Source organism: Bubalus kerabau, chromosome 2 (assembly GCF_029407905.1).
Source record: "Bubalus kerabau isolate K-KA32 ecotype Philippines breed swamp buffalo chromosome 2, PCC_UOA_SB_1v2, whole genome shotgun sequence".
In the NCBI taxonomy this organism is placed as follows: domain Eukaryota; kingdom Metazoa; phylum Chordata; class Mammalia; order Artiodactyla; family Bovidae; genus Bubalus; species Bubalus kerabau.
Window position 1 is genome coordinate 36,447,844 of NC_073625.1, and position 72,089 is coordinate 36,519,932.

General features: G+C 37.0%; 1 long non-coding RNA gene across 1 annotated transcript; it reads left to right on the plus strand.

Annotated features, from left to right (window-relative positions):
* Positions 1 to 20,253: 20,253 nt before the first annotated feature.
* LOC129644653 (uncharacterized) lies at positions 20,254 to 51,696 on the plus strand. The gene is made up of 4 exons (XR_008710911.1): positions 20,254 to 20,604; positions 22,599 to 22,695; positions 30,810 to 30,982; positions 50,772 to 51,696. It is a non-coding gene; the product is annotated as an uncharacterized LOC129644653 (long non-coding RNA).
* Positions 51,697 to 72,089: the final 20,393 nt, after the last annotated feature.

Consider the following 72,089-nt stretch of genomic DNA (forward strand, 5'->3'; position numbering starts at 1 on the left):
AGTATCAAATCAAGTTTAAGTCAGCTGATCTCTACTCTCTCTGTAAAACAGAAGATGAGTTTAGCTGTTGAAGTAGCAGATGATCATGTATATTGGGGCAAGAGGCTTGGGGAAACAAAATTTTTTGGATCATGGCAGAAGAGAATGAGGAAATGACCTGGAATGAAGGGCACCCAGGGTGAAATTTCAGAGAACACACCATAGTATAGAATATGCTGAATAAATTACAAATTTATCTGCTTGACTGTGGGATTTTGCCTCATTTTGACTGTGTGATTTTTCTTTACAGCCTGGCATGTGAAGGAAGACACAATATTGAAAACTGACCCAAAAGTGAAGATTTCTGGGCTTTGCAGGTGAATCTCACAAATTTTACAGGTAAGAACACATGTTTGGTTTAGGTGCTGTGAGAGCTTAAGTGATTCATTTAACTTTGTGAACCCCAACTTCACTGCACAATTGAGATAAATCTTAACTCACTGTGCTGTGGGGATTAAATTAGATATGCTAAATTAATCACTGTATGATAAATGGTAAAGAGTCTAGAACTGATAATCATGATTACTACTGCCATTGCTATGAAAGTATATTCTTAAGTGGAATACATATAAATGATCAGTATAGAGAAGGCCAAGAATTAGGATAGGATTTTGGAATGTCCGTGGGCAGAAACCTTGAAACATCAAGAATAATGGGAGGAGGCCTCATGAACAAATGGAAAACTAACGTGATGAAAGTGAAACTATTTTTACGTCTTTCCAATTTGTTGGGAGCACTGTGCAGCCACAATCCTGCCATCCCAATACTGCAATGTGTTTGCTCTAACTTCTGGCTTTGATTCATCCATGGTTTCCCTTGATTTACTTTTTATATGATCACAGCGATTTATCTAAGTCTTTGGGTTTTAACTCCCAAGGGTGAATGAGAAGGCAGGGAGGGATGTTAATACATTCGGTTTTTTGTTCCTTTTTGCTTGTCACTGCTATGCTATGCTATGCTACGTCACTTCAGTCGTGTCCGACTCTGTGCGACCCCATAGATGGCAGCCCACCAGGCTTCCCCGTCCCTGGGATTCTCCAGGCAAGAACACTGGGGTGGGTTGCCATTTCTTTCTCCAATGCATGAAAGGAAAAAGTGAAAGTGAAGTCACTCAGTCGTGTCCGACCCTCAGCGACCCCATGGACTGCAGCCCACCAGGCTCCTCCGTCCATGGGATTTTCCAGACAAGAGTACTGGAGTGGGGTGCCATTGCCTTCTCCACTTGCTTGTCACTACAAGATGGCAAGTTTCCCCCCCAACCTCCTGTTCACCCAGATCCATTTCCAGTATGGCCCCTAGCCCCATAGTCCATCGAAAATGTTCCTCTAAAGTCACACACACACTACGATATATAAAATAGATAACATAACTAATAAGGACCTACTTACTGTATAGCACAGGAAACTGCTCAGTACTCTGTAATGACGTACATGGGAAAAGAATCTAAAAAAGAATGGATATGTGGATATGTATAACAGGTTCACTCTAATGTACACCTGAAACTTACAGCATTGTAAATTGACTATACTCCAATAAAAATTTTTTTTTAAGTCACAAGTGACAACCGTGTAGCCACACATGACCTTTTCTATGACTCATGCTTCTGGACATTTCAACTGCTCCTTGAAAGCCTCCCCCAGGCGTCTGTGATACCACTCTCTTCTGGCTTTTCTCTACCTGCACACTGCTCTGTCACATTCAGATATAACAAGTTCAACAGGCACTAAGGGATCATCTGGCAAATCACATCTAAACTTGGACTCCTTAAATGCTTATAATAAATTTGATTTATTCCTACAGACACACCTGGGTATGTCTATCCCTCTCAAGGTAGAGTTTGTCAAACTTACTTTTGTTCCTCTAATGTGACCTCCATATTTTAACATTTTTTCCATGGTATGTGCAGACCTCTCTTTTCATGCACATTTTCTGCAGAGAGAGGCCAATCATCACCCAAGGAACCTTAAACCATTTATGCGCCAATCATCTTTAAATGACGAGTCTAAGTAGTCTGCTGTCAACTCTAGACTCAACAGTTCAAAGCGTGTTCACTGCCTCACAGGTGCCTCAAATTTAATATGTTAAAATATCATGTATGAAATGAGTTGCCAGTCCAGGTTCGATGCACGATACTGGATGTTTGGGGCTGGTGCACTGGGACAACCCAGAGGGATGGAATGGGGAGGGGGGAGGGAGGAGGGTTCAGGATGGGGAACACATGTATACCTGTGGCGGATTCATTTTTATATTTGGCAAAACTAATACAGTTATGTAAAGTTTAAAAATAAAATAAAATTAAAAACTCAACATTCAGAAAATAAAAAAAAATAAAAATAAGCAAACAAAAACAATTGAGCTTTTACATTGAATCTGTATTTTCCATTTTTTTAAATTTATGATTCTGTCTCCTCTTTTTCTATAAATCATGTTATATTAATTATAAATTAAATTACTATTAAACAACCAGACTATATCTTTAAAACACAGACATAAGAATTTGCTGTAAGCCTTCAAATAGCTTCTCAGTATACATCAGAGATGGATAAGGAAATGGCGACCCATTCCAGTGTTCTTGCCTGGAAAATCCCATGGACAGAGGAGCCTGGTAGGCTACAGTCCATGGGGTTGCGGAGAGTCGAACGCAACTGAGTGACTTCATTCACTCAATCACTCATACATCAGAGAAAATCCAAACTCCACAATAGACCCTAAAAGGCCCTTAGTCTGGCCTGGGACCTGTCTCATGAATCCCTTTCTATATCCGCAACATTTGTAGGAACGTGGACCTCCTTCCAGACACCTGAAGACATACAAGTTCCTCTGTCCACTTTAGGGAACATAGACCCAACTTGAACCTAGAACCCTCTTCTCTATTCTTGACTTTTTCCTTCTCATGATCCTAGTCTCATATTAAATGTCACCTCTTCAGAGAATATACCATTAATATCAATCTGCTCCATTATTGTCCATCTCTTCATCTTGCTGTTTCTTACCTGGTATTTATCACACTTTTAATTATATGTAGTTCAGGTTTATGGTCTGTTTTTCTTCCCTCTACACACAGACACCATGGCCTTGAAAGAGCCATGAGCCGGACATGCTGTTTCCCATTCACCACCCAGCACATAACTCATACCTGGCGCATGATAGGCAAACCAAAATACTCCAAATGAATGAATACATAAAATACCAGCTCACTTTCTAGCCTTGTAAAATAGATGCTTTTATGCACAAAGAAACTTTGATTAGTTAACAGCAGAAAAAGCTCCAAGAATATAATCTCTGTACAATCTCCCTAAACAATATATCACTTTATTTTTATATTTTACCTTACCTTTGACATAGACTTTTCATCTCATGATCCAGAAAGAAAACTGCTTTTTATCAGGAAAGAAAAATGTCCAAAATCTATATAACACTTGACCACATTAAGTTTTAGATTGTATTTATTTTGATGAGAAAGGTTTTCATTGCAATAGCCAACTCTAAAGGGAAAGTTATATTAAATATTACATATACATTTACAATTTAGGATTGAATTCAGTTTTGAATCTTGAAGCAAATTCAAATAGGCTTAGGTTGATATGTCACTGGAACAGTGTATTTGCCAAACCTCTAGTGACCCTAGTCAGCTTTTCCTTCTAAATGCCAGAAAATGCATCAGAGTTTGATTAGAACCTACCTTAACACTGGTGTATATTTCTTAATAATAGAATTGTCTTGTTAATAATGAAAATCATTTTGCAACTAATACAGCACTTTTGGAATGAGCAATAATACTTCCCTAAAAATGTGTATGTACTACAAACTAGCATGGCATAGCTTGCTTCAGATTTCTGTTTTTGTTATTGGGAAGGTTTTAATATATCTTAATAGTTTCATTAAATAATTATACTAGTTCATATAAATGTCAAATAACAGACTCAAATTATACTTTTATGTCCTCCAAAATTGTTTTCAAAAAAAGACATGAGTCAACTTTTTGTTAGCTAACTTTTCTTATATAAAAATATTTATCCAAAAATAACATCATAATTCTTGCCACAATGAGACACTGTGAAGCTGCCAGTCATTGCCCACGGTATAGAATTGCATGTGAAAAAAATTTCATATTGTAATTTCATGGTTCTTCTTGAACATAGAAAATCTGATTGATTGCAATCATTTACACAGCCAGAGAAGAGACGAATATTAAAAAAAAATTCAAATATATCATTTTAAGCCTCTATCTACAAAGCTTTGGGAAGTGAACTAAAATGAGAAATCCCACACTCCGTCCAGATTGCATAAAGCAGCTGTGAATTCAGATTCCACACTTCATCTTTCATTTTGATGTGCATTCTTTTGATCCCTGGAAAGAAATGTATTTATAATTTCCCAAAGAACTGCCTCAGAGGTAAGTGGTATCCAAATATTGTTCTGCAGAGATAAAAAATATACAATGTCAGTGGTATTTGGCTATGGATTGATGATGCATTGCACAAGAATATAGAGACATCATTCCTATAAAACTGGTACAACATGATGGTTTAGGGACTATTTAACCTTTAACACAAATCATTTTTATTTTCCCACTGGAATTTAAGGCATTTTATTCTGTTACATTGCCTTTCCTTTTGTTTCCCCATTTTTTCCTGCACTAAATCCATGGAAAATTTTGTCTTCGGCAAGCTGTAAATAAAAGAATAAAGAATGTGACTGCAAGGCAAACAAACTGAAAAAAGATGTAGAACCAGTTTCCAGAGAAGTTATATTTTAATGTAAGTAGGCTTAAGTCCATGCCAGCAAAAGATTTTTAAAAATTAGAAATAAATTGGTTCTATGTTTTTTCTGAAGAGTTCTGCCAGATAAACTTAGGTGTAAACAATAACAAATTGACAATACGATAGACAAACATACTGGCAACAGTACATTTTATCCTCGTATTTTTCCTACTCAGTGTTATAGAATGTTCTATTAGAATTACTTGAAGGCACATCATTGACAATAAAGAGAAGAAAATCAGACAATAAAGAGAAGAAAAAGTGATCTTGAAAATTAAAGAAAGGGCAAGTCAGAGATAACTTCATTTCATAAATAATCTGACATCAGTGACAATTTTGAGTCTTCCTTTTGCTCTATTTGGCAAAAACATTTGCGTTCCTTTAAGGAGTTCTGCCGAGGTACTGCACATGGATTTCCTTTGTAACAGAGTAACATTGTAGTTGGTACACAGTGTTAAAGAGAAATAAATAATAAAATGTTTTGAGTTCTGCTGGGATGATAAAAGTGATTTGTATTAAAGGTTAAATAGTCCCTGAACTATAATGTTACAAATTTTATGGGAATGATGTGTCTATATGCTGGAGCAATGCATCAGCAGTTAACTGCCAAGAACCATGACATTGTACATTTCTATCTCTTCAGAACTGTACTTGGATAGCTGCTGCTGCTAAGTCACTTCAGTCGTGTCCGACTCTGTGCGACCCCATAGACGGCAGCCCACAAGGCTCCCCCGTCCCTGGGATTCTCCAGGCAAGAACACTGGAGTGGTTGCCATTTCCTTCTCCAATGCATGAAAGTGAAAAGTGAAAGGGAAGTCGCTCAGTTGTGTCCGACTCTTCGTGACCCCATGGACTGTAGCCTACCAGGCTCCTCTGTCCATGGGATTTCCCAGGCAAGAGTACTGGAGTGGTGTGCCATTGCCTTCTCCCTACTTGGATAGCAACTGCCTCTAAACAGATCTTTTCAGATATGGGAGCAATGGATATCTTATCCAATAATGAAATGAGGGATCCTGACTCTAAATGGCACAGTAGATCATTCGTCATAAAGTTCATTGGTGAAGTGTTGATCATCTGACTCTATTTTGTGTTTCATCAATTGTTCAAGCAAGCTAGTTTTGTTTTGTTTTGTTTGTTTTTGCATCGAGTGGGGAATAGCTTGATTTAATATAAATTAAGATTTGAAATAATTAACTTTGCCTTTTTCAAAAACATCCTTGAGATGTGGAAGTTTTTCAAAGCTTACTAATTAATTATATTTAGGAGGCAGTTGTTTAAAAGGATGCACAGAATTGGCAATTATCTGTTGAAGGCAGGTTATACAAAGTCATTCAAGGAAACTTTAAATATTTAAATTATATGAATGTCAAATGCAAATATGCTCCATACATTCAGAAAAGTCTAACTGGATATTAAATTATTTCTGCATATGGGAAATGTGTCAGACTCCTTAAAATAACTGTAAGAAATATGACTTGATAACCTCTATTTTAATGTAGTTAACTTGTGTTTCTTCCCAAGTGAAGACATTCACAATAAGTAAATAAAAATTTTAGTGGAACATTGGTGTATTATATTAGAATATTTTTCACAAAAGTCCTTACATTTTAAGTACAGTTCTCTTAGACTACAGGTTTAGTAGAGCGTAAAATATGATGTATACATCACTTTGATGAAGCATAAAAGATTAAGGATATGTTTATATATAACAAACCAAGTTAATTAGTTTCTGATATCACTTTTCAGAATGATAAAAGCCCATTTTTAGGTATCCTTAAGTCTACGATCTACATCATGATGTGCAGGGTGAGTTATATACATTCTTTCCAAATTCTCCTGATCATTAGCTTGTAAGTTATCAGTTGATTTAACTTTAGATCTAGAAGCAGATGGTGAGATGAGAGGCATATAATACAAATGAGTGAAATAGATTGGTTGTTAAAAAAAAAAAAGTCAACTGCCATATCACAAACATCCAAACTCTGGGTGTTCTGAAATAGGCTGTAATTATATTGTAACCAAAAAAGGAGGTTACTGGAAAATTTGATATCAAAATCTCAAAAAAAAAAAAAATTCCATCATTATTATTTCCTTTGATTTGTAAGGTAAACCTGAGACCCCCCCTGCCTCTGTTATCAAGCTTAGGTCTCTTACTTTATTTACACTGTGCTGTGCTTTCACATTGAATGAAACTTGGCTTTCAACCTCTTAACAGCAGTAATATTTAATTTTATTCAGTTTCTTACTGGAAAACAGATACTTCCATAAAACTAAGATACTTCCCTACACAGAATTTTTACATCACAGCTCTTATATTTAGAATAGCTATTACAAAGTTTTCTGCAAGACTCAGACATTTCAACATTGCTGCCTTTAATGTTTAAACCTGCATTGCTCCATGATAAAATTTCTAACTCTAGTTCTTAACTCTAGTCATATTATATGACTGAACACTATGGGGTCATTGTTATCAGTTTTAAGTCTGAAATTGTATTTTTCTTTCCTTCCTTTAAAAAGATATTTTAGGAGTTATTTAGACAATCCTGTTAAGTTCCAGAAGAAGGTGATTTCTGATTAGTAATATAAGCCAGGTTAGTCTTTGACAAAGGGTTTCCAAAGGCATAATTTCACAAGAAATTGAGCATGTAAATCATACACTATTTCTTGCTATATAGTATTTTATAAGGTACTTAGAAGATGAATAATAACAAAAGGATAATGTCATTGATTCCATCTTTACTTGGAAGCTCAGATGTGTTTTTATCTTAGATGATAGAAACTCATTGCATGTCACTTCTCAATGAGGTTGTTCAGGATCAAATGACAAATCAACTAACTTCCAGGCAGTTCAGTAGACAATGGTGAAGCCAAGGAAACATATGCAGATGACTGGCTTAATCTTCCTCTACAGCAGGAGCTCCATTTAAACTTCTTACTTAAAGCAGATCAAGGTGAATGATGAGGGTTAACTACTTTATCATCACAACATGTTTCTAAATACTATTTAAGAGATACATTAAGTCCAAAATTAACTGATCGCCTTTGGAACATTGCCTTGAGCCGTTTTCCTTGGCAATTGTATATTAAACCTTTCCAGAATGGTCCAACATACAGGCATACATATAAATACACTCACATACAAAATCATGTTGTGAGGGAATTGTGGTCCTGAACCTCATGTCCATAAGTTCCAAACCACATCACAATTCCACTGATAATGTATCACAAATACGTGACATCAGCAGGTGAAAACAACACAGGTCAGTTTCGTTTCTTATTTGTTTTTTGCGTAATTCAAACTGGGTGTGTTCTGGGTATGCTCAGCCATACTTTATATATTTTCAGCATTCTGGGCAATAAGCATTTAAGTTAATCTAATATTTGCCAATATTTGCTGCATTTCTGTATTTTTTATTCATATAATAAGAACATCTCCAAACTAATCAGTTTATTTTTTTTAATTTTATTTTATTTTTAAACTTTACATAATTGTATTAGTTTTGCCAAATATACCCTAACACATGTATACCTGTGGCGGATTCATTTTGATATTTGGCAAAACTAATCAGTTTAGAAAAGTATTGATATAAAAAAAATTGTTTTCATTCATGATATAACTGCCTCTTAGACTAGCAATACTTCCATTAACAAATAAACCCTCTTACACTTTTAGTCTTTTCCTTTCAGTCCATTCTTTTTCATGACATGTCATTTCTTCATGTAACTCATCACTATGACTGTTGTTTAAAACTGGTGCCTCAAACTGCACTGTTTTAACACAGATGTACTTGGTTTGCATGTTAAATACGTAAGAATATTATTTATTTCCACTCACTAAATAATGCGTAGTTTTCCTAAAACATTCATCTTCTTGGTTTAACATTTATAAATTTTCTTTTGTTAGAAACACTTATACAGAAGAATATTATGTATTTTTTAAAAGAATTCTTGTAAGCACAGTGACAAATGGAAATACTGTTTAATTCTGGTGTCAGGAGGAGGAGGCAAGAAGACATTATGGGAACTGTGGTCAACTACAAATCAGCCAGTGATCAGTCCCACAGAACCACGGCCAAGAGAAGATGTTGGCTTTCAGTTTGGAGCTCTTCCAGTTTTCCAAATGAACCTGGGAGTTGCAATTTTGACCTGGTATCTCATGATTTTTGAGTGTTGATTCAAAATTGTTTGATTTCTGTGGACAAAACTAAACATGATAAAACCTGGATCTGACTCAAGACCAATGTCTTTGATGTCTAAGCACCCCAAACCAGCCTCTATCTTTTTATTAACGAGGAAACTAAGATTCAGAAAAATGAGGTGATTTGCCCAAACACACAGGTTGAAGTCATCAAGTTAAGAAATAAACTACGATACAAGAAGATATAATGGGATACACCACACTTAAACTGTGATTAACATTAATATTTTCACTGTGATTCACTTCAAAATCAACCAGTAAACATTTAAGAATACCAAAGATGTAAACTCTACTGAAATAACACAGATCACAGTCTGTCTTGGGTTATTTCAAATTCAACCTGAATGCAGGTTTAGGACAGAGAATTTCTGAATATTTTTGCAGTTGTAGAAGAAAAAAGGCAGAACTCCCAATTACATTTTAAACTAAATGCCTTATGGAAAAGTAAATTTTTAAACGTGCAATTACTCTGTGACTTCAGATGGGCATTAACAACTAGCGTGGGCCCAAAATTCGGCAAGACTAAATTGTGTTAACTGGCTCTTTGGACAGCATCACTGTTAAACTTAGCTGCCTGGTTCCACCCTCTGGCATTTAAACAGCAAGGCCAAAAGAATCTCATTTAAAAATGAAATGCATTTGGTAAACATTCAGGAGAGCCAAGGCCAGCTGGAAAATGGAGTTCTGTTGATTTTGCCAAACTGATTTTGGTGAGCAGATGAAAAGGTTATAAACAGGTATTTCTTCTCTCTCAGCATTACTGTCTCAAAAATATTTTACTTTTCTAGGCTAAAGTAAGTAAAATTGTGTCTTGACATAAATATAGTGTAAACTATGTGTGTTTAAAGACAGTGAAAAACTACTGGATACCTTTAGGTTAATTAGTTTAAAAGTTTTAAATGCTAAATACCTAACATATAGACTTTCAAAATTGCCTTTTCCTCAGCACATAAAATAAGGTTAAAGTGTTGTTAAGAGAATGCTTTTAAAATCAATAAATGGCACTCAATAAATTCCTCTATTCTTCCTGCAATTAGAAATGTCTAAAAAGAGGGGCCGCAAATCTCAGCATCATTCTTTCTTCCTAAATATACCACGTTAAACTCTGCCCTACAATTTGACATAAAAGGAGATCCTGAGGCATAAAGATCTCAGTTCAGTTATAGCTCCTTCTATACGGAGGTATTTTTCCCAAGCACGAAATTCTCTTTAAATTAATATGTCCCAGAATGCATGTGGGGAAATGGAAACAAGTAAGAATTTTACACTACAGTCAACTTTCCTCAACTGCACACAATAAGGCCGAGGCATGAATTTTTAAATCACACTGTACCTTTGTCTTTGGAAAACACCTCACACTAGATATAATTCACCCCAGATATCTGTAAAGATTTGGTGATGATATTTCTGTAGGGTGACAAAGCCCTGTGAGGAGGAGGAGGATCTGAATTTTTGTTGCATTCCTTCTGATATCCCCTACTTACAGCTCTTTTTGTTTCAAAGACTATCCTGGCACTAGTGGTAAAGAATCTGCCTGCCATTGTGGGAGATGCAAGAGACATGGGTTAGATCCCCAGGTCAGGAAGATGCTCTGGAAGAAGAAATGGCAGCCTGCTCCAATATTCTTGTCTGGATAATCCCATGAACAGAAGAGCCTGGAGGGCTACAGTTCATGGGGTTGCAAAAAGTTGGATGCCACTGAGCACACACACACACACACACACACGAACACACACCCATCCTGGCTGACTTAGCCATTCAACAAGCATTTCTTGAGTGCCTGCAAAGGGCAGGGGCTCTTTTAGTTACTGCACACACAGCAGTGAACAAAAAGGACCACATTTTCGCCCCAAAGGGCTAACATGCTTGTGGGGAAAGACAGATTTAAAACACACACACACAAGGACAGTAGACACATACAGATCACATGGCCATAACTGCAATGGACAAAAATCAAATTTGGTCAAAAGATGGAGCAAGCTGATGTTGATCTTTGAAAACAGGAGCTAAAATTTTACTTTTCTGAGCATTTTATCAAGAATCCTTAATCACAGTATAAATATCTTCACTTCTATACATTTTCCATCTTGCTCTTCATCTCAGTAATGGGTCTTAGGTTTTATGTTATGATAAAACGTCTTGAAGAATAAAGAGCCTCCACCACTTGGGGTTACAGTTCAGTCATCAGGATGCTGCAGTTTACTTCCGATTCATGACAGTGAGGGACCACTTCCGCCCTGGTATCATCTTTCTTGGCAGATTTTCATCCTAATAAATCAACAATCTTCATGGAGTGCACACATTATGGTCAGGGTTTGGGGTTGTTCTCATTCATTCTTCTGCCACTAAGTCATACATCACCTTATCAGTCGTCCACTTGATGTAGGTGAGTAAGAATGCTTTTCTGAGGCTCGAGTTGAGATTGGAGGCTCTATTAGTCAAGTGGAAAGAATCCTCCAGAGTGAAATTATCCTCATCCTCACTACTAAACTGATGAAAGTGATTTTGCACTTGAATAGTGCAGCTGGGCTCTTTGGAGAATATTAACACACAAAGTATATGAAAAACTGAACAGTGCTTCTAGTGAAATACAACTTGTAGAATGCTTAATCCAGGACACATGCAACACCAAGAAAAACAATTATTTTTACATATATATATACATTCAAAAACATATATAGAACTTCTAGACATCTTTATTTAGATTAGGTGTAGATTATAACTGAATTGGCTCTGAATAGTATTAAATACCCCACTTTTGCTTCATAACTTGCTTTTTAGCTATGTCTGTCTTAGTCACTTTATAGGAATTTTTAATTGTGTGACAGAGGAACAAGATTCAAAAGTATCTTTCCATCAGGGGGAAAAAAAAAAAAAACTACTACTTAAAAAAAAACTAAGGGTATTAGAAGGTTTTTAATCAGCACATTTCTAACAATTCACAGTTACCTAAGAGTAAAAAAGAAAAACTACATATCGTATGTCGAGACAAAGTTTAGACAGAATTTAAAAGGATTTAAAAAGATGCAAGGATAGTCCTTTGAGCAAACTCTGGAAGATAGTGGAAGACAGAGGAGCTGGGTGTCTACAGTCCATAGTGTTCTGAAGAGTCAGACACGACTTAGTGACTGAACCACAAAGGATAGTCCACATATAGACCGATGCACAGTAAATCTTAAAATGTGTCTGTCTGCATGTGTACACATGTGTGTGTATCTGTGTGTGTGGGTATCCATGACTGCAGGTTTGTAAGACAGGTCAATTTGTGGATCACTCCTTCTAAAGGCAATATATATACCAATGTGGGGTTTTATTATTATTAATGAGTCAGATCATGAGATTGTATACAGGAAGGAAGCAGGGTTGTAAAAGATTAATTAGCTCATTATTTCAGATAGATTCTCAGGAAAGAATGGAGATAAGATATCTACAACACCTTTATCTTGAAGATTTGTAATACTTTAAATGGAAGGGAGTGGATATTTACCAGGGAAAGGACTGATGGAAAAGAAGGGGACCAAGATAGCTAATGACCACCGAATGTTCTTACATTATTTGAAAACTAATATACTGATTTCTGTTGTGTGATTTTGTCACATTGCAATTCTCACATATTAGTAGTAAATGAGAAAACTAGTTCACTAAAGCTGAGAATGCTCAGAGAGCAGAGAAAATGAGCTTGGTTAAGCTCCAGTTGGGCTAAGCCTGTAGCATTAGGGAAAGCATTCATTTCTTTACAGACAATATATTAGGAGGGCAAGAGAGAAGACAGTAGCAAAAAATCACCTTAACACTGCTCAAGATTTACTTAAGAATCATTGATTTTGAGAGGGAGAGGGGGAACTCAAGACTTGTTGCTAATCATTCAACAATCTTTACCGGAAATCTAAAATCATGCCATGCAGTCCCATCACTTCATGGCAAGTAGATGGGGAAAAAGTGGAAGCAGTGACAGATTTTATTTCCCTCAGCTCCAAAATCACTATGGATAGTGACTGCAGCCATGAAACTAAGATGCATGCTCCTTGGAAGGAAACCTATGACAAACCTAGATAGCATATTAAGCAGAGACATCATTCTGACTACAAAGGTCCGTCTAGTCAAAGCTATGTTTTTTCCACTAGTCATGTATGGATGTTAGAGTTAGACCATAAAGAAGGCTGAGCACCAAAAAACTGATGCTTTTGAATTGTGGTGCTTGAGAAGACTCTTTTTTTTTTTTTTTCTTTTTTTAAATTTTATTTTATTTTTAAGCTTCACAATATTGTATTAGTTTTGCCAAACATCGAAATAAATCTGCCACAGGTATACCCGTGCTCCTTGAAAATCCCTTGGACAGCAAGATCAAACCAGTCCATACTAAAGGAAATCAACCTTGAATATTCATTGGAAGGAATGATACTGAAGCTATCGCTCCAATACTTTGGTCAACTGATGTGAAGGGCCAACTCCCTGAAAAAGACTGACGAAGGGAAAGATTGAAGGCAGGAAGAGAAGGGGGTGACAGAGGATGAGATGGTTGGACGACATCGTCGATTCAATGGAAATGAATATGAGCAAACTCCAGGAGATAGTGAAGGACAGGGGAGCCTGGCGTGTTGCAGTCCACCGGTCACCAAGAGTCAGATACAACTTAGTGACTGAACAACAAAATCTCTACTGGAGAGATTTCTATCTCTGCCATGGTATTTCTAGCTTACACTAAGTAGTAAATATTATCCCAAAGTAGACAGAAATAAGGAATCTAACATATTTACATTCAGTTCAGATCCTAGTCTCTGAGGTTTATGTTCACTTCAACTTCCATATAGAAATGTTTTGAGTAAATAAGTATTTACCTTTTGAGTTAATTATTTTTATACTGATTCAACTCCATTGAATCTCAAGTTTTCTAAGCATTCTATGTTATGATGTAGTCCTCCAGGTACCTATCCAAGTTCACAGCCTTTGGAATTCAAGCATGACTTTCAGCCACACAATTCTGCTGTCTTTATAACCCTCTATAAATTTAGAGCCTTTTCCAAGATTTCTTCAGAGAGCTCAGACATCTAATCAGTGTCCCTTTGGAGAATGTGACTCAACAGTTCAAGGGGATAGAGATGTTACAAGTATTCAGGTCAGCTTGGTGACTACCCAGGCCCTAATAGTATATCATATACCCAGAAAAGTTTAGAACTTCCATAAAACTTTAAGATTCTTGGTTTTATTTCTCCTGCAATGTTTTTAGCCCTCCTCCAAAGCTTGTAATAAAATTTAATATGAGAAAAGAAGAAAGGGTAGGAAATTAAACAAACTGAGACCAGGGATTTCAAAAAGTTAGCCTTATTTAAGAGGACAAGGATTTGTTACCCAACTAATAATTTTACTGAAAGCACAATGACCATAATTAACTTCTACCTTTGCTAGTTATGAATGTGAATACCTGAAGACTGATCCTCAGCTGCAATATTCTCTTAAAGTATTTTCAGTGGAGTATTGTAAAATGTCTATAAACGATGTTATTAAACTGCCCTCATTGTTTGCAACTCCCACAGAAATAAACTACAATAAACTACAAAGAAATGCATTATAGGCATATTAGCAGAACTTTATTATCTAAAACCCATAGAATTTCCAAACATATAGAATTGAGAATTTTAAGTTTAGCTTCAAAAACACTACTCATGTCACCAAGAAAATCAATGTGGTGGCCTCTGAGTAGATTAATCACAAAACAAGAGATTGGTAATGAACAAAATAGCTTACAAATAAATAATAGCTCATCATTGAGATAGAAGTGCTATTAGGGTATTTTGCACACTGTCTTCCCGTACTGGTAGAATTCACATTGAGTGATGAACACTCTGCTGTTAAAACCAACTGATTAACCTATTTTATGAAGATGTGTATCTTTAATTGCACTTAATTGATAATCCTATCTTGACCGAGAAGCGTAAACTTTAATAACATGGAAACATTCCAGAATCCCGGAATGCATAGGGCTTCTCTTTTTGTTTTGTTTTGTTTTTCCCTACATGCAGAGTGAAAGAATACTGCATCTAATCCAAAAAGAAAAAGAAGTGTGATCTCAAGAAAGTGCATTTTATTGGTTATAGCAAAGGAAGGGGAATGTTCAAGCCCAATGGCTCACACGACTCAGTCCTGATACACATGAACTTCACTGAGGAAAGAGTGAGTATGAGGTAATACCACCATAAATAATTGCTTGAATCAGCCCAGGATTATAGAAGCTTGGATTTTATTAAAAGAGAAGGCCCTGTAAATGTGAGGCAAGCTCTTAAGGTAATTGAGGATTTTCCACTGGACAGAAGCTTTATGTAACACATGGCTAAATCTCAGTTTGGAATTTTGTCTAGCTAATAACTACAGATCAAAGCAGCTTTCAAATTTTTCACTACTACAAACAGAATTAAAGGGGCTAATGGAACGTACACAATTAAAGAGGCTTCCATCCAACCTTGTACAGCGTCATCAGCAGGAAAGGGTGTTTGTTACAAATAGCTAAAAAGCTTTTAAATGTATTTCTCGTCTGAATATTGAAATCAATATTGATCCATACGTTTAAGAAAGACAAATCAACAATAGGTTTAATTAAGACCGTTAAGATAGATGAGTAGAGTTTCCAGGATTTATTCTTGCCTGTTTGGGGAACGCCTAATGTTAAAGATGGAGTGGAAAATGTAATACCATTTATATGGTAAATTTTCTATTTTTCCAAAATGCCTTCTGACCTGAATATAGAAAGTTTAGAATACTCTTATCATCCTCCTTCTTTCACAGGGAGATTAAGAAATGTGCTTTAAGTCAAACAGCTGGCAAGTAGCCACCATGCTATCAGTCCTATGGAAGGCTATGTCACTTTTTATTTTTAACTTAGTAATAAATAGAAACTTGTAATCAAAATAAAATTAATAGTAACAGTTCTATTATGGCCAAATCTACATCAACATTTTCAAAGATTTTACTTGTTTTTAACTTAAAGTTGAACAAAATTAATAGATAATAGTAGAAGGCAGGTACCCTGCTCAGTGACTCACATCTATCATTTCATTTCACCAGAAACACTTCATGAGAAATCATCTCGGTTTTAGAGTTGAGGTAATTCTGAAGGAGATCAGCCCTGGTTGTTCTTTGGAGGGAATGATGCTGAAGATGAAACTCCAGTACTTTGGCCACCTCATGCGAAGAGTTGACTCACTGGAAAAGACTGATGCTGGGAGGGATTGGGGACAGGAGGAGAAGGGGACGGCAGAGGATGAGATGGCTGGATGGCATCACTGACTCGATGGACGTGAGTCTCAGTGAACTCTGGGAGTTGGTGATGGACAGAGAGGCCTGGCGTGCTGCGATTCATGGGGTCGCAGAGTTGGACACGACTGAGTGAGTGAACTGAACTGAACTGAACCATAGCGTGGACAGGGTAAACCCTGTGACGAGCCCAATAAGCAGTCTGTTAGGAGTTCACCCCGACCCAGGAGGCCATATCGGCAGGGGCTCAGAGTACAGGCTCTGCAGACAGATGCCGGGGTCTCACTTCTGCCACTTGTCACCTCTGGGGCATCTGTCAAGTTTGTGACTTTGGCTTCAATTTTCTCTTCAGTAAATTAGGGTAATGGCTTCAAAGGTTTATTATAAATATTAATCATACTAATATTGTTAAGATGCCATAAAAAAGAATTGGTAAATCAACATAGGACATTTCTGAATTTTCAAAATAGCATTTTCCTTTATATTTTACGATACTGCCCCTTTCCTATCTTCCCAAAGTGGTTTGTTTTTGCTAAATATATCATCTATTGGCCCTCCCTGATAGCTCAGTTGGTAAAGAATCTGCCTGCAATGCAGGAGACCCTGGTTTGATTCCTGGGTCAGGAAGATCCCCAGGAGAAGGGATAGGCTACCCACTCCAGTATTCTTGGGCTTCCCTTGTGGTTTAGTTGGTAAAGAATCCACTTGGGTTGGGAAGATACCCTGGAGAAGGGAAAGGCTACCCACTCCAGTATTCTGGCCTGGAAAATTTCATGAATTATATAGTCAATGGGGTCGCAGAGTTGGACACGACTGAGCGACTTTCACTTTCATCATCTATTAAGTATGTGTAGGAACCAACTTGGGAATTTATGCCTTGCTAAGAGTTGATTTTTTTGTTGTTGTTGTTGTTAAATGAAACTAATTTAAGAGACAGTTTGTGCAACTGATGAAAATAATATAAAAGGAAGATTCTAATGTGTTAAACTGACAAACCATCAACTTCAAAAACATGTACAAGAGAAAGCCCATTTTTTCTTTTTAGCAAAAATTAAAATATTACATCAGAATTTATTTAAGAACTATACAAGTACCTATAAACTCACAAGAATGACTTAATAGATTTTTAAAGTAATTCTTATTTATGGGGAACACATGTATACCTGTGGCGGATGCATTTTGATATTTGGCAAAACTAATTCAATTATGTAAAGTTTAAAAAATAAAATTAAATTAAAAAAAATAGGATTTTCCCAAGATTACAAATACTAGCCTCTATTATTCCCCTTAAAATATTTTTCAAAAAGTTGTATCATGAATTAATGTTAACCTGACATTTATATAATTTCTATTTGAAAATAGGATGTATATTTTTAAAAAATTTCCAGAAGAAACCTAGGAATTATTCTCACCAAAAGACACAGAAATAAAATAGGATTGCTGGATGCAATTTTGTCTACAAAAGCCTTATTTTTTATCTATAAAAATTATGCCAACAAATTACAGATATTTCAATTGTTTGTTCAGAAATGTATTTGATTGCTATATATGGTAAATAAGTTCCTCATTGTACAAACTCATGTATCTTGCATTGCAGGCAGATTCTTTACCATCTGAGCCACCAGGGAAGCCCATAATATAATGCAATACAGCATAATTCAAGAATATGTCTTTATAACATAGACAAAGTACAAAGCCTATCATTAGAACATAGACTAAAGCTCAGGATTTATTTTAATTCTCTAATTCTAGCATAATAAAGGAGAACTTTCTAACCTAATATGGTATTTTGTATTTACTTAGTCCATAGGTCTAAACCAAGTTATGTGACTAGTATCAGGCAATTCCCTTTTACATATAATCACAGATTGGCATAGGAAGCAGTACATCCTATAAATATTTAAGCACATGAAATGAGAGTGAACTTAATAGTGTTTCAACCAAGTAATAAAGGTATGATATATTGATAAATATAATGTACTAAGCAGATTACAGATATATTTCATTTTACTCAACAGATGCCTAAAATCTTGTATGTAAATCACATTTTTTGTCCAAACTGAACCATAATTTAAACGCAATTGAAGAACTTGTAGAAAGTTCTGCTTTGCCTCTCACTTCCCTTTCTTCCTCTTAAGGTAAAACTGCATGTAACTGCAAAAAAAGGAGAAAAAAAAAAGAAAAAACTCTCCAAATACTTTCGTCTCTTCTCATGTTGCAGAGAAGAGGAGGAAACATTACAATGGAAAGGCAAAATCAAAACTATTTTTAAGTGGAATTGCATGAACCACTACCAGATCGTGGTCACAACAAAAGGATAAAAAACTTTCAAAGGTTCTAGGAAATCAAAATGCTTAAGAAATAAACAAGTGGAGAACTAAATTGTACAGGGTAAAGTAGAATACTTTAACCAAACGTGTGAAGTCTCTCATTGTATAACCTACAGTGAAAATGACTAAAATATCAAAATATCTTGAAATTAAATAAAGAAGGGAGAATATTGTGAACAGCTAAACTGTTAGAGTTTTAAGAAATGCCATCACATAACAGTTTCATCAAGAAGTATGAATATTTTCTCCTAGGTTATGAGTTCTGGTATGTCAACCACATGGAGAATGTTCAGTTACACAGACATAATGTCTTTAGGTGTCATGAATACATCTCAGTATCAAGAATGTTTCCTGAAGTATATTTTTTTATATGACCATCTTCAATAAAACCAAGTTCCTTTCCAAGGTTGAGTATTCATGTTATATTACTGAACCGTCACTAAATATATTGTACAAAGAGAACTGGATACCAGGCCCTGTTTTGTAGATGTGTTGATTAATAAGGTGGCAGTAATTTTTTAAAAGTACTTAAGTATTCAATAAGAGGACAGAGATTATATCCATAAACTGAACATCACTGAAACAGCGATGAACATACAGAGGCATTTGTATCTCCTTGCTACCAATTTCAATTAGCATTACAAAAAAAAATAGAATGCATGTACACTATGGTGATAAACCTTGCTATAGCTTCCTATCATGGTTCATTTCCCATTTTGAACATTTTTTACACTGACTTTTAAAGGGCTTCTTAAAAAGAATGTCCTTCCCAATGACTACTTTAACTAAATCTATATAATATATATAAAAAAGTATATCAAACTTATAACATGGAATTCAGGTTGAAAGTGAAATAAGTGTTTGTTGCTCAGTCATGTCAACTCTTTACAGCCCCACGAACTGTAGCCCACCAGGCAACTCTGTCCATGGCATTCTCCAGACAACAATACTGGAATGCGTTGCAATTCCCTTCTCCAAGGGATCTTCTGGACCTAGGGATTCAGGTTAAGTCTAGAAAAATCTAACCTTTTTTTCTCCCATGCTTGGAATAGCAGACCATGTTCCAGTGACTGTGTCAAGAATTAATAATACATTATTATTTGAGTGTTTTTTTTTATATAAATTACATAGGTCACCTCCCTATGAGAGTGACATGAATCACTGCTGAAAAAATCAAAACCATGCTTGCCCTCTAACAAGCAGTCAGGATATCTAATTATTATTAACCCCATAAAACAAAGAGATTACCAGGTAGTGTAGTGGTAAAGAATCTGGCTGCCAGTGCAGGAGACACAGGTTCAAGACCCTGGTTGGGAAGATCCCCTAGAATAGGAAATGGCAATCCACTCCAACAGTCTTGCCTGAGAAATCCAGTGGACAGAGTTACATGGCCAGCTACAGTCCATGGGTCACAAGTGTGGGACATTCATGCAAAGAGTTGACTCATTGTAAAAGACTCTGATGCTGGGAGGGATTGGGGGCAGGAGGAGAAGGGGACGACAGAAGATGAAATGGCTGGATGGCATCACTGACTCGATGAACGTGAGTCTCAGTGGACTCCGGGTGTTGGTGATGGATAGGGAGGCCTGGATGGCATCACTGACTCGATGAACGTGAGTCTCAGTGGACTCCGGGTGTTGGTGATGGATAGGGAGGCCTGGCGTGCTGCGATTCATGGGGTCGCAGAGAGTCAGACATGACTGAGCAACTGAACTGAACTGAACTGAAGAAAGCTGCCCAATTCTTCTAACAGTTCTTCAAAAATATCAAAATGGAAATAAAATGTGCAAATAGAAAATGGTATTAAGGATTGTTTCACAACATAATAGTGATTAAATTTTCACAAGTTATCATACTGCCAACGTGAAAGGAAAATGTTCATTTCGGTATGTAAATATACAGCTTCTTGTCACCAAGAGGAAAAAAAGTGATTATGTGTTGATACATGATGCCTCGGAGAGCATGGTACGAAAACCACTCCTTGTCCTCTTGCAGCTTTCAGTGTGACAGAGAGCATTACTGTTGGGTAAGAGGAAGGTCTATAATAGAATTATTTTTATTGGCTGAAGGGCTGAATCACAACGCCATCACCTTATGTAAACAATCTATGTCAAACAGCTCTTGGAGAAGCTGCATGTAACTTTGCTTTCAGTGGTCACAGCTGAAACTTTACTTTTCATCATACAATTGATTCACACCTGAGCCCTCTCCTGGGCAGTAAGTTCAACAGGAGTGGGGATTGTTTCCTTGCTCACTATTGCATCCTTAGCTTCTAGCACACTGCCTGGCCTATTTGGAAGGGATGAATGAATGGCAGCAGAGAGACAAGAGAGGGAGAAGCAGAAAAAACAAGCCTGACAAAAGGGGGATTTCAGGTCTAAGGGTGAAAGTTGCTAGAAGTCAACAATGTGCATTTTTTTTTTTTTTTTGTAGTGAGGAAAAATACAGCGTTTATTTTAGGCACCAAGCAAAGAGTATGGTCGGCTCATGCTTAAACAATGGAGATTTTTAAAAAGCAAAAAGATTTTCACTTATGTCTATTTTCTGAGACCCTTTTAAAAATGGTCAGCAGTGAATTAGACCTCATATTACATTGTTCTCTAATCAAATTTTAAATTGTATCATTTTAATTTAAAACATAAAGAAGTTAAGTATATTTTTGTCAAGTATCCTATCTTCAAACTTTCAGAAATTTCTCTCAGTCATTGCAATGATTATGTTTACTACATGTTAACTTCTTGAAGTGGAAGATACAACTTCTTTTATTTGGTCCACCAACCCTCATCTCCAAACTCTGAATATTTTTCTACAGTCACATCTTGAACAAATCCAATTTTGTTGAACTCAGAGAGGCAGGAAAGGGAAACGTCTAACATGAACTGGGAGGTGATTAACTGTAGCAGCAGCAGCCTAGCGTGGCTCTAGACACACCTGCCCTCCTCCCCCTGTGGCTTTCCATTAATGCTGTACTGGGTTCAGTGAGAATCACACTTGATGCCAACAAGTTAACAGTCTCCCACTGAGAAAAAGCATCTATTCAGCTGTCAGCTCCCTAACAGCAGGCTGCAAGTTAAGTTATTGCCATCTTCCCTAACATCCTCTTTCTTCCCACCAAGCCGCAAAGGGGCAGCTGATGACACAGAAAGAGAATGTTTTCTTTATGGTGAAAATCCATCACCTGAGAACTCTCAGGTAGAGTCCAACTACCCTAATGGCATCCAAAATATTCTACAGACACAGTTCTGCACGTAAGAGACTTTCTGAGCTGAACTTTGTGTGCAATATAAATACTTTAAGATATAGGAAGAGATGCATTTTAACATGTTGAATCCTACTTATAATGGGAACTTCTTCCTGTGTGTGCAAACTAAAATACATAATCATCATCTAAGGGCTGGGAAGAGTTGGGAAACAAAATCAAACACAAGTTAACCGACAGAAACTTCCTTGGGTGAACAATAAGTGTGATGACATATTCCCAGATGGCGCTAGTGGTAGAGAATCCATAAGCCAATGCAGGAGACATGGGTTTGACTACTGGGTCAGGAAGATGCCCTGGAGTAGGAAATGGCAACCTGCTCCCGTACTCTTGCCTGGGAAATCCCCAAGGACAGAGGAGCCCGGTGGCTACAGTCCATGGGGCTATAGTCCTGGCAGGCTACAGTCCAAAGAGTCAAGACATGACTGAGCGACTGAACACACGCACATACGCACACATGGATAGCTATCTTATCCCATTTATAAAGTATTACAATTTTGTCACATATTTCATGACATCCACCATTTTATTACCATAATCCAACTTTGACAGTTGAGACCCCTGACTCTTAAAAACAAATAATTATAGCAAAGCTAGGAGTCAAATTCCAACCTTCTGACTCAACTTCATTGCCTTTTTCATTATATGACCTTCTCCACAACCTCTCATCCCTTTGCTCTTCTACTGTAAAGTACTTTTGAACTATGAGAATTCTTTAAGCTGAATCTGTCTTTTTTTTTTTTTTTTTTTTCACTCCTGAGATGAAGCAATGCGTATCAGAAAGCAGAAACTACTCACAAAACGAGGGCATCGTAGCTAGTCAAATTAGATTCTGGTCCCCGCACTGCATCCAGGCTGGTAAGATCATTTCTGAGTTTTCTTTTTCCTCTATTTTTTTTTTTTTACTGTATCTGGGACTGTGGGTAAAATTTTACTCTGAAGCAAGAAGCAACTTTAGCACTGTGCTGAGTAAACAATCTGTTTGATGTAATACCATCATAAATACATTTAAATTAAATTACCGAAACTGCCTTAATCTTTCCATTTTAATCCCCAGACTATCTTTATGGAAAACACTTCAAGTGCAACAATGGTAATAACAAGCATAATATGAGCAATGTTGAAAATCCTTACTCAGTAATGAAAGTTTACATGACTTCTGTCTACTAAAATACAGTATAAAGTGAGTATTTCCCATTTCTGCAAATGTAAACTGTCCTTTGTTATCACTGGCTTCAAAGATGAAATGGAGAATTATAATGACTTTTTTTTTTTAAGAACTGGTAATGTTTACCAGTCTCCTCCTTTCTATAAAATGAGGTAACTTTGCTTCTGTTAATGTTATGAAAACTGCCCTTTTTTTACATTAAAAGGGGCTTCAGAGGATATATTGCTTTACATAGCTTTTCAGTAACCAAAATTACATTACCTAGCATTTAAAAATTCAATCAGAAACTGAGAACTGATATTGTTAATGACAACCCTAAAGAATCACAAAATCTGTATACCAAGTAAATCATTTTAAAAAGCTAAATAAAATCTAAAATCAATCAGTGATGCAATGTCGCATGGAATAGCAAAATAAAGACTTCCAAAAATCTACTCTTCCATAAGAGCAATGGTAACACCAGAAACTTATTCAAAATCAATGTGACTACAACTCTGAAAATTAAGCAAATCTTCCAATACTCTAGCAATATTTATCCAAGAAGGCAATGGCTGAACAATAAACACTGAGACATTTTAATCTGCCCCATTCTGATATACCAGCTCAATGGTAGCCTTGAAAATCAACAACCCAGCAACTACAATACTCATGAAAACCAGCAACCTACTAGCCACTGGAAGGGGTGGGGAAGACCTGGATGGGAGCTACCCAAAAGGGTCATCTGCACAGCATTATGATCATCTTACAGTTCCTGGACACACTCACACACACATAGGGCTTGTCTTTATTTGACCTGACTCAATGCTTGCTTCCTGGAAACAGCTTTTTCCTAAGGGAGTTTGTCAAGAACAATCAGGGGCAAATGTATGAAATGCTGAACAAAAAGGATTAATGAGCAGATACTCAGAGATCCATGGAGACAAGTTAACTGTACTAAAACATACATAATAGAAATCCCAGAAGTAAAGGAGATAAAAGTGGGCACAAATAATATTTGAATAAATGATAGTCAGACACTTTCTATATTTGAAAAAAAGCATTAACCTATCCAGAAAATGCAATCTCTAAGTAGGATAAATTGAGATCAGTTCAGTTCAGTTATTCAGTCATGTCCAACTCTTTGCAACCCAATGAACTGCATCATGCCAAGCTTCCCTGTCCATCACCAACACTCAGAGCCTGCTCAAACTCATGTCCATCGAGTCAGTGATGCCATTTAACCATCTCATCCTCTGTTGTCCCCTTCTCCTCCTGCCTTCAGTCTTTCCCAAAATCAAGGTCTTTTCCAGTGAGACAGTTCTTCGCATCAGGTGGCCAAACTATTGGAGTTTCAGCTTCAGCATCAGTCCTTCCAATGAAAATTCAGGACTGATTTCCTTTAGGATGGACTGGTTGGATCTCCTTACAGTCCAAGGGACTCTCAAGAGTCTTCTCCAACACCACAGTTCAAAAGCATCAATTCTTTGGTGCTCAGCTTTTTTTTATAGTCCTACTCTCACATCCATACATGACTCCTAAAAAAACCATAGCTTTGACTATACGGACCTTTGTCAATAAACTAATGTCTCTGGAGAAGACTCTTGAGAGTCCCTTGGACTGCTAGGAGATCCAACCAGTCCATTCTAAAGAGGATCAGTCCTGGTTGTTCATTGGAAGGACTGATGTTGAAGGTGAAACTCCAATACTTTGGCCACCTGATGTGGAGATCTGATCGAGGTACCTTTATTTTCTAATCATGGTAACAGAAAGCTCTCCAGTCTCACTTGTCCTTCTATGGCACAGCTTGTCCTGGGGAACCTGGGTGTCTGTTAGTCACTAAGTCGTGTCCGACTCTTTGTGACCCCATGGACTGTAGCCCGCCAGACCCCTCTGTCCATGGGATTTCCCAGGCAAGAATACTGGAGTGGGTTGCCATTTCCTTCTCCAGGGGATCTTCCCAACCCAGAGATCGAACCCAGATCTCCTGCATTCCAGGCAGATTCTTTACCACTTGAGCAATAGGGAAGTATGCCCACAGGTGAACCTGGGAGTTATCTGATATTCAAGCGGAAAGTCTCATGTTCTCAGAACCCAAACGTGCACCAGAAACACATCATCTATTCTGTGCCCGATCTAAACTCCAGACCCACACAGACTCCATATAATGATTATTTTACCACTCCATTTTGAGATGACTAGTTAATTAGCATCAGCAGTGGGACGCTGTTGACTCACCTGCCCTCCTATCCCTTGACCCTGAGTTTGTGTTTGAAGACCCTGAGTATCTTTCCTGCCCCTGTGTTGCCTGCAACCTGTGTTCCCCTTGCTTTACATCTTTAATTAGAGCTCTCTGCTTATCTGATTATTGGTCCTCTTTCTCTCTGCTGCTCCATTTAAGTACTTCTACAGCCCGCAGCAGCAATGAATGAATTTAATGTTGTTCACCTCACGAATTTATCAAATTCAGTCAGATCTGTTCTGACCTTTTTGCAGCCAATGGAAAATGAAATTCAACTCTTCACATCATGTAGAGACAGTGATTAAACTCTGCATCTGTGACACTGAAGGAAAAATATATATGGGTAACTCGATTTTAAAACAGAGTAATAATCATCTCTAAATCTCTAGAAATAATTTTTCTAACATTTGATTTTCTAGGTACTCACTACTGATGTCAAAGACGTTGTTGTTGGTGGGGTTGTTATTTAGTCATGTCTGACTCTTTTGTGATTATATGGACTGTAGCCCACCAGGCTTCTCTGTTGATAGGATTTCCCAGGCAAGAATACTGGAGTGAGTTGCCATTTCCTTCTCCAGAAAATCTTCTCAACTCAGGGACTGAACCCACATCTCCTGCATCACAAGCGGATCCTTTACTGCTGAGCCAACAGAAAAGCCCAATGTCAAAGACATATTTGTCCTTAATTTTAAAATAATTTTAAAAATAGCATTAGTCTAGGGGAAATTCATCTGCCTTTACAATAAAGGTATGGTTTACCTTTATATATAAAAGGAACTTTAAGCAAAGCACAAAGATTAATCTAATTTACTGCATGTTTTATATTATTGTAGTTTGAAAGTACATAGCTGTTTCTACATAAGACTTTGGGGAGAAAGTGCATGTATTAGATCTTTAAGCAAATGATCAGAAACATTTATATCTATAGCATGATTCTTCATCATTAAATTCAAGCAAAAAAGCAAAAACATATGAAATATTTATTTCTTAAAATTTTGAAGTGTCTTTTTTCTCCCAACCTGACACTCTGAGAAAAATGTTTTCTCCCAGTGTCAGAAACTCTTGTTTTGTTATAACTGTGTAGGTTCTTTGAACTTTTCATACTGTAGCTATCTTACATGAGAATTCACTTCAATATATTTCCAGCCTCATAGCAATTCTGCAATACCCAACATTTTACAATGCCTTCTGCCAAAATGCTACAGACATGAGACAGAAAACAAAGAAGAAAACAGATGAATAAAAGTATACACTTCAAATCTCCTTCATTGAAAACAGAAGGCTAGAAAATAATTGGCTATTTTTTTCATAAATAGATATTTTTGATCAGATGAAGTGAGAACCTTTGTTGTTCATGACCCTATTATTATTTATATAGTCAAATACGTTCCTGTTTTCAGAAACTTCAAGCAAAAAAATCAAAGCATCATAACCTCCTGTGAAGATTTTGAAACAGCTGTATCTAAATAAATATGCTATTACCTTCCAAGTGACTGAAGTTGAGTTTAGTCTTAACTTGGTACCAACGTTTTAAATCCTGGACAGGTTGTTTCAAAGATGAAGTGAGAATAAAACTTAAGTCTATGAAATACTGCTCAGTCTTTAAAATGGAACAAATACTCAATACAAGTTCATTAGTTTATAATTGCTATCATTAAACCCAAAATGAGCAAATTGCTAGTTACTAAAATATTTACGAAATATAGGATATATAGGTCTTAAAGATTGCAATGTATTATCTTCATTTAAGGAAGACTTTATCAAACCCAAAGTTTGTCTATTTGCATTTGATATCATTTTAAATAGTGGAGTTGCTTGATAAAATTAATGTAGATAATCTGTTATTTTTATCACTTGCTCAAGAAAATGTCTTTGTTCTTGATTCCAAGCAAAATCTCATTTATCTTTATAACTTGTATTTAATGTTTTATATTTTTACTTAGATACCTTTTCTTACTTCGAGTCAGCCTTTAGATTTATTATATCTTCCCCAAATTGATATCCTCAAGATTACATTTTTCTCTCTCTTTTTGGACTCTTTCTCTATCTCTTGCCATATGTAAGTCAATCTACCTCAAAGATTTGTTGATGTTCCTTGACAGATGAATGGATAAAGAAGCTGTGGTACATATACATAATGGGATATTACTCCAGCATAAAAAGAAACACATTTGTGTCAGTTCTCATGAGGTAGATGAGCCTAGAGCCTATCATACAGAGTGAAATTAAGTTAGAAAGACAAACATCATATATATACATATATATATGCAATCTAGAATGATGGCACCAATGAACCTATTTGCATGGCAGCAGTGGAGATGCAGATATAGAGAACAGATTTGTGGACACAGTGGGGGATGCGGAGGCTGGGACAAATTAAGACAGCAGCATGGAAACATATATATTACCATATGTAAAATAGATAGCTACTGGGAATTTGCTGTTATGATGCAGGGAGCTCAAACCCAAGCTGGTGTTCTGTGACAATCTAGAGAGATGGGATGCGGTGGGAGGTGGGAGAGAGGTTCATGAAGGAGGGGAAATATGTATACCTATGCTGATTCATAATGATGTGTGGCAGAGACCAACACAATATTGTAAAGCAATTATCCTCCAATTAAAAATATTAAAAAAAAAAAAGATTTGTCTTTTTCTCTTTCAGAGAATGTGTCTGGTAGTCAAGGATAATCGCATACATGTTTGTTTGCTCCATTCAATATTCTTAAGTAGTCCACAACTCAGCAGTGGCCACAGGACTGGAAAAGGTCAGTTTTCATTCCAATCCCCAAGAAAAGCAATGCCAAAGAATGTTCAAACTAGTGCACAACTGCATTCATCTCACACGCTAGTAATGCTCAAAATTCTCCAGGCTAGGCTTCAACAGTACGTGAAACAAAAACTTCCAGATGTTCAAGCTGGATTTAGATAAGGTAAAGGAACCAGAGATCAAATTGCCAGTATCCAGTAAATCTTAGAAAAAGCAAGAGAATTCCAGAAAAAACATTCACTTCCACTTCACGGACCATGCTAAAGCCTTTGACTGTGTGGATCACAACAAACCATGGAAAATTCTGAGATGGGAATACCACACCACCTTACCTGCCTCCTGAAGAAACCTCTTTGCAGATCAAAAAACAACAGTTAGAACTGGTCACAGAACCATGGACTGGTTTTAAATTAGAAAAGGATTACATCAAAGCTGTATATTGTCACCCTGCTTATTTAACTTATATGCAGAGTACAACATGTGAAATGTCAGGCTGGATGAAGAACAAGCAGGAATCAAGGTTGTCAATAACCTCAATATCAATAACCTCAGATATGCAAATGACACCACCCTTATGGCAGAAATTGAAGAGGAACTAAAGAGCCTCTTAATGAAAGTGAAAGAGGAGAGTGAAAAAGCTGGCTTAAAACATTCAAAAAACAAAGATCATGGCATCCGGTACCCTCACTTCATGTCAAATAGACGGGGAAACAATGAAAACAGTGACAGACTATTTTATTGGGCTCCAAAATCACTGCAAATAGTGACTGCAGCCGTGAAATTAAAAGACATTTGTTCCTTGGAAGGAAAGTTATGACCAAACTAAACAACATATTAAAAGTCAGACATTACTTTGCTGACAAAGGTCTATATAGTCAAAGCTATGATTTTTCTAGTAGTCATGTATGGATGTAAAAGTTGGACCATATTGAATTCTGAGCACTGAAGAACTGATGCTTAGGGTGCTGGAGAAGACTCTTGAGAGTTCCTTGGACTTCAAGGAGATCAAACCAGTCAATCCTAAAGGAAATCAATCCTGAACATGCAGAAGCTCCAACACTTGGGTCACCTGATGCGAGGAGCTGACTCATTTGAAAAGACCCTGATGCTGGGAAAGATTGAAGGCAGGAGAAGAAGGGGATGGCAGAGGATAAGATGGTTGGATGGCATCAGCAACTCAGTGGACATGAGTTTGAGCAGAGTCTGGGAGATGGTATAGGATAAGCCTGGTGTGCTGCAATCCATGGGTTGCAAAAATTCAGACACGACTGAGTGACTAAACAACAAATTCCTTTTTCTTAAGTAGTATTTTCAAAGGTTCATCCCTACCATTATATTCTTTCCTCAGCTGTTTTAAATTTTTGTAGAGGAATATGTTTGCTATCACAGAACTTGGTAGCATCAGTTAAACTTTGTTCAAGAATAATTTCTTTGGGTCTTTTTCAGAAAAAAAAAATATTACTGTTTACAATATGCACTAACTTGACATTTCCAAAATGGTGAAGTTTCTTTATTGTTTTCCTGTGGAATCATCCACACTACAACTAAGTTTTCAAGTGCATTCTATTGTGTTCCAGTAGAATCAGCTAGTTCCATTTTCCATGTTTCATCACCTTTGAAATCTTCAAACAATTTGACAAGTTTTTCCCTAAAGTACAACTGAGATCCCATTTGTAAAGTATTGTAATTTGGCATTCTATAGCTTGGTCATGTTCTTTAAAAACTCCAACTAAAAAATTAGATTCTAAAGTTTGGGAGAGTGTAGGATGACTTCAGAGAGTAGTAGTAAAACCTATGCACTACCCTATGTAAACAGACAGCCAATGGGAATTTTCTGTATGATGCAGGGAACCCAAAACTGGTGCTATGTAACAACCTGGAGTGGTGAAATTGGGAAAGAAGTGGGCAGGTGGTTTGAGAGAGAGGGGACATATGTATACCTTTGGCTGATTTATGTTGATGTATGCCAAAAAACATCACAATATGGCAAAGTAATCATCCTCCAATTAAAAATAATTTTTAAAAGATGCAATTTAAGTGACTTATCTCTAGATGATTTATGAAGCATTTCTAATTACTTCTAAATTTTTCTCCCTCAAAACTCATTTGCACCCGCAAGGTAAACCCAGTGTTAGTATCACGGCCCACAGTAACAGCACAGTCCAACCACATGACTTTTTAAAATTCCAAATACAACTTTATCTAGGTAGAAAGCCATCTGAACTGCTCTTATCTCTAGGATCAAAGCAAGAAACACTTCTGATAAGAGTTATGTTTTTAAAAGTGAACTCCGTAGTAGACAGATTAAAAGATTTCCAAAGACAATCTCTCCGGGAAAAGGTACTGAGAAGAGTGCTACGGGAGATGCCAGCCGCCACCACAGACCATCTTCCAGGTCTTCACCCAGGAAGCTTAGCAGGAGGATAAACATGCTCTGAACATTTTCTCAGGCAGGAACATAGTTGACTTTTTCCAGCAACATGGGCATAGTTTAAAAAACAAATCAAACAGTAACATATTCCCATAAAAAAAGAAAATCAGAAAATTGCCAGTTTAAAAAAAGAATCTGTATTTGTCAATTTTATAATTTACTAGATTTGCCATTCTCAGTCTGAACTTTTCAGTGGGAAATAATACTGGACTCTACATAACAGATGCAACATCAGCCCCCTAGCTGCAGTATTTTTAAACCATCTCATCCTTGTGCGTTCTGAGGTTTCTAGTTTCGTCTTCAGCATCTCTACAATTTTCTCTTGGTTTTGAGTCTACTTCTACAATTCTGTTGTCAACAACTGTATTTGAATTACTCTTGCCTTCAGGTGACATACCGCGGACTCTCTCTGCAAAACGCGACAGCTGACATCCAAGGCGCACAGCAAGCTTACAGCCCCCGACCCCTTTTCCGGAACAGGCCTGTGTCTCCTCCCACCAGTCGGCTGCATGCTTGCCTAGACTTGGTTGTGCTGTCTCCACACAACTTTGCTTATGACAGGTGAGACTGGTTTTGAATTTATGTGATTCACCCAGGTATTTCTTAATCAAATGTGTGTTCTTGTGAAAAACTAAGTTGAACACATTTAAAAGACCGTATATACGTGAAGATCACCCATCAGACCTCGGAGATAAAGCGAACATGGAAAGAATTGAAAGGACAAGTGCCTATACAGTAACAATAGGGGAATTCAATATTCCACTTGCAATAATAACTATGCAGCCAAACAGAAAATCAACACGGAAATGGACGCTTTGAATAATATTCTAGCTCTTTAGGGGATTTCCTGATGGCTCAGACGGTAAAGTGTCTGCCTGCAATGCGGGAGACCTGGGTTCAATCCCCGGGTCAGGAAGATCCCCTGGAGAAGGAAATGGCAACCCACTCCAGTACTCTTGCCTAGAAAATTCTATGGATGGAGGAGCCTGGTGGGCTACAGTCCATGGGGTCGCAAAGAGTCGGAGACAACTGAGCGACTTCACTCGCTCGCTTATTAGACTTCCCTGATGGCTCAGATGGTAAAGCATCTGCCTACAATGCGGGAGATCTGGGTTCGATCCCTGGGTTGGGAAGATCCTCTGGAGAAAGAAATGGCAACCCACTCCAGTACTCTTGCCTGGAAACTCCCATGGACAGAGGAACGTGGTAGGCTATAGTTCATGGGGCCGCAAACAGTCAGACACGACTGAGCGACTTCACATCACATCACATAGCTCATTAGAGCCAATAGACACATTGAGAACATTCTACCCAACAATAGCCAAACACACATTTTCCTCAAGTGCACGTGGAACATCCTAAGGGACAGGACTCCTGTGCCATGAAATAAGTCTCAATAAATGTAAAAGTTTACATCATAAAATTCAATAAATGTAAAAGTTTACATCATAAAATTATTAGAAAAAATCATTTCTAATCACAGTGGAATGACATTAGAAATCAGCAGCACAATTATGTGGAAATTAAACAACACCCTCTAAATAGATCAAAGAAGAATTTACAGGGAAAGAAACCCAAAGGTAGCAGAAAGTAGGAAATAATAAAGATTAGAGCAGACATAACAAAATAAGAGACTAGAAAGTCAATAGGGAGAAACAATGAAGGCAAGATTTGATTCTGTAGCCAATAAAACTGACTTTTAGCCAGATTGAACAACCTCAGCAACAAAATAGTTTCAAACAGAATCTGAAATTTAAAAAGATTACCAATGATTTTACAAAATGAAAAAGGATTATAAGAGAATGCTTTGATCGATTGTTTGTCAAACAACTGAAAGCATGTCAAACAATCAAAAAATACCACTAATCATTAGCAAGATACAAATAAAAACCATCACTGAGATACCCTACCAACATTAGGATGACTGTTACTGAAAATAAAAACAAAAAATAAGTAAAAATGGTTGGCTACAGTGCAGAGAAAACTGAACCCATGAATGTAAACTGTGCAAATCCTGTGGAAACCAGTATGGTAGTTCCACAAAGAACTGATGAAAACAGAATTATTTTATCCAGGAAGTCCATTTCTGGGTCTATACTCAAAAGAAAACAGGAAGGCAAACAGATATCTGTACAACCATGTTCATAGCAGAATTATTCACAATAGCCAAAAGATAGAAGCCAATCAAGTGTCCATGATCAGAACAATGTGGTAGACACATACAATGGAATATTATCCAGCCTTTAAAAGGAAATTCTGATACGCACTACAGCAGGTACCTTAAAGACATTATGCTAAGTAAATAAGTCAATCACAACAGAGTAGTTTATGATTCTACCTATACTGCATATCCAAAGTGGTCCACTTCACAGAGACAAACAGTAGAACGGTGGCTGCCAGGGGCTAGAAGGAGACAGGAATAGGAAGTTATAATTTAGTGTGGGAAGAAGAAAAAGTTCTGGAGATGGATGTGATGGCTGTACAACAATATCAATGCAATTTAATAACACTGAGCTCAACACTTAATGCTTATAGTGGTAAATTTTATATTATGTATATTTTACCGCAATAAAACAAAAAAGGAAAAAGCATTTATGCATATATATATATATATATATATAAATATATAGGATGCACCACTTTCTTTTCATTTCTTTAGCATTTGCTTTTATTAAGGCCATATTCTTACAAAATTAATATTACATAAAAATTTAAAAAAAGGCATGTTGGAATTAGAGACACCTCCAGGAAAATCTTAATATTGCTGATTACTTGTTCACCAGCTCTGAGGCATTTTCATTATCATAATAAATTATATCATTATATAATTATCTATAATTCTATCACACAACTATAATTCTAACCTAATGAACACTTCCTAAGCAAGTAAAATACTCCAGGGGCTGTGCATAAGAAAAAGATATTTTACTTTACTGGCTTTGTCCCTTTTTAATTGTGGGAGGACGGTTTGCCTTCTTTATCTTTCGATGCTGGAAAAACTTCCTCTTATACAGTAAGCTTTCTCTAAACTTTTCCTCTCCTGTACCAAGTTTATGAACCTTAGAAGTTTTTGCAAATATCATAACATCCTATTAAAAAAATCAGGAGAGGAGCCATCATACTAATTCTTATCTCATTTATTTTAAAAAGTCCCAAGGTATTTATATTTATGGGACTCAAAACAGACATCCTGTTAAACTGTTTGAGAAAACATAAAAAGAGAAACACAAAAGCTTGAAGGCGAATACTGAGAAAACTTCAAAATATGTATAATGTATTTTGATGAGGACAATCAAAGGATCCCAGATTTAATCACATGCAGGACTTTAAAGTCTAATTATAGCAGTCCATCATCTGGAGCCAAAGGCCAGAAAACTAATTCTTACTCATAAACGCAACTGAATTGAAGCTCATTTTGCACAAGTGTCATCTGAGCTTCATGGAGCCATGGCTGTTTCAGCCCTTCCCTGATTTTCTTTGTTGGCAAAATTCTACCGGAATATAAAACAAATTTCGGAGCTTGTCAATTAGAAATTCTCTAATGCACTTTCAGAAAGGGAAGGACTTCTGACCTAAAGCAATTTCAATCAGTAAAATTACATTCAATAACCAGATTAGGCTGGTATGGGAACATAGCACTGGTAAATGGAGTCCTCAAAAATATTCATAGAGCATGGGTGGATGGATAGACAGATAAATAGATAGATGGGTATTTTTCTCCAGAAATTAAAAGAGTTTGTTTTTGTTACAATATATAGAAAACTAAAAGAAAAAATATAATATATGCATAAACAATAAAGGAACTCAAAATTAATCTGAAAATGCGCAAAAAACAACAATGTGCACGTTTCATTAATAAGAGAAAAAATTAGAAAATGAAATAATTATTTTGAGGTAATAATCTAATTTTTAGGTCAGTAGTCTAAATGCTGAAAAACAGTTCGTCACCAAACATGAAAGTAGACTAAACAAGGAATTTCTCATTGTTTTTTAGTGAAGAATACACTAGGTTGACAGTGAAGAAAATAACATACAAACTGACATTGAACTTTTGGTTTGTTTAGTTCATGGGCATTTCAAGGAACTGTTTCTGGTGTATTTTTTAAAACTGATATGTCTCATCTGCTTAAGCAATGCTTGACACATACTAGGCACCTAATAGGCGTTTGTCAGTAAGTCTGTGTCTGGATACGGTCGTGACAGCACTTCAGTTACAAGCAAAATGGGCGACTTTTGCTCATTGGTAACAGCATCCTTGTCAGTCCCTGAAAGCGGAAATCATTGTTCACTGGGCTCCACATGGTTCTCATACTGTAATAATCGACTACAACACCAACCATAAGATGTCTTTGTGGAAAAAGATGCTAGCATCTTCCTGTTCTAAAGTGTCTGAATTTCAGATTATCTTCCAACTAGTTCTAGAAATAAATTCAGCTATACAGTTCCCACTAGAACCTGGGAAGACCCAGAAGCCCCTGGGAAAGGGTGAATTTATGAGAGCTCCTTTCAGAAACTGCTGACATTCTATACATTTACCTAAGAGTTACAGACTCTCAGAGCTGAGAAGCGTTTCTATTAGAAAAAGTTGTGATTATGCTTTCTGATAACATTAATATTCCTTTCAGAAGATGCAATAAAAAATAAGCAGTTGATCATCATTATCTTATTAGTGTTTATATAATAACTCTAGGTGATAAACCTTTGGGGAGGGACACTCTTTTTCCAATGCCCTTTTGTGTATTTGGCATTTTTTTGTTTGTTTTCTACCTGGGAATCAATCATGTAATTTTTTTTTTTTTTACAAATATGCTACAAATAAGCCTAGCAACAAAGTTTTGCTGCAACTGAGTACAAGCCATGAAAGCAGTAAGGACACATTGAACTTAGCAGGTTATGGGACATGGTTTTTCTGCATTAATAACCACTTGTCGAGAACAAAAAGTGTGAAGAGTAGACTAGTGTAGCATGAAAACGATTCCAAAGCAAGGCTGCCTCCATGCCAGTACGTACCTTGCCCCAGGTGTAAGTGAGGGGTGCTTATACCACGCTGAGATAATCTCTACAGCCTTGTTTTCTGTTTTTGTGAGCCCCTGAAATCCAGAGTGATAGTACAAAATCTAACGGAAGGATATGTTACTTTGATTTTCACTTAAATGTCTATCTTTTTTTATTTCTCATGTCCTTATTCTTCTGAAACAAAGTTGCAGTAGTTAATTGCTGCTGCTGCTAAGTCTCTTCAGTCGAGTCCGACTCTGTGCAACCCCATAGATGGCAGCCCACCAGGCTCCCCCGTCTCTGGGATTCTCCAGGCAAGAACACTGGAGTGGGTTGCCATTTCCTTCTCCAATGCATGAAAGTGAAAAGTGAAAGTGAAGTCGCTCAGTCGTGTCCGACTCTTCACCACCCCATGGACTGCAGCCCACCAGATTCCTCCGTCACATATCTATGATTCCCATTTACTTAATTCAATGGAATGAACAATACAATAAGTTGTATATTCATACCTATCACTAGATCTATTTCTCATTTTTTTAAAACAGATATTTGATGTTATGCTGCTGGCGTGCAATTTTCTATATATATTGAATATTATTGTTTTGACTTCAGTTGCCTTGTTTTATGCATTAGATCTTCTATATCCATAATAAGATTAAAACAAAGAAATAACTCTTTCTGAATGAAGAATGAGTGAGATATAGCCAATACCCCTTGAGAAAAGGACATGATTTAAAATGGCAAAATAACTTTTATTCTCATATTGATGGACTTTGGTAAGCATCCTTGCCCAGGGCTGGGAAACTTCAGGACAGTATATTGCTTTTTTTTTTTTTTTAATTATGAAAGTCAAATTAACTTCTGTCCTATGGTACATGGTGGACTGCCTACGTTGTCCCAAAGCCTTCTTTTAAGATTGCTTCAGGCCTCAAAGTCTAGTTAATGGCACTTTGTAGAACAGCAGCTCCAGGCTCTAATAGGGTTGATAATTTTGCCTGAGCAAGAATTCACAGGGTGGCAGATCATGAGGATATAAGGTTTTTGAAATGCCTCAAAAGCTGTGGCACTGTGAAACCCCACAATAGGAAGAATGCTGGTCTGAGACATTTCATTTGATTAGAAAGAAAAGATTAGCTTAGAAAATACGGTTTGGGGCTACTTACATGAAACATATTTACAAAAATTTTTCCATAAAATAAGCAAAAATGTCTAAATAATCTCAATAGAAGTTAAATGTTTCTCCCTAAGAGAAATAAAAATTATCAGTTTGGACCACAGATAAGGAAGAAAGGGAAAGATCAAAGTTTTAGAGATATATATCATCAAGGAGAAGCCTTCAGAAGGTTTCTTCTACCCTCAGCCTTAATAGAAGCACAAAGTGAGTTTTCATAAAGAATTAAATCAAGTGACCTTACTAGGCAACTCTCTTTGTCTGGGTCCAGGGCATAAAAACATAATTGAAATAGTCTAATATAACTCTTGCATGTATTAATGAAGAAATGAGGTCAGTAACTATTGCCCATGGGCCAAATCAAGCCCTCTCTTTTTCACAAATAAAGTTTTATTAGAACACAGTCATGCTCATTCACATGCATGTTATCTAGTCTGTGGCAACTTTTATAACACAATTAAATAGTCACAGTGGAGGTTATACATAAGGCCTACAAGCCTAAAATATGCATGATCTAATACTTTATAGAAAAAAGTATTGATCTCTGAGCTCAAACCTTAGGAAAATGTTCTTGACAAGAGTGAGTCTGGAAATTTCTTAAGTGTTCCTGAGGAAAAGAAAACTAAGATGTACTGAATAATGATGCTAAATCATGGGATATATTTACTTCACATGTGCTTTAAAAAGGTCTATGAGATAGGTGTCATCCATAAAATAGGTACAAATGCAAATACAATAGGTAAATACACAAACTGAGGGTCAGCTTCTACACAATGGTGCCTTGTCTGGGTCCCTTCACACTGCTGTGGGGGTTGTACATTACTGTATAGCATTTTTGGAAGTGTCATTGGTCCACAGACATGATGCATTTATATATTTATGACAACAAGTATCTGACAAACAGCACTAGCATGTATGTTACCACAAAACCAGCATTACAATTGCAATGAGATAGGACATGCTTATTTTGAACTCACATGGAGATGCCAACTGGGCTATTGATAATGATTCATAATGTAGTATTATATCAATACCAAACTGAAATAACACATTAGCATATTAGGTTGGGATGAGAAACCAGGTAAACAAAACCTGAATGAAGATGTGAATTAGCAGCAAGCATGGTATGTGTTTTGGCTTTCCACCCCACCCCCCACAGTGAAATGGCATCAGAGCATTAAATTATAAATGAACACTGGGAGAATGAAAAGACAGCCTCATATTTTGCCACATAAAGTTGTTACCTATTCTTTATGGAGGCTGCTTTTGTGTATACCCTGATTCTTGTGGTGCTATTAAAATGTAAATTTTGTAGCAACATTAATAACTGAGAATTTCTGTGAAATACATGCATCTCACATAGAGATGATATCCTTTTGATGTTAAAGGAATATGCCTTCCTTACATTTTAATATTTAGATTATTTGACTCAGCTTTAAACATAATATATAGACCAAATATCTCCAGTAAAGAAAATTCTTTGGAAAGGGTATCTATACTTTCAGACTAAGGCCAATCTTGTCATTTGGTTCACTTTTAAAATCATTACATTTTACTACTGTTAGCATTTTCACAAATTCTAATAAAAAAAATCTGGACCATTTATATTAGTCTAATTCTAATATACACTTACATTTACATGGGTATTACTAAAATGATTTCTAACTAAAATATTTAACTTTACATTTTTGGAATATTTTTTCTTCAGTAAATTTAAAAATGCTGTTGTAGTGATAAACAGGCTTCCTGGGGGCTCAGACAGTATCTGCCTGCAATTCAGGAGAACTGGGTTTGATCTCTGGGAGAAGGGAATGGCTACCCACTCCAGTATTCTTGCCTGGAGAATTCCATGGACAGAGGAGCCTGGTAGACTACAGTCCATGGGCTTGTAAAGAATCAGACACAGCTGAGTGATTAACACTTTCACTTCACTTTTCATAGTGATAAACACATTTACTAAGTGTAAGAACACTTGTGATATATTTCAGAAATAAGTACAAAATAGCACAAAGGATGAAGAGTTTATTTAAACTGGAGAATTTCACAGTGGGGTTGATATCTCAACTGAGTTTTAGAAAATAGGTAGGATTTAGACTGATAGAGTGGGAAAAAAGCAAATGTATCTCAGGCAGAAAGCTGTTGAGAAGATAACTAGATAGAAATTCCCAGTAGGAATGAGGGAAAATGAGTCTTAGAGAAATCAGCCCAAGGATGAACATTTGGGACCCATTTCTGTGAAGAAATCAAAACCAACTTGTGTGTGTAAGATCACGAAGGGTGAGGGTGTTGAAAAGAAGAAACAAAGAAATGCAGAATATTTGGGTGATATCCATGCTAGAGAGCAAGAAGAAGTTGAAAGACAGCATGTGAAGAAGTAGAAGTATGAAACATGTTGTCAGAGAAGACTCCAGAATTTCAGAGCGGTATGGGCAACACCACAATGCTGCAGAGAAGCAAAAGTGAAGGCAGGATGTGAGAGGGTGATGGAATCTGTCAACTGCAAAGTTAAAAACCACATCATTAGAGAAGCAATTTCAACAGAAGGCCAGTTCACAGAGATGCAGGTCCCCCTCTCTCGAGGATCGAGGGCGGAGGCAGCACAGGCACATACCTGTCCCTCCATGGTTTGTAGCAAGCTCAGAAACTAGGGTCTAGGAAAACATAAAAGTTCTTAAAATTATCTTAGTTTATGTGTGTGTGTGTATTTGTGCTTAATCTGGGGATATGTGAAATCAGATCATACCTCAGTTACTTAAAATGAAAGATATGAAACTGAAGAGAGTTGATTGTTAGAACATAATGAAGAATATACTTGCGTAGTTTGAATGTATAAGAAAAAGCAGATAAACCAAAGAGAAGAGCATACTGGTCAAAATGTAAAGGAAATGGAAGGGTTCTTTGAAACAGGCCTGCTGCCTGGAAGGAATAAATTGAGTGCCATATACACAGTTGTGTGTGTGTGTGTGTGTGTGTGTGTGTGTACACGCGCTCAGTTGTGTTTGACTCTTTGTGACCCCATGGACTACAGTGTAGACCACTATGCTCCTCTGTCCATGGAGCTTTCCAGGCAAGAACACTGGAGACGGTAGCCATTTCCTTTCCAAGGGATCTTCTGGGCCCAGGGGTCAAACTCATGTCTCTTGTGTCTCCTGCATTGGCAGGCAGGTTCTTTACCCCTGCACCACCTACAGATAACTGAGAATCACAGGATTCGTTTCCAAGATTATCTACAGGACCTAGAATATCTTGGTATATAAGCTGGTTCTTTTGTTCTGTTTAAAGAATTCAGCAAGATCTTGTGTATAAATATTTAAGTTAAGAAGACATTTGAGACCTATTAAGAAGCTATTTTAAATTATCTTTCAAAGACATGAAACTTTACCCAGAGTGAGCATCTTTTAAAAATTTCAGAATTGAAAAAAAATCTAACCACTTCACCCAAAATTAAGTTTTAAAAAAGTCTCTTTGAGAGTGAACCAGAAAAGGGGAAATTATCTTTGAACACAAATCAATTTTTCAAAGAAAAAATATTAATAGTAAATTGGACATGCACAGGCCCAGCCACTTCTGAAGTGTTTCACTGGAGTAAGGAAGATTCCTGTCACTAGTAGCATACTTCTCATCTCAATCTCCACAAACTCCCATCTTTATCTGGAACTGTGTATTCTGTACCATTTTAACCTATACAACCTCGTCCCTTAGGACAAACAAGCACTATCAAATTTCTTGGCTTACTTACTTTTGAAAATGAGGTCACTTTAATTCTAGGTCAAGGAAAATACAGACTTTCAATCCATAAAGAAAGAGCTCCAGGACTTTTGTATGAGACCACACACTCATTCTCAATTGTATTGTTCCGCCTTTGTAGTACTTTTAACAACAATCATTCAGCTTCAGAATCCTTGCTTCTAAACAGATCACATTTCAAGGCAGTTCACTCCAGTATAGGAAGTTGCAATTAGGCAGAAAGTCCTCCAAGGCATCAGAGGCAGGAAGGAACAGGGAAGCCCAGAAGGGCCCCCTCTGGAGAGAAAGATCTGAGAATCCACAGGCTGTCTAGGTTCTTTTAACCCTGAGGCCTTCATTGGCCAGCACCCTGCCGAGTCTGAGCTCTATACTGAAATGCAGAGCCTCTGCCCAAGGCTGCTTGATTCTGATGGCTCTCAATAGGTGTGTGCTCACAGATATCTCAGCTACTAGAGGCTTTCCCCTTATCCATCATATATATTTATTTATTTATTTTAATATAAATTTATTATCATATATATTTAAATCAACAGTTTTTTAGCTTATTTCTTTCTGCCTCGCATCTGGCAAGAATATCCCTTGAGCAAAGAGAAGAGGGAAAGAGATCTGGGATATTTTCACATTGTTAATGATTCAAAGGGAAATTGCCTTCCTTTATCCATGCCACTACCTTTCAAAAGGCAAACAAATAAAGGAGGCAAGAATATACAATGGAGAAAAGATGATCTCTTTAACAAGTGGTGCTGGGAAAACTGGTCAACCACTTGCAAAAGAATGAAACTAGAACACTTTCTAACACCATACACAAAAATAAACTCAAAATGGATTAAAGATATAAACATAAGACCAGAAACCATAAAACTCTTAGAGGAGAACATAGGCAAAACACTCTCCGACTTACATCACAGCAGGATCCTCTATGACTCACCTCACAGAATATTGGAAATAAAAGCAAAAATAACAAATGGGATCTAACTAAAATTAAAAACTTCTGCACAACAAAAGAAACTATAAGTAAGGTGAAAAGACAGCCTTCAGAATGGGAGAAAATAATAGCAAATGAAGCAACTGACAAACAACTAATCTCAAAAATATACAAGCAACTCCTACACCTCAATTCCAGAAAAATAAATGACCCAGTCAAAAAATGGGCCAAAGAACTAAACAGACATTTTTCCAAAGAAGACATAACAGATGGCTAACAAACACATGAAAAGATGCTCAACAGCACTCATTATCAGAGAAATGCAAATCGAAACCACAATGAGGTACCATTTCACACCAGTCAGAATGGCTGCGATCCAAAAGTCTACAAGCAATAAATGCTGGAGAGGCTGTGGAGAAAAGGGAACCCTCTTACACTGTTGGTGGGAATGCAAACTAGTACAGCCACTATGGAGAACAGTGTGGAGATTCCTCAAAAAACTGGAAATAGAACTGCCTTATGACCCAGCAATCCCACTGCTGGGCATACACACTGAGGAAATCAGAAGGGAAAGAGACATGTGTACCCCAATGTTCATCGCAGCACTGTTTATAATAGCCAGGACATGGAAGCAACCTAGATGTCCATCAGCAGATGAATGGATAAGAAAGCAGTGGTACATATACACAATGGAGTATTACTCAGCCATTAAAAAGAATACATTTGAATCAGTTCTAATGAGGTGGATGAAACTGGAGCCTATTATACAGAGTGAAGTAAGCCAGAAAGAAAAACACCAATACAGTATACTAACGCATATATATGGAATTTAGAAAGATGGTAACAACCCTGTATGCGAGACAGCACAAGAGACACAGATGTATAGAACAGTCTTTTAGACTCTGTGGGAGAGGGAGGCTGGGGATGATTTGTGAGAGTGGCATTAAAACATGTATAATATCATATAGGAAACGAATTGCCAGTCCAGGTTCGATGCAGGACACAGGAACCTTGGGGCTGGTGCACTGAGATGACCCAGAGGAATGGTATGGGGAGGGAGGTGGGAGGGTTATTCAGGATGGGGAACATGTATACACTCGTGGTGGATGCATGTTGATGTATGGAAAAACCAATACAATATGGTAAAGTAAAAATAATAATAATAATTAAAAAAAATTTTTTTAAAAGGTAAACAAACTGCATGCAAATGTAGGTCAGCTCTAGCACATGGATACCCTCTTCCATACTCTCACAGAGGATGAGATGGTTAGATAGCACCATTGACTCAATGGACACGAGTTTGAGCAAACTCCAGGAGATAGTGAAGGACTGGGAAGCCTGGCGTGCTTCATCCCATGGGTCGCCAAAAGTCAGACATGACTGAGCCACTCACTGAACAACAATAATCCTCTTCTATTTGGGAACAGGATGCAGAAGAGCCTGTCAGGCTACATTCTATGGGGCTGAGAGAGCCAGACACACTAGTGACTAAACCAGCAATGGAGTGTCTAAACAGCAGTCTCACAGTTGCCATAAGGTGGTCTAAGACGCATCTCAGTTTCGCCCTTTAATGATCCTTTTAGGGAGATGAATTAACTTGAAATTCACAGGTAACTGTTTCAGCCACATGGAGGAGGGGGTGGGAAGCACAGTGATAGACTGGGGGGAAGTGAAAAAAGGAGGGAAAAGAAGGGACCAAGTTCCTCCAATCTTCCAGGCATAAACAGCAGAGGAAAATTAGCTAAATCTCATAGCCAGTTCAAATTTGGAATACAGTAGAATTGCATCTTACATACTCTGTCTTTATGATTCATCGGGGCCTGTGAATTATCAGAGCGCATGGTACATTTGCACCCATTGCATAGAACGTGGAGCATAATTTTATCATTTAAAATTGCATAAATTTATAGCTGTATCCCTTACTTTATGACATATTTTCAGTCATGTCTATGATTTATTTGCTGCTTGGTCTACCATATAATGTCAAATTGCAACATTGTTCCTGTGAGGGAACATAAAACCTTTATAACAGGTCTGTTTTACACTCAGGTTTCGAAGAGTACGTTGTGGTGACAAGTTGGAACTTGCCACAGCAGTTTTATGAACTCTCCTTGGCATTAGATTTATGGCTAAAGAATAAAATGCCCCTTGTGAATATTCAGCATTTTATGCAAACCAAATTTTAAAATGTTGAGAGACATACTGTGTTTTAAACTTAACCTTCAAATCCTTGTTTTAGGACCTCTCTGTTCTCCTGACCTGAAGTTAATTAGTTTCCTGAAGATGTTATGTGTCTTATTCATTTGACACCTAAATGTAACCTGCCTTGTATTGCTGTTGTACTTGCTGAGCTTTTCTTTAGAATGCCATCAATGCAGTGTTATTTACATAGGAAGACTACAGGTAGTTAGAATGAATTCAAGAACATTCATTATATTGCTTTAAGAAAAGGCAATTTACCTCCTCCCCACACACACACACAAGAATTATGACTTCTTAAAAAAAAACATGGTGACGTAACCCTCAATTTGTTCTGATTTCATAACATTTGCAGACTCACAAAACAAACTAAAATCACTTAGCAAAATAATGAACTTGACATCTGAAGCAAAAGTTTAAAAATATTAATTACAATGATCACTACAATAGGACATGGCTTTAAATATTTTAGAGACATTTATTATAGTAAGTCTTACTTATTTTTTATGGAAAATTAAGGTATTTAGAAGACTTCAGGCACAAAAACATGATAAATTACTTATTAAATTACTAAAGTACTGTTATACAAATATTTATATTTAAGACATACGTCCTCTCATAACATTAAGGTATAATTCCAACCATAAAGAAGTTTTGCCAGCAAATGTCTAAGAAAGAAAGTGAAGTTGCTCAGTCGTGTCTGACTCTTTGCAACCCCATGGACAGAGGAGCCTGTACCAGGATTTTCTAGGCAAGAGTATTGTAGACAGACACTTTACCATCTGAGCCACAAGGGAAGTAGATGCAAACGTCTAAAGGTCTTCCCTAATTTTATATATAAATAAAGTTTAAAAAAAAAGAAAGGCCAAAGTTAGTAGAAGGAAAGAAATAATAAATATCAGAGTGGAAATAAATGAAATAGAGATTAAAAAAATAAAAAGATCAAGAAAAGTAAGAGATGGTTCTCTTAGAAGGTAAACAAAATTGGCAAAGTTTTAGCCAGACTCAAGACAAAAAGAACAGGACAAATTAAATACAATCAGAAATGAAAGAGAGGAGATTCAACCCACACCATAGAAATACAAAGGATCATAAGAGGTTACTACACACAATTTTGTGCCCGCAAATTGGACAAGCTAGAAGAAAAAGATTAAAAAGCAGAGACATTGCTTTGCCTACAAAGGTCCATATAGTTAAAGCTATGGTTTTTCCAGTAGTCATGTATGAATGTGAGAGCTGGACCATAAAAAAGGCTGAACAACAAAGAACTGATGCTTTTGAACTGTGGTGCTGGAGAAGACTCTTGAGAGTCCCTTGGACTGCAAGATCAAACCAGTCACTCCTAAAGGAAATCAGTCCTGAATATTCATTGGAAGGACTGATGCTGAAGCTGAAGTTCTAATATTTTGGCCACCTGATAAGAAGAGACAACTCATTAGAAAAGATCTTGATGCTGGGAAAGATTGAAGACAGGAGGAGAAGGGGACAATAGAGGATGAAATGGTTGGATGGCATCACCGACTCAACGGACATGATTTTGAGCAAGCTCCAGGAGATGGAAGGGGAAGCCTGTCATGCTGCAGTCCATGGGTAGCAAAGAGCTGGACATGACTGAGTGACTGAACAACAACAAAGAAGAAACAGATAAATTCCTAATAAAATACAATCTTCCAAGGCTGAATCAGGAAGAGACAGAAATTCTGAACAGACTGATCACTAGTGATGAAATTGATTTGGTAATAAAAAAAAAAAAGAACTCCCAATAAACAAAGACCAGCTTCATAGGAGAATTCTACCAAATATTTGAAGACTCACACCTGTTCTCAAACCATTTCAAATAAGAGGAAGAAACACATCAAAGCTCATTCTACTAAACCATCATTACCCTGATTATAAAATTGGATAAAGATATCAAAAAAAAGAAAGCCACAGGCCACTAACTCTGATCAACACAGATGCAAAAATTCTCAAAGTATTAAAAAACCAAATTCAACAATATGCTAAAATGATCATAAATCATGATCAAATGAGGTTTATTTCAACAATGCAACAATGATTCAACATCCATAAATCAGTCCATGTGACACATCACATTAACAGAACAAAGGTTAGGATGCATATCATAGCAATACATGCTGAAACAAAAATAGCATTAGACAAAATCCAACATCAATTTATGGCAAAAGTCCTCAACGAGGTGGGTTTAGAGGAGACATATCTTAACATAATTAAGGTGGACTATGCCAAAGCCTCTGACTGTGTGGATCACAACAAACTGTGGAAAATTCTGAAAGACATTGGAATACCAGACCACCTGACCTGCCTCTTGAGAAACCTATATGCAGGTCAGGAAGCAACAGTTAGAACTGGACATGGAACAGCAGACTGGTTCCAAATAGGAAAAGGAGTACGTCAAGGCTGTATATTGTCACCCTGCTTATTTAACTTATATGCAGAGTACATTATGAGAAACGTTGGGCTGGAGGAAGAACAGGCTGGAATCAAGATTGCGGGGAGAAATATCAATAACCTCAGATATTCATATGACACCACCCCTATGGCAGAAAGTGAAAAAGAACTAAAGAGCCTCTTGATGAAGGTGAAAGAGGAGAGTGAAAAAGTTGGCTTAAAGCTCAACATTCAGAAAACTAAGATCATGGCATCCTGTCCCATCACTTCAGGGCAAATAGATGGGGAAACAGTGGCTGACTTTATTTTTCTAGGCTCCAAAATCACTGCAGATGGTGATTGCAGCCATGAAATTAAAAGATGCTCACTCCTTGGAAGGAAAATTACGACCAACCTAGCTAAGTTGCTTCAGTCGTGTCCAACTCTGTGTGACCCCATAGATGGCAACCCATCAGGCTCCCCCATCTCTGGGATCCTCCAGGTAAGAATACTGGAGTGGGTTGCCATTTCCTTCTCCAATGCATGAAAGTGAAATTGAAGTTTCTCAGTCGTGTCTGACTCCTAGTGACCCCATTGACTGCAGTCTACCAGGCTCCTCTGTCCATGGGATTTTCCAGGCAAGAGTACTGGAGTGGGTTTCCATTGCCTCCTTCAATGACCAACCCAGACAGTATATTAAAAAGCAGAGACATTACTTTGCCAACAAAGGTCCGTCTAGTCAAGGCTATGGTTTTTCCAGTAGTCATGTACAGATGTGAAAGTTGAACTATAAAGAAAGCTGAGCACTGAAGAATTGATGCTTTTGAACTGTGGTGTTGGAGAAGACTCTTGAGAGTCCCTTGGACTGCAAGGAGATCCAACCAGTCCATCCTAAAGGAGATCAGTCCTGGGTGTTCATTGGAAGGACTGATGCTGAAGCTGAAGTTCCAATACTTTGGCCACCTGATGCGAAGAACTGACTCATTTGAAAAGACCCTGATGCTGGGAAAGATTGAGGGCAGGAGGAAAAGGGGACCACAGAGGATGAGATGGTTGGGTGGCATCACCGACTCGATGGACATGAGTCTCAGTGAACTCCAGGAGTTGGTGATGGACAGGGAGGCCTGGTGTGTTGTGGTTCATGGGGTTGCAAAGAGTCGGACACACTGAGCGACTGAACTGAACCAAACTGAGACAGATTCACAGCAAACATGATACTCTATGATGAAAATTTGAAATCTTTTCCTGTAAGATCAGAAATAAGAGAAGGATGCCCATTATCACCACTTTTATTGAACATAGCACCAGAAATTCTAATCACAACATTCAGGCAAGATTAAAAGCATCCAAAATGGAAAAGAAGTAAAATTGTCAACTATTAGCAGATGACATGATATTACATACATAAAGAAAACCCTAAAGATGCCACCAAAAACTATCAGAACTAATCAATGAAACTCAGTAAACCTGCAAGATACAAAATCAATATACACAAATCTGTTGCATTTCTATACATTAATAACAAACTATAAGAGAAATTAAGAAAGCAATTCTATTTTCATCTAAAAAAATAAAGTATCTAGGAACACATTTAACCTTGGAGATAAAAGACATATCTATACATCAGTGTATAAGACACTCTTGAAGACATTGAACATGACACAAAGAAATGGAAAGATATATCATGCTCATGGATTGGAAGAAATAATGTTATTAAAACATTATCCTCAATGGTGAAAAATTGAAAGCATTTCCTCTAAAGTCAGGAACAGACAAGGGTGCCCACTTTCACCATTACTATTCAACATAGTTTTGGAAGTTTTGGCCACAGCAATCAGAGCAGAAAAAGAAATAAAAGGAATCCAAATTGGAAAAGAAGAAGTAAAGCTCTCACTGTTTGCAGATGACATGATCCTCTACATAGAAAACCCTAAAGACTCCACCAGAAAATTACTAGAACTAATCAATGACTATAGTAAAGTTGCAGGATATAAAATCAACACACAGAAATCCCTTGCATTCCTATACACTAATAATGAGAAAACAGAAAGAGAAATTAAGGAAACAATTCCATTCACCATTGCAACAGAAAGAATAAAATACTTAGGAATATATCTACCTAAAGAAACTAAAGACCTATATATAGACAACTATAAAACACTGGTGAAAGAAATCAAAGAGGACACTAATAGATGGAGAAATATACCATGTTCATGGATTGGAAGAATCAATATAGTGAAAATGAGTATACTACCCAAAGCAATTTATAGATTCAATGCAATCCCTATTAACCTACCAATGGTACTCTTCACAGAGCTAGAACAAATAATTTCACAATTTGTATGGAAATACAAAAAACCTCGAATAGTCAAAGCTATCTTGAGAAAGAAGAATGGAACTGGAGGAATCAACCTACCTGACTTCAGGCTCTACTACAAAGCCACAGTCATCAAGACAGTATGGTACTGGCACAAAGACAGAAATATAGATCAATGGAACAAAATAGAAATCCCAGAAATAAATCCATGCACATATGGACACCTTATCTTTGACAAAGGAGGCAAGAATATATAATGGATTAAAGACAATCTCTTTAACAAGTAGTGCTGGGAAATCTGGTCAACCACTTGTAAAAGAATGAAACTAGGATACTTTCTAACACCATACACAAAAATAAACTCAAAATGGATTAAAGATCTAAACGTAAGACCAGAAACTCTAAAACTCCTCGAGGAGAACATAGGTAAAACACTCTCCAACATGCATCACAGCAGGATCCTCTATGACCCACCTCCCAGAATATTGGAAATAAAAGCAAAAATAAACAAATGGGACCTAATTAAACTTAAAAGCTTCTGCACAACAAAGGAAACTATAAGCAAGGTGAAAAGACAGCCTTCAGAATGGGAGAAAATAATAGCAAATGAAGCAACTGACAAACAGCTAATCTCAAAAATATACAAGCAACTCCTACAGCTCAACTCCAGAAAAATAAATGACCCAATCAACAAATGGGCCAAAGAACTAAATAGACATTTCTCCAAAGAAGACATACAGATGGCTAGCAAACACATGAAAAGATGCTCACCATCACTCATTATCAGAGAAATGCAAATCAAAACCACAATGAGGTACCATTTCACGCCAGTCAGAATGGCTGCGATCCAAAAGTCTACAAGCAATAAATGCTGGAGAGGCTGTGGAGAAAAGGGAACCCTCTTACACTGTTGGTGGGAATGCAAACTAGTACAGCCACTATGGAGAACAGTGTGGAGATTCCTTAAAAAACTGGAAATAGAACTGCCTTATGACCCAACAATCCCACTGCTGGGCATACACACTGAGGAAACCAGAAGGGAAAGAGACATGTGTACCCCAATGTTCATCACAGCACTGTTTATAATAGCCAGGACATGGAAGCAACCTAGATGTCCATCAGCAGATGAATGGATAAGAAAGCTATGTTACATATACACAATGGAGTATTACTCAGCCATTAAAAAGAATACATTTGAATCAGTTCTAATGAGGTGGATGAAACTGGAGCCTATTATACAGAGTGAAGTAAGCCAGAAAGAAAAACACCAATACAGTATACTAATGCATATATATGGAATTTAGAAAGATGGTAACAATAACCCTGTATACAAGACAGCAAAAGAGACACTGATGTATAAAAAAATAAAATAAAATATCCATACTCCTCAGAGCAACCTAGATTCAATGCAATCCCTATCAAATTATCAAGGGTATTTTTGGCAGAACTGGAGCAAAGAATCTTAAAATTTGTATGGAACCACAAATCACTCCAAAAAGCTGAAGCTTCTTTGAGGCTGGGATGTATAATGACATGGATCTACCATTAGAGGGTTATGTACATGTTTAACTGCTTTAGAAATCCTTCATGCTTAATCTACTCACCCCTCCCTCCACAGCCTTGCTTTTACTGCACCCACCAATTTAGATAAGTTGTGTTTACATTCAGTTCAAAATATTTTCAAATATCTCCTGTGGTTTCCTCTTTGACCCATGGATAATTTAGAAATATGTTGTTTGAGTTTTGCATGTTGAAATTTTCCAGTTATGTTTCTTTCATCGATTTCTAGCTGAAGTCCCTCGAGATCTGAGAGCAGACATTTTATAATTTTTGTTCTTTTTCATTTGTGAAGATGTGTTTTATGGCCAAGAATGTGACCTATCTTAGTGAATACTGCATGTGACTTTGAAAATAAAATATGCATCCTCCTGTTGGATGAAGTAGCATATAGATGCCACTTATATCCAGTTGATTGGTGGTGGTATTGAGTTCAGCTATGCCCTTACTGGTTTTCTACTTTCTGGATCTGTCCATTTCTGAAAGAGGGTAACGAAATCTTCAATTCTAACAGTAGATTAATCTCTTACCCCTTACATTTCTATCAGTGTTTGCTTCTTGTAGCTTGAGGCTCTGTCAATAGGCACATACACATTACGAATTGCTACCTTTTGTTGGAGAACTGACCTTTTTATCATTATGTAATATGCTCTTTTTATCCTTTACTTTTAAGTCTGCTTTTTCTTAATATAGCTATTCTTGCTTATTTTCTGATTAGTGTTATCACGGAATATTTTTCTCCATCAATTTACCTTTAGTCAAAAGTGTCTTTATATTTAAAGTAGGTTTTTCAGAGTCAACGTAGACTTGGGTCATGTTTTCTGATCCAATCTGACAACCTGTCTTTTAACTGGTACATTTAGACCATTGATGTTCAAAATGATTACCGGTATGGTTGGATTAATATTGACTATTTTTGTTACTATTTTCTATTCACTGTGCTTGTTTTTTATTCCAATTTTCATCTCCCACTCTTTTTCTGTCTTGTATGCTTTTAATTAACATTTATATGATCAATTTTTTTTTCCTTCTTTGGCATGAACACATACAGATGAAAGGGGCCTGTAGATACAGAAGGAGGTCCACGTGCCCACTTGTAAGTCAAGGAGAGAGGCCTCGGAAGAAACCAAACCTGCTGACACCTGATGTTAGACTTCTAGTCTCCATAACTGTGAGAAAATAAATTTCTGTTGTTTAAGCTCCCAGTCTGTAGTACTCTGTTACATCAGCCATAAAAATTAGCAGAGTAGGTATACCATAGGAAGAAATAGTTGGAGGATTCACTCTAAGCAATGACATACACTTAAATTCTCTTAAAAACAAAGTAAGAGCAAAGATATTCACAAAGACTCAAGGAGTCGGTAAATGAGAAACAAATATATATTTAAAAACTAAAGTATATGCTTCTTGCAGAAAGAAAATTATTCCATGTGGAAATATGTAAATGCAAGAAGCAGTGAAATAACCTGAGTGGTAGCAATTATGGATAAAATTGAAACTTACTCTGCTAAACAACAATTGCAAGTCCCTATAAAGTCCAACAGTATGTACCTCCATAGACATATTCATGGTAATGCAAAAGTTGAGAAAGGCATAAATAGAGCTTAATGGTTTGAAGGTACTACTGGTATTGTGGGAAGTGGTAAAAACAGTAATTTACTTTAGATTCAATACATTAAAACCATGCTGTAATCTTTATGGTAGGTGGTAAAAGGACAGTAAAAGGATGAATAAATAGTAAAATAGTAGAATGCAAAATGAAATACTAAAACATATTCATAGTTAATCAAATGAAGGCAGCAAGTGATGGGTCAAAGAGGAAAGATAAAGTAAAATGAGTGGTATCAGTTATACCAACAAATGGAAATGAATTAAATATGCCAAATAAAGCACAAAGAGCATCAGCATTGGGAAAAAATAAAAAACATTTTGTTGCTAAAAAAAAAAAAAAAAAAGGAAAAAAAATATGGACTCTAAAGGGGAAAGTAAAGAGCTAGAAAGAGGAATTCCATGAAACTATTAACAAAAATAAAATGGATCTATCTAGACTAATAATCATAAATTCAAATTTAAGCAAAAAAAAAAGTCATTACTAGAGAAAAAGAAACATTTCACAAGGTAAACAGGTACAGCTGAATGTACAGATGACCTCAGCTGGGCACCTCTCCCTGTATCCATGGCTTCTGAAATTCACTGAACTACATAGTTGGAGTGTATTTTCTTACTCCTCTACTTTGTGCCTCTTGATGCTACTTGTTTTGGTGAAAAAAGGGAAAAAAAAAGAGATGGCCAGACTGACTGACTGACATCAAGGAGGGGCTTGAGAAGTACCTTTGTGTTACAATTTTCTCTCACTTCTCTGCAGTAACCATGAGAATATGTCTAAGATATCCTTTTGTAAGGATATTAGAGACAAATACGTGGGAGAGATGGGTTAATCCAATCAAGCCTGTCATAGAAAAGTCAATAGACAACTTCCAGAAATGGGGAAATGTGAAGGAACAGAAAGGAAAAAAAAATCTACAGAGTCAATGAGCCAACCTTCCTCTGATTGGAATCAGAAGTTAATCTGAAAGAGAGCAGGAGATCCACTCAGTCAATTAGTTGACACGTAGGAAATAATACATCATTTTTTAAGCACATTATGTTTGGAGATGATTTGTTATCCATCATTATTGTATAAAACAGATAATATTCAAGACAAGTTCACTCATGTGGCTGTCATAGAAGGTTTGCTGGAAGGTTGGGATTGACTGCTAAACAGTCAAGCAGTCCTCCCTAACTTGATGGTCTGAGGGTGGTCAGACTATTATTTATATGGTGACTCAGAGCTGGGTTGGGAAGATCCCCTGTAGAAGGAAATGGCAACCCACTCCAGTACTCTTGCCTGGAGAATTCCATGGACAGAAGAGCCTGGTGGGCTACAGTCCATGGGGTCACAAAAAGTCAGACACAACGGAGTGACAAACACTTCCTTTCAGAGCTCCAAATGAGAGGCCTTCAAGAAGCTCCAAGAGAAGCTGCAATGTTTTCTATTCTTTTAAGCTCCAGAACTTCACTTCTGTTGTAGCCTGTTAGTCAAGGAATTCATCTAGGCCAGACCTGATCTGAGAGGGAGACAGTTAGACACAACCTATCAGTAGGAGAGTGAGGCGAGAATTGCACGCCACTGTTAACCTACACATTGCATGTGATCAAGCAGAGATGGCGAGAGTGAACATCGACATCTTAAATCAGTGAACTGAAATGGATGGGGATGGGCAGATTTCATTCGGATGACCATTATATCTACTACAGTGGCAAATAATCCATTAAAAGAAATGGAGTAACCCTCATAGTCAGTAAAAGAGTCCAAAATGTAGTACCTGGGTACAATCTCAAAAACAACAGAATGATCTCTGTTCGTTTTCAAGGGAAACCATTCAATATCAGAGTAATCCAAGTCTATGCCCCAACCACTAATGCTAAAGAAGCTGAAGTTGAATGGTTCTGTGAAGACCAACTGCTGCTAAGTCACTTCAGTCGTGTCTGACTCTGTGCAACCCCATAGATGGCAGCCCACCAGGCTCTCCCGTCCCTGGGATCCTCCAGGCAAGAACACTGGAGTGGGTTGCCATTTCCTTCTCCAATGCATGAAAGTGAAAAGTAAAGTGAAGTCGCTCAGTCGTGTCCGACTCTTAGCGACCCCATGGACTGCAGCCCACCAGGCTCCTCTGTCCATGGGATTTTTCAGGCAAGAGTACTGGAGTGGGTTGCCATTGCCTTCTTCAGTGAAGACCAACAGGACCTTCTAAAACCAAAACCAACACACACACACACACACACACACACACACACAAAGTCCTTTACATCATAGTGGATTGTAATACAAAAATAGGAAGTCAAGGGATACTTGGAGTAACAGGCAAGTTTAGCCTTGGAGTACAAAATGAAGCAGGTCAAAGCCCAATAGAATATTATCAAGAGAACACACTGGTCATAGTGAACACCATCTTCCAACAACACAAGAGAAACTCTACCCATGGACTTCACCAAATGATCAACACCAAAATCAGATTAATTATACTCTTTGTAGCTAAAGATGGAGAAGCTCTATACATCTAGCAAAAACAAGACTTGGAGTTGACTGTGGCTCAGATCATAAGCTCCTTATTGCAAAATTCAGATTTAAATTGATGAAAGTAGGGAAAAACCATTAGGCCATTCAGGTACCACCTAAATCAAATCTCTTATGAGTATACAGTGACAGTGATGTATTCAAGGAATTAGATCTGGTAGAGAGACTGCTTCAAGAATTATGGACAGAAGTTCATGACATTATACAGGAAGCAGTGACCAAAACCATGCCAAATAAATAGAAATGCAAGAAGGCAAAGGGTTGTCTGAGAGGTTTTACAAATAGCTGAGGAAACCAGAGAAGCAAAAAGCAAAGGAGAAAGGGCAAGATATTCCCAACTGAATACAGAGTTACAGAGAACAGCAAGGAGAGATAAAAAGGCTTTCTTAATAAATAATGCAAAGAAGTAGAGGAAAACAATAGAACTGGAAAAACCAGAGATCTCAAGAAAAGTGGAGAGATCAAGGGAACATTTCATGCAAAGATGGGCACAATAAAGGACAGAAAAGGTAAGGACCTAACAGAAACAGAAGAGATTAAGAAGAGATGGCAAGAATACACAGAAAAACTATACAAGAAAGGTCTTGCTGCTGCTAAGTCACTTCATTTGTGTCCCACTCTGTGCGACCCCATAGATGGCAGCCCACCAGGCTCCTCTGTCCCTGGGATTCTTCAGGCAAGAATACTGGAGTGGGTTGCCATTTCCTTCTCCCAAGAAAGGTCTTAATGACCTGGATAACCAAGATGGTGTGGTCACTCATCAGAGCTGGACATCCTAGAGTGTAAAGTCAAGTAGGCCTTAGAAAGCTGAACAAAGCTAACCAGAAGTGATGAAATTCCACCTGAGCTATTTAAAATCTTAAAAGATGATGCTGTGAAAGTGCTAAATTCAATATGCCAGCAAATTTGGAAAACTCAGCAGTGGCCACAGGACAGGAAAAGGTCAGTTTTCATTCAACCTTAAAGAAGGGTAATGTCAAAGAATGTTCAAACCACTGTACAATGGTGCTCAGTTAGCATGTTAGTAAAGTTATCTCAAAACCCTTCAAGCTAGGCTCCAACATTACATGAACCTAGAACTTCCAGATGTACAGCTGGGTTTAGAAAAGGCAGAGGAATCAGAAATCAAATTGCCAACATTTGTTGGATCTTAGAGAAAGAAAGGGAATTCCAGAAAAACATCTACTCTGCTTCACTGACTATGCTAAAGCCTTTGACTGTGTGGATCACAACAAACTGTGGAAAATTCTTAAAGAGATGGGAATACCAAACCACCTTACCTGTCTCCTAAAAAACCTGTATGCAAGTCAAGAAGCAACAGTTAGAAATGGACATGGAAGAACAAACTGGTTCAAAATTGGGAAAGGAGTACATCAAGGCTGTATATTGTCACCCTGCTTATTTAACTTATACGCAGAGTACATCATACAAAATGCCAATTGGATGAATCACAAGCTAGAATCAAGATACCTGAGAGAAATAACAACCTCCAATATGCAGATAATATCACTCAAATGGGAGATATTGAAGAGGAACTAAAGAGCCTCTTGATGAGAGTGAAAAAGGACAGTGAAAAATCTGGCTTAAATGTCAACATTAAAAAAGCTAAGACCATGGCATCCAGTCTCATCAATTCATGGCAAATAGAAGGGAAAAAAGTGGAAGCAGTGACTGATTTTATTTTCTTGGGCTTCAAAATCAGTGCAGATGATAACTGTAGCTATGAAGTTAAAGACACCTGCTCCTTGGAAGGAAAATTATGACAAACTTAGACAGTATATTAAAAAACAAAGACATCACTTTGCTGACAAACTTCTGAATAGTCAAAGCTGTGGCTTTTCCAGTAGCCATGTACCAATGTGAGAAGTGGACCATAAACAAGGCTAAGCATTGAAGAATTGATGCTTTTGATTTGTGGTGCTATAGAAGACTCTTAAGAGTCCCTTGGACTACAAGGAGATCAAACCAGTCAATCCTGAAGGAAATCAACCCTGAATATTCATGATAAGGACTGATGCTGAAGCTGAAGCTCCAATACTCTGGTCACCTAATGAAAAGAACCAATTCACTAGAAAGACCCTGATGCTGGGAAAGACTAAAGGCAAAAGGTGAAGGAGTGGCAGAGGATGAGATGGTTAGATTGCATCACCGATTCAAAGGACATGAATTTGAGCAAACTACAGTAGATAGTAAAGAACAGGGAATCCTGGCATGCTGTGGCCCATGGGGTCATAGAGCTGGGGATAAGGCTTAGCAACTGAACAAGAACAGCAATAGACCTACACAATTACAAATATTAGTGTGAAAGGTAAATTCCTCGTTGATGGGAATGTAAAATGGTTTTGAAAATTGTTCGGTAGTATGCGCTAATTGAATGCCTACTGAACACGCAGTTATTATACTCTTAGAAAAGTACATAAATGTTAACATATGTTCTCCAAAGGATATGCACTAAAATGATGGTTGTGGTACTATTTTGTCCCAAATGAGAGAACACAGGAATGTCTTCTAGTATGGCTAAAATGTGTGTGACAGACTACAGTGTCCCATCCAACACATTCTTACATAAAATAAGATGTTGACAATTTTATTCTGGGGAGTGGCGGGGGAGCTGTACATGCCCCCTCTCCCCCTGAATCTGAGTGGGTTGATGGTTATCCTTAGAGTGATACTATGTGACTTTTGAATCTAAGTCATGAAATAACACTGAGTCCCAACCTGATTATCTTGGGATGCTCACTCTTAGAACCAAGCTCTGTGTCATAAGGGAGCCCAAGGGGGCCTCTGAGAGCCCTCACCTGGAGAGAACAGCACGAGTGCTGAGGGCTAGGTTGTGCCAACATGCTTGAAACATTGGTGTTGGGACCCGAAACCAGATGGAGGCCTAAAGGCTTCCTGAGAAAAGTGTCAGTGAGATCCTAAAAGGCATCAGGGAAGCTGTGAGTGAAGACCTACACGAAGGACATGTCACTGGAAAGGGGAGGCAACAGACCCTGTGTTATCAGGGGTGGGACTGTCCGCAATGCTGATGCCGGCAGGACTGGGGAGAGGGAAACACCACAGAGCGGGAAGGCTGGCCAGGAGATTTTCAGGGAGAGTATTTGAAGGACCATCTGTTATCTTCTCACTGTTAGGATTAAATGTGAGAAGAAAGGCACGGCTTAAGAAGTGCTTAAACAGAAAAAAGCCAGGAGTTGTAAAAGAAAATTGTTTCTCATTTCCAACCTCTCTTCATGGCAAAATACTCTCAAATTATGAATCGTAAAGACATTATCCCACAGTTGCCTTACAGAGAGAGCAAGGCAGAGAAAAGCTGTAGATTCTGCCTGATACACATATAATGTTATATATATAAAACTGGTAACACTTGTGTATTCCAGGCACTATCCTTCTGCACAAATACTTTTCCACTATAGAATTCTGTCTTAAAAGTTTTACAGTTATATTATGATGATGATTAAATTAATAACAGGCTCTTTTGCTTAACTCCAAGAGTCTTAAAAACAACCTAAAAATAACAGAAGTAAACAGTATAGGTGTGTATTAATATGTTGAAGTTATAGAAATAGTATCCATGTAGATTGAATAAGTTCAATGTGTTTTCACATTTTAAAATACATCGATACCTATTATCTTCTAATAATGTAGCCTGTGACAGGATCATATTTACATACATACATATATACACACACGCGTATGTATCACATATGACTGTTTTAAGCCATTTGTCTTCTCCAGTCGTCTATAGTGCAGCAAGAATCACAGGAGCACCATGTGTTCACACAACGCAATACTAGTAAAGGGCAATGAAAATGACAAACGTTATGGATACAAACAGAAGAACACGGATGATTCCTCAGTAAGGTTAGGACCAAGACATCTATATAAGGCACAAACCAATTTTTAAGGTTTACAAATGGACACAATCATTTGAATTTTAGAACTCACATTAGTGGTTTCTTTTGAAGGTAGTAAAGACATGTACGGGTATTATACAAATTTTTCCTACCCTAGTTACGTTCTGTTTCTTTATGTGAGTGCTGCTCATAAGGATGAGATCATTTTATAAGATTTTATCGAGCTTTATATCTGCAGCTTGTGCTATATGTCTAATTGTCATACCTGTGTCTGCAAGGATTCAGCTTTGAAAACAGAGGGAGATCAAATGTGGTTAAAAGTGCTCTGAGTTCCAGCCTTGCCTGAAGAACATTAAAGTACAGAATTACGTTACACTAATAATTTAACAACAATGGCAAGAGAGAACAGGGAATGGATGAGAGCTCTGACAAAGAGAACAATGGTGAGTCAGAAGATAAAGCAAATGTAAATATACCAGTAAGTCCTGGACTCTAAGCGATGTAAATTAGGTCAAAGAAAAATGCAACATATCAAAAGGGAAAATAGCTTCCCTGATAACCCTCATCCTGGTTTGTGAAACTGAGATGCACGGGAATGTGTGGACAACCACAAGACAGGTTTAACAGTAAAGAGGTCGATCATCTCTCTGCTTCTTCTGGGTTCAAAGAAATTACTCTCTGAATTCTTCCTCTGCCTTTAAATGAGTTACTTAGATTATTTTACACTTCTGTTTTCCTCATTTATAGAAGACATAATAATATTATCTGCAAAGTATATGCTTTAAGAGGATTAACTGGAGAAAAATTCTTTGCAAATTGTCAGGTAGCTAATAACAATAGATGGTGTGCAATGATTTTATTACTGTTATTTCTACATATAAAGGGACTCAAGGCTTACCAGAAATAACATTAGCTTCAAATCCTGAGTTCTTTAATTTATCTCTAATTGTCTAGATATTCTTGTCAAGGAATTTTTCTTTTCCTTTTCAAACAGAGTTCATGTTGCTGTATCTCTAAGTTCTTTTGTGCTTGTATGGGAATAATATTGTGATTGTGAATAATATTCTTGGGTCATATTTTCATTCCCTTGGAACTTTGAAGACACTGTTTCATTGTCTTCTGACTTAACTCTTACTATGGAGACACTAAAGACCTGGCTCATTTTACCTGCTTTTAGGTGATATTTTTTTGGTGTGATTGTCTATAGAATTCTATCTTTATCCTTCAAGTTCAATAGCCTCACTTCAGGCTATCTGGAGCCTTTGTTAGAATGTGCTGGCTTTTGTTAAATAAATGCTGTGTAGGAGAGTCCATCTCTGTTCATTTTGTGGTATAGCCTCATCCCATAGAAGGATACCATCAGGCTTCGGGTAAATTCCCCAACACAGTATGTGGGTCTCTTTGCTAGAAACAGGCAGCCCTCTTTGATTTATCATGTTGTACACTTTTCTAGCTGCCAGTTTCTCCTCTTCTTCAGGCAGAGTGGGGAAGAGAAAGTGTGCTCACTCACTTCATTCCTCTACACACTTGAAAGTGCTAATGGAGATTCCTCAGGACGATCATTTTACCAAGATGGCTTCTAGAGAAAGAAGTCAGGTTAAGGCATTGTGATTCTTTTTAGCTTTTCCTGCAAAATTCAAATTTAGAGAATCTTACTTGCCCTTGCTTGAAATTTTAAGCATGATTTCATTAAATTATATCTCTTTCCTTATTTTATTTATGTATTTTATTTATTTCAGGGCTTATGAAATGTTTTTTGTTCACTTGTTTATTAGCTATTATGGGTTTTTTTTGTTTGTTTGTTTTATCAGGATTTGGGACAGGCAATTTTATCAAATTTAAGTTCACTGTTATAATTATTCTCTTCTATACAACTTACCAAGAAGGCAATTAAGGATGAATTTATTTGAAGGCGAAAACAGATTTGGGGTGCCCTACATTAACCTAAGAACTTCCAAGAAGTCAATAAAGGAACTTGAAAAATATAATGAATCTTTATCAATCAAAACTGAAAATATGGAGAAATTTTCTTCGATATACAAAAAGAATCAAGAACTATGTGTATTTTTTACAAGCATAAAAATTTTCAGGTTGGTGATTATTAATCTTATAACCTCTGTAATGGTATATAAGCCACTATTTTCTGATGCACACTGTTCATGGAGTGGTTGAACTTAATGATTTTCCCAGAGTGACATCAATAACCTAGATGATATGCACTTTGTAGCACCACTAGGAAAGAGAGTTGAAATAAATTACCACCAACACTCTAGAGTACATTTGCACAATGAAAATATTGATTATAAGTGTTAAGGAAAACTAAAAATAGAACTTCATGAACTATTAGAATCTTTCTTACAGGTTGACCCTTGTATTCTATGGCTACTGAATATATACTTCTGATTAGAATTTTGAAAGTGTCAATTATTCTTTCAGCACCAAGGTCAGTATTTCTAATACTGGAAAATGTTACGAAACATGATATCCATTTAAATGACTTGATCTATTTTTTAATTATAAATTGGTTCCTGGATCTTGAAAAGAAATAAGACATGTAATTTGAGAGAATCTCAGAATTTTAGACCTACATGGGACCATAACGATCAGATACTATAAATGCCATCTTATAGATGAGTCTCATAGATATGAAGTCTTATAAACTTCCTGCTCACATAACAACAGAGGATGATGTGACTCTTTCCATATTGAAGGGTATAAGCATATGCTCATTTTTAAAGAAATCATAACTTCTATTTTCATTCTTAGAGTAAGAACAAATCACTGCATAATAATAATTGTTCCAAATTTTAAATTTCCAATGTTATAAAAAATTAAACCATTTCAGTAAAAATTAATAAGTATTTTCAACATTTGCTAGATCCTTGGCCTCCAGCTTATCTGATGCCTTGTGGTCATATAAGGTGGTGTATTTCAGCCCCACCAAGAATTAACACATGCCTAGAGCTGGAATGAGGATCTGAGATGTGAGCTGTAAATTCCCATCTCATAACATCCTAATCTTGCTCCTAACAGCGTGTCCACAAACCCTCTGTTGAGCAGGACTAATGCTATGAAACTGAGAAATAAAATTTCATAGTAGAGCATTCCTCCTAGAAATAACCCATCTCAGTAATTGAAAATGAGTGTGCAAAAGTGATACTCTGGTCAGCTACAACTCTCTGTTTACAAAAACAAGAAAAGTCTCAGATTTATAAGGAAATGTACAACCTTTGGAAGGCAGGAAATTCTGTTTTCTGTCAAGACAAATATAAGCAGACACCACCTAAGACCTATGAATTTGAATATAATCATTCTGAAAACAGAAACATCCTCTCATTAGAAGAGAGTTCCTTTAATGCTTTCACTGGTACTCTAACTAAAGTATAACAGCACAAGTTCAAAAAGACCCCAAAATTCTTTAATGGCAGTTAAACAAATTTTCTAATAATAATAACCACCCTAAGAGGCAGATGAACTGCAGCCCTCTTTTCCTAGGCTTTTGGAGTCCAGGAAATCAGCATGAAGCCAGAGAAAGAGCTCCAAAGTCAGCTGTGTCATGTTGTATTTCTTTGATTTTAAAAATGTATCCGTTGATCTATCGCAGATAATGAGCATCAACAAATAAATGCATCTATTTTCTGTAGATTATTATGGCAATTATCTCTAGTTCCTCTAAACAGCTTTACAAGCAATCCCTGGTCCTCTATTACGCTGTGTACATAATATTTAAAAATGTAACCAGCCTCATATTGCCCATCTTCACAAACGCACGAATTTATACCATCACTGGACCTCTTCCAGGTATTATGAGGCAATCCATAAATTTGTTAGAGTTTATTGTACTGATTATGTTCTTTCTTACTTTCTATCATTAACTAACTGTAAGAACAAACTCATGCTCAAATTAGAAAAACTCAGGATATAAAAAGTACATACTAATTGCAGACTACTATCTTCTTTTTAATAATCCATGCTCAACTCATATGGAAAAGGAAGTACCCTCTTCCTTCTGTACTCCTCTGCCAGTCAGTACTTCCAGTGTAAACCCAAAGTATTTGGATTTACAACTCTGACACTACAATGCCTTAATCTACTTCTTTTATTCTGAATTTATACTGCAGTGATTCCCCTGTGCATAGTACTGATGTGTCCTTACTTGTCCTATTTTAGTCTGTTTCTACTCCTTGTTCTGCACAGAGTCAAGGATATTATGTATCTGTTTAAGGATCACAGTCTTTTCTTTTTCCTTTCAACTAATGCAATACACTGTTTATGATTTCACACAACACTGAACAAAGTTCCTAGGAGGGCCTAAGTCTCTAGACTGACAAGCACATGTGAAATAACCCACCATCCATGCCTCACCCCAGATACAAGGTTGGCAGAGTGATCCTGCATAATGTTGATAAAAACTGACTTTTCTGATGTGCAAAGCAACCCTGGGAAGCAGAGGGAATGGACATGGTATCCTCATTTCACAATAGGATGCTAATCTAGTTTCGTTCAGTCAAATCACTCAAGAGACAAAAATACAAGTTTAATGCAATAAAGTAACAGGAAGAACCTTTATCAAAGTTTTAAGGAAATCTTTTATTTATGAACCACATTTGATTATTTCTGCATGTTCAGACCCACTCCCCTACTCCCGCAGTCTGATCTGTTCTTCCCTTCCACGACCCAAGAGACTCACTTCTAAAGTCTATGCAACTCAGTATTTCTGCCTGCTGGTCTTGGTTTTTCCTATTATTATCCTATTACTTCCCCAATTCTTGCTTTTGTTTGATTGATGTTCTTACAATCCTGCTGTCATGAAGAAAGATCAGGCAGGAAGATCAGAGCCACAAAAGTGGCTGAGAACAGAGGTCCTGAGCCTCAGCTACTTGTAGATATGTCTGTCCTAGCCCTCATTCCGGTATTGCAAGCATAAAATAAAAAGCTATAAACTAGTGGTACACTAAAGGCAGAGTGCGAGAGGAAGACTCTCACACAAACGGCGATGGATTACCAAAACTGATAATTTAGTTAATTCTTTAAATAGGAGGGCTGAAATGAGCAAGACTAACATAACTTGATATATGGAGTTGCTGACTCCTGAGAAAAAAATGAATGTCTTTTCAATGTTATGAGATTTCACTGGTGTGCTTGGCTTTCTGATATACTTGCAGAAAATCTGAAGTTGAGATAGCGAGGAAAGACAAGGATGCTTCCAAATGTTTTACACTGACTATAGTGTTTTAGAGAACTACAAACTATATGTTGGTCTATTTGAATCTCAGATGAAACGCTTCAAAATAAGATTAAAAATGCAAAATAAAATTTTAATATGATCTGCAGGGGTTTTTTGTTTTTGTTTTTAATGTGGAAACAGGGTCATGGTAATGTTAAATCAGGGGATATATTGTAGGGAATTTAAGTGAAATGACAAACGTTTAAAGAAGAGAAATTTACCTTAACATTTAAGAAAGGAATAATGCTAATAAAAATGAAGTACAAAACACACTGATTCAAAATACGATTTACAAAAATATCTGGAAAACAAATGCAAATAAATTATAAAATGTTGAAAATAAGAAAGTATTTAAATCAGTAATAAAAGACCAGTGAGATTTTTAATGGACTGTAATTTTAAAAACTTACAAATCCACTATGGAAAAAGAAAACACATTTGTTTCAACATCACTTGGGTGCTTGTCTTGTCTTGACTGACTGCTGGGTGCTATTCAGGAATACTCTCTCTCTCCGCTGTGCCTCTCATGGGAAAATGTTTAATTTATTTTCAAATCAACTCCCTTCAGGATGGTTGTTTATCTCCTATTTCCTTTCCCCAAAAGATAACTAGGCTTGGGTGGCTATTTTTGCTAAATTAAACATCTCCTTAAGGCATTGCTTGTTTATTTCTAAATGGTCTTTCTCTAGGGTGATGTATGGAACATTTGCTTTGTCTATAATAAAGAATGACTGTTTTATTAATGAATAGTGCATGTTAGCATGGAAAAACTATATACACAAAGTAATGCATTCTGAAACTTGTACATATGAATTTTTTTTTTTTTAGATTTGAATCTATAGCATTTACTTCCTAAACTCTGCCAATGCTTACACTACTAGAATAAACCAAAAAAGGAACACACACTCTACTTTCAAGCTTTTCAAAACTGTTTTCACACTAGAGGAAACAACACATTTTAGAGACAATGGTTCTCTACAGAGGCCAATTCAAATGCTGGTAGGAAGATAACCAATACAGTTTTATAATGTTTGCGTATACAGGCAAAGAACAACCAGAAATATTACATTGTTCAAATCATCACCCCTAAGAAAATATCCAGCTAACTCCTACACTCTTTTATCTTATATAAAATTCATTCAAACTAATCTGCCAAGAAAATCAGGTGAAGTAACTCAAGGTATGAACAATAATTTTTAAATATATTAACATACATTCTGCAATAGAATGGGTGATTCAGCCTACATTTTCTGCACTCATTGTATAATCTAATACTAGTTTCCTTTCCCAGTGAAATAGAGTTTAATGATCTGAACTTCCACCCACTAGATTCCATCGTAAGGTAATTTCTGTATATCTGGCTGATTAATTTTAAAAGATTCTGGACACCTGTTCAACTACCTTTGCTTCCCTTTTAGACTGATTCTGACTGACACTTCCCTGGGTTCTTCTACTCTGGCCAGCCAATTTCAAGTTAAAGCATTAGGTTATTTTGAGCCAGAAGTTTGTATCAAAGTCAAGTATTATCACTCTATTTACATTTATGAGTCAAGTCTCATCCATCAGCCAGTTTTCTACCAGGTCTCCCTGACTTAACTCTTACAACAATTTCCCAGGGTGTTATATTATTCTTTTCTATGCAGGATAGCTACAAAACTAGTGATCTTCATGTAAACATGTCAATGAATATTATATGAGTTGAAGAAAATATGTATCAAGTACATACATAAGTTTTCCTAAATATCATTTCTTACTAATACTAATCAAAAGAAAGAAAACAAGAGTAGTTATATTCATTTCTGAAGGAGCGAACGTGAGAAGAAAGTTATCAGGGAAAAAGAGGGGCATTACAAAATGATAAAAGGATCAAGTCTTAAAAAAGACATAATCCTTAAAGTTCATGTTCTTAAATACAGAGGTTCAAAATACCTAGGGCAAAAACTGATAGAACTGTAAGGAGAAATAGATGGATCCATTATCAGACGTCAACAATTCTCTGTCATCCAGCTGGCAGAAGCATGCAGCTGTACTCAAGAGCACCATCAATCAATTGGATATAGTTGGTATTTATCATCTGCATTATTTGACAAAAGAATACACATACTTCAAGCTCGCATGGAACATTTATGTCCAGACCACATTCCAGATCAGAAATCACATCTCAACAAATTTAAAAAGGACATAAATCACACAAGGTCCATTCTCAGATCATAATGAGACTAACCTAAAAATCAGGAACAGAAAGAGAGCTTGGAAATTCCAAAACACAACCAGATTAAACAATCCATTTTTAAGTAACACATTAGTCAAGAAAGAAATGTCATTGGAAATTTTAAAACATATTGAATTAAAGTAAAATGACAACTTATCAAAAATAATGGGATGCAGCAAAAACAGCACTTAGAGGGAACTATATAGCACTAATTCCACATATTAAAGAATAAACATCTAAAATCAATCATCTAAGCATTTACCTTAGAAAACTAGGAAAAGAACAAATTCTAAACTAAGCAGACAAAAAGGATCCATTAGATCAGAAATTACTAAAATTAAACATACAATCAATAGAGAAACACCATTGAAACTAAAGCCTTCTTTTTAAAAATGGTCAATAAAATTGACAACCATCTAGCCAAAGAGAATGCAGATCAGTAATGTCCTAAATGAAATATAGACATTACTTACTTATCTCATGGAAACTGAAAGAATAATAAAGGCACGTTATAAATATCCTCATGTCCACTAAGTTGAAAACTTAGATGAAATGGACCAATCTGTTGAAAGACATTATCTGACAAAAGTCACACAAGAAGAAGTAGACAATTAAAATAACTGTATCTGTAAAATAAATTGAATCAAAAATTAATAATTTTTCAAAACAGAAAGTACCTGGTCTAGTTGCATTCATTGGTGAATTCTAGCAAAAAGAAGAAATTATAGTAATACTCTAAACACTCTTTCAGATGAGAGAAGTAGAAAGAATATATCCTAGCTCATTCTATAAGGCCAGCAAAATCCCCGTACCATAATCAGACAAAAACATCACAAGGGGAAAAAAAAAAAAAAAAACTACATACCAGTATCATTCAAAGACATAGATGAAAAATATCCTTAAAGCATTAGCAAACTGAATCCAACAACATGTAAAAAGAACTATACACAATGATCAGCTGAGATTTATAGCAGGTATGCAAGGCTGGTTTAACACTCAAAAATCAATGAATGCAATCCATCATATCAATAGGCTAAAAAAAAAAATCATTTCTTAAAACATTAAGATTTCAACAAAGCATAAAGGAAAAAGTGAGGCATGCCCGTAATGCCAGTATTAATGACACTTTGAAATAGAGACAATTCATGATTTTTTTTTCCAAAATATCTCCAAAGACTTATTTTTTTGTTGCAATTGTGGAATGTACTGGTAGCAAATTATGAACTGGGTCACATTTCTCTCGGTTACTCCCCCACCTCTTAGTCTCCTCTGGCTACTCTTTACTCCAGTCCTGGGTTTTCTCTGGTCTGTTCCTGGGCTGCTTTCCCAAAGGGCAACTCTTAACTAGTCTTCAGCTCTGGTGGTGTGACAGTTTCACGGCAACCAGCTTTGGTGCTGCCTCTGTAGTTGGAGGGATATATGATGAAGGACCCAAAGGAATGAATCTCATAAACTGCTTTTCAGGTTTAGTGGCAAGAGTCTGGGTTATGGGATTCTACCCAGCATTCTTCACTGATACAGACCATCCTGGGTTCCATTTAAAAAACTTACCGTGAGAATCACAGCTGTCTCCTCTAAAGTAACCACAGCACCATCCTTTGATCATCCATGGATAAGGAACAGGAACTCCTGAATAATATGATTGTTTTTCAACATATAATATGAATGGAGTCCATGAACTGAAATATTGTTAAATATCTGATTTAATGCTGCAAAATAAAATTAAATAGATCTTTCACCACTGAGAAAATTCTGAATCCCCTATTGTAATATATTATATGACTTTCATGGGCTTCCCTGGTGGCTCAGACAGTAAAGAATCTGCTTGCAATGTGGGAAACCTGGTTTCAATCCCTGCATTGGATTCCCTGGAGGAGGGCACGGCAACCCACTCCCACTCCCACGGAGAAGCCTGGCGGGCTGCAGTCCATGAGATTGCAGAGTCAGACACGACTGAGCAAATAAGCACACACACAGCACACATATAATTTTCATAGCTCATAGTGTCAGGTGCTGCATTAATATCATCTTTCATTCTTACCAAGATACTTTTGCTCAGAAAGCTGTGTGAATTGCCCACAGTATCATTGTTAAGTAGAAAAGCCTACATCCAATCCTAGCTTCCTTTTTAATGACCAGAAATCTACTCTTTTGCTGGATCGAGCATTATATCAGATGACCTACAGATGTATATTTATAAATTAATAGTTAGACTTCATATTTTTAATTCATCATGCACTTCTGAGGAAAAACTCTCCTTTAAGCTACTCATTAGTTGATAAATTCTGTATTAATATGAAAGAATAATCCCTTTGGGCTCTACGTTTCCTTCATTCTTTTTTGCTTGTTTGGCATTTTAATGTTACGTGCTGCGATTCATGCGGTCGCAAAGAGTTGGACACGACTGAGTGACTGAACTGAACTGAACTGAATGGTTAGGATCCCAGTTAGTGCAGATGGTGAAGAAGCTACCTGCCAACACAGGAGACTCAAGAGACACAGGGGTTCGATCCTTGGGTCAGGAAGATCCCCGGAGAGAGCACTTGGCAACCCACTCCAGTATTCTTGCCTAGAGAATCCCATGGACAGAAGAGCCTGGAAGGCTACAGTCCATGGGGTTGCTAAGAGTTGGACACGACTGAATGAGCACAGCTCACAATGATTAGTGCATCTCAAGAATGGCAAGTGATGTAGAAAAGACGTTATTTTTTCAAAATAGAAAAAAAAATTTTTAAGTCCATTTCTTTAGAATGCAATGGTGACAAAATTTAAGACAGGATGGTATTGTAGAATAAGTATGTCCAAAGGATGTGATTCAGCCCCACAAATAACAGACTTGTAAGGACTAATATTGAGAGAGCCTTTTCCAACACCAGAGCATGACTTTCATCATGTTCTTGGCAGGTAATATCCTAAAGACAGTCTTTGAAAAGTGAGTTAGGGATTTCTTTCCTCTCGCTAATAGTTTGAGAGTCCACTTTAGATATCTAAGTATCCATTTCCTTCTCCCTCTGCAGCCTGAGCAAGAACTCAGCGCACTGGGTTTAACAGATGCAGCTAACTATGCTCTCCATCTCTTAGTAGTTCCACAAGCTCAATGTCATAGCTCTTTCTTATGTGAGTATGTTCCGGGTTGCTTCAGATTATTTTAGTGACAAAGGTCCTAAAATGTTTTTAAGTGTTTAATATTTTTAAAGTCTTTACATTTAGTATATACATCAAGTCATTTTCCCCTAAGTCTGCTGCTGAGAACTTTTTTAGTACAATATTGATTAAGATCAACTACATGGAAATATAAAACACAATTACCTTTCATCTCAATCTGTAAGGTGCTGCCACAGGTCATTTTCCCAGAAAAGAGAGTCTGGGACATAAATGTGGGCACACCAGTAGATTATTAGGCTGCTCTTTCAGAAACAACCTCTTAAGGGGCAGATAGAAGCAGGATTGAACAGAAGGAGAGGTTGATCATCGGTACAGTTTTAAGAAAGACCTCCGCTGATGTCCTCAATGCAACAGCCTTCTGGAGATGCACAAGAATGTATTTTGTAAGCTATCATTTTTGTAAGGTAGAGAATCTTGTTATTTAGATGGCAACATGTTGATTAAATTTTTGGAGGGGGATCAGGAGGCTAGAAAGCAGAGACTTTCAGAGTGCAAATTTTTGTACCATTTTCTTTTATACAGTGTGCATGTATTGAATAGTACCTATTCAAAATTATTTTGCTATACAAATAAATTACGCATGATAGTTTTTTAGATCTCATTATTTAGGGCATGCATGTAATTTTTTGTTAGTTTCAAAAGAGATAAAATGAAGAGGTGGAACAATTAATTTTCTCTAAGAAATAATAGCCACAATTTAAGCAGTGCTTATTTGTCAAGAGTTTAAGTTTGTTATTTACAATCATAGATAAAAGGATACAAACCATTGTTTGGATGAAGTCAATTAAATTCAAAGGTGTATTATTTTTCAAGGTCACACAGAGCATTGAAAAAAAGAGAGGTAGGCAGATTTTAATCCAAATACAAAGCATACTGTTAGCAAGTTAGACACCTCTCCCATTCAGAAAGCAATTGACATAAACATACATTCTATTTAAGGTCTTTTAGCAACCAAAAACCTGCCTGTTTCTTGCTAAAGGATTTTGAAACTCCATGGATGTGGAACTCACAGATACGGAGGGCCATCTCTAAGGTCACCACATCCACTGCTGATACCCTGCACATCCTCAGCATCACTGATCATTAGTATTATTGCAGTAATCTCTAGCATATTGATTCACGTCTTCCTTCATCCTTAGTCAGCAGTGTGCTGAAGCCATTATTTTAATACAAGACAGAGTGCATGCTCCTCTGCTCCATACCCAATAGCGGGTCTCTACTTAACTCAGAATGAGAGGCCAAGTCTTTACAGAGGCTTAATGACTGATAAGCCCATGAGTAATCTGGCTCCCTACCACCATTCTCTCCAACCCCTCCTGATACCCTCCCCCCAGCTTACCCCACTTCAGACAAAGTCCCCAAATAACACTCAAACGTACTTACAAGACTCCCATGTGGGGCCATTGTTCAGCTGGTTCCTCTATGTAGGATATTCTTCCCAAGATATTTCATTGGTTTAAGTTCACTATTCAACTTTCCCCAAATCTTGCAGGTCTTGACTACCTTGCTTAATTTTGCTCTCACCCACTCCCTGGCACCCCCATCTCACATGTTTTCTATCTAGCTCACTACTTCAGGATTCACATCTTCATGACACCATAATTTCATTATTCTGCTTATTTTTATTGTCTACCTCCCTTTGCCTAAACATAAGATATGGAAGATTCACAAGTCACATTCTGTTCCCTGATGTACTACAAGTTTTGGAGACGTCTAAATTGGTACCTGAAACCTACCAGATGGTACAGGTGTTGTGATCCAATACACTGATAAGATATTTTCAAAGGCAATGTTATTCACCATTTCATATTGCCCTTCTTCCAATATTTTAACTTTCATTTAACATATTAAAAAAAAAGAAACACTTAACCTTATCAGCAACATAGCAATGTATATATAACCTCTTGGACCTTGGCACTCAACAAATTTGAATTTTTAAAATTCTGCTCGTGGCTTCTGAATGGAACTTCGAGGTTTGCACTAGATCCATTTACGGGGACTATCACAAAATGGTTAGCAGTAGACTACTCACCATGAAAAAAATTATTATTTTCATTAGGGGAAAAAGAACCTTTGTGATGTTCAGTGACAGAAGAACATTTAATTACCCAGTAAGTGGTACCTAGTCCAGGGCATCCTTCTGGCCACAGCTGCCACAGTGATGATTAATGGCTAATAAACAAGTGGGCATTGTATGTAATGCACTGCCTTTCATTATGGGATTATACTTGAAAATGTAGGAGGTAAATCAATTCTAATTTTATCAAAATAACTTCACAAAGAAAATTAATTACATGTCTTAGTGTTGTGTTTATCAATTTGCATTCAGAGTAAAAATTAGTCCCCTTCTTGGTGCCCAGTGCTTCCTTAATAAATATTTTTGTTACAAGCAAATGACTAATATGCAAATAGAAGCTTAGCAAAAATAAAAACAGCAAAACTGTCCTATGTTCAAATCTTTCTACAAATACAGACTACAGTGTTAAGAAGGAAATGAGTGTTTTCCTTTGAGAACATCAATCTTGTTATGATGTGAAGAATGGCTAAGTAAAGGGCAAAAAATGGACCAAGAAAGATGAGCTTGGCAATATGGCAATATCCTACAAAACACCACAATGTCATAATTTATTTATTATGACAGTACTCCTGAAAAATTATGGCATCTTGTCAGGAAGCAACAGTTAGAACTGGACATGGAACAACAGACTGGTTCCAAATAGGAAAAGGAGTTCGTCAAGGCTGTATATTGTCACCCTGTTTATTTAACTTCTATGCAGAGTACATCATGAGAAACGCTGGACTGGAAGAAACACAAGCTGGAATCAAGATTGCCAGGAGAAATATCAATAACCTCAGATATGCAGATGACACCACCCTTATGGAAGAAAGTGAAGAGGAGCTAAAAAGCCTCTTGATGAAAGTGAAAGAGGAGAGTGAAAAATTTGGCTTAAAGCTCAACATTCAGAAAACGAAGATCATGGCATCCGGTCCCACCACTTCATGGGAAATAAATGGGGAAACAGTGGAAACAGTGGCAGACTTTATTTATGGGGGGCTCCAAAATCACTGCAGATGGTGACTGCAGCCATGAAATTAAAAGACGCTTACTCCTTGGAAGGAAAGTTATGACCAACTAGATAGCATATTCAAAAGCAGAGACATTACTTTGCCAACAAAGGTCCGTCTAGTCAAGGTTATCGTTTTCCCTGTGGTCATGTATGGATGTGAGAGTTGGACTGTGAAGAAGGCTGAGCGCCGAAGAATTGATGCTTTTGAACTGTGGTGTTGGAGAAGACTCTTGAGAGTCCCTTGGACTGCAAGGAGATCCAACCAGTCCATTCTGAAGGAGATCAGCCCTGGGATTTCTTTGGAAGGAATGATGCTAAAGCTGAAACTCCAGTACTTTGGCAATCTCATGCAAAGAGTTGACTCACTGGAAAAGACTCTGATGCTGGGAGGGATTGGGGGCAAGAGCAGAAGGGGATGACAGAGGATGAGATGGCTGGATGGCATCACTGACTCGATGGACGTGAGTCTGAGTGAACTCCGGGAGTTGGTGATGGACAGGGAGGTCTGGCGTGCTGCGATTCATGGGGTCGCAAAGAGTCTGACATGACTGAGAGACTGATCTGATCTGATCTGATCTGAAACTATTAACATTCTGAAAAAAGGACAGAATCAAGGTCTGTATTAGAATCACACTGGTCTTGACTGGAAATGTCATACTGCAAAAAAAAAGGTTGGCATATGAATAAGAAAAGAATGTAGAACAACATATTTTTAGCAGGAGC